This window comes from Pelophylax lessonae (assembly GCF_965119305.1).
Source record: "Pelophylax lessonae genome assembly, chromosome: 3".
Classification (NCBI taxonomy): Eukaryota; Metazoa; Chordata; class Amphibia; order Anura; family Ranidae; genus Pelophylax; species Pelophylax lessonae.
The window spans coordinates 294,620,513-294,692,601 of record NC_138770.1 but is presented as its reverse complement, the minus strand read 5'-3'; the positions used below and the strand labels follow the sequence as shown (position 1 = coordinate 294,692,601).

The following is a 72,089-nucleotide window of genomic DNA, read 5'->3' as shown; positions in this document are numbered from 1 at the left end:
CAGTGTCAGTAGCTTTGTTTTCAATATTTTTCACGTATTATATTATTTTAGCGCAGAAATTTCCCCCTTTTTCTTTTTAATACTACAGTTTAGGATTAGACATACAATGACGTCTGAGTCAGTATAAACAGTAGAAAGGCCACCTCAAGTGCAGCAGTGAGTAGTAGTAAAATTTAATCTACCGAGTGTTGTGATTATACTGCCAGAGTGCATTTATGGTGGAGATGCTACTCCTAGACTGACTGGGTATGCACTGTCTTAAAGAAAAGGAGGATGGTAGCAAAGGGGGCAGGGGAACAAAGGGGGCTTGCAGAATATTATAATTATTATTATTATTATTATATTACAGTAGCGTCAACAGTTTGAGCAGAGCTTTAATATTTTATGGGAGGGGCAGTCCTTTAAGATGTTCATCTGATAGATATCGTTGGGGTCCTTTATTAGTGTTAGTGCACTTAACAACATAGCTAGTCAGGTTGAAAAAAGACACAAGTCCATCTACCTCAACCAATAAAAAACAAAAAAGAAAACACAACAATACAATCCCATATACACAATCCTATACCCACAGTTGATCCAGAGGAAGGCGAAAAACCCCAGCAAAGCATAATCCAACTTACTACAGCAGGGGGGAAAATTCCTTCCTGATCCCCCGAGAGGCAATTGGATATTACCTGGATCAACTTTACCTAGAAATCTTAGCACACACCTAGGAAAGAATCCTGGCCTTTACTAAAGAAATCTACTGAGCTGGCCAGAACCACCTCTGGAGGGAGTCTATTCCACATTTTCACAGCTCTTACTGTGAAAAAACCTTTCCATATTTGGAGACACAATCTCTTTTCCTTTATATGTAAAAAGTGCCCCTTGTCCCCTGTGATGACCTTAAAGTCACCTGATGGCACAAGGGGTGGGGTCTCCGGGTGATGTCACTGGGTGGCCATGCCCCATAGCTATATAAGAAGCTGCAAAGAGTGGAGCTGGCATAATCACGGGAGACAGCGTCGGAGGAGGACCGGGTTGGCAGTGGAGAAGACCGGAGAAATAACACAGGAGGGAGAAGACTGGAGGCACAGCAGACCAGAAAAAGAACACTGTACGGAAAAGATCGGAGGAAGAAGACCTGAGGGAGGAGATTGGAGGGAGAAGACCTGAGGCAGAAGATCGCAGGGAGAAGACCTGAGGCAGAGGATCAGAGGGAGAAGACCTGAGGCAGAAGATCGGGGGAAGATTTTTATTAAAGGACCTCTCAAAACCATCTCTTGTCATTATTTACACTACACTGCCTTTTATGGAGTGAATGGGTAGGGGTACAATGTACCCCTTACTCATTCACTTAGGGGGTGCCAGGATCTGGGGGCCCCCTTGCTAAATGGGACAAGGTGGTATGGATTTGGGGGGGGCATTTTTTTTTGGCGTGGAGTTTCCCCTCAAAATCCAAACCATACTGAAGGGTTTGGTATGGTCTTTTTGGGGGGACCACACGCCATTTTATTTTTCATTTTGGCGGGTTCTTTTAAAAAAACAATACCAGACTCAAAGGGCCTGATATGAAACTTGGGGGGGGGGACCCCCACACTGTTTTTTTTTTAATTTTGGCTTGGATTTCCCCTTCAAGATCCTCAGAGCACAAGTGGCACCACAAGTTGGATCATTAGGATCCAACTTGGATGTGAATTCTATTCAAATCAATGAGCTGAAAGTCAGATCAAAGACAGCTCATAAGTAGAGTTGAGCGGACACCTGGATGTCCGTGTTCGGCGGGTTCGGCCGAACTTGAAAAAAAAGTCCGGGTCCGTGTCCCGGACTTTTTCCGAACTTTACTCGGACACCGAACCCCATTGAAGTCAATGGGGACCGAACTTTCAGGCACTAAAATGGCTCTAAAACACCAATGGAAAGGGCTAGAGTGCTTCAAATGGCAGCAAAATGTAGTTAAGAGCATGGCAAGTGCTCTTAAAAAAATCCCCTTTAAATTTGTAATTTTTAAATAGCAGATTAGAACAGCAATCTGTAGTAAAATATAGCTGAACGCTGCACACAACAGACTGATAAAAATAGATTTTTTTTCTCCCTCCTCCTCAGTGGGCTCAAGTGAGGGCAAAAAGATTGTTCGCTGCACCACCCCCCACACAGCAAAATCGATGTAGACTGTCCCTGCCTAATCTCTCCAGACTGTTCCTAAAATGCTCAAAAAGATCGTTCACTGCACCACCCCCCACACAGCAAAATCGATGTAGACTGTCCCTGCCTAATCTCTCCAGCCTGTCACTAAAATGCTCAAATAACTGCCCATGCCTACACTCCGACCTGTCCCTGCATTCTTTTCTGGCACAATTTTTCACTGTCTGTCCCTAATCAGCAGCAGCCAGCACGTATGATGTGTGCTCTCTCCCTAAACTACAGCAGAATGATGGCCGCGCTGTGGCTCTCGAACTTATAAAGACATGGGTCACATGCTTTAGATGGCCAATCACAGCTACTAATACATTAGTAGGCATGGCTGTGATGGCGCACACCAGTTAAACGCTTGTTGATTGGCTGTTGAAAGCCCACCATTAAAAGCGCGCCATTACATACAAAACAGGAAATACAATTACCGAACATTTAAACCCGAACATACAGTAAAGTTTTCGGGTCCGTGTTCAGGTAACCAAAATCCAATTATTCGGTACGAACCCGAATAATACAGTCCGTGTTCGCTCAACACTACTCATAAGCAACCATTGATTTTGAATAGAGGCAGAAAAATGCTGCTAAAAGCAAACGCAGCTATACATGCATTAACACCAATGGAAAAAGATACTAAAAGCACATTTTACAGTTGCTTTTTTCCTGGCGTTGGTAGTGGCTTTGCAGCTCATTTTTTCTAATGCCCTGTGTGCATGAGGCCCAAATCTTGGGACAGACCCTCATGATCTACAATTGGGTTCTGTGATTCTGTCATCAGTGTAGAGTATCAGTTTAGTGTGAATTTAGTGATAGTTCAGTGTGAGTGCAGTACAACCATTCATTTTTACTTTAGTGATAGTTCAGTGTGAGTGTAGTAAACATTCATTTTAGTGTGACTCTAGTGATAGTTCAGTAAGTGTGAGTGTAGGGACCTTTCATTTTTACATTAGTGTCAGTTTATTTTGTCAGGCCAAGTTTACTGCAGTATAGTTGACTGTGTTACTGCACATTGATTGCAGTATATTTCAGTGCCTTACTGCACGTTTAATGCAGTAAATTTCAGGGCATTAGTGCACGATTAATTTACGGATGTTCCACTTTACGGGCAGACTAAGGGGACCCCCCAGGCACTATATTGAAAGTAATTTTTCATTTGTATTGTTATTTCTCAGTTTTATGCTTTCACTTTAAGCATCAGTAAATCACTGCTCATTTAAAAATGACATTTTTTGCAATCTTTTTTTTCATTGATACATGTCCCCCAGGGCAGTACCAGGACTCAATAACCATTGTATGCCCAATGAATTGCATATAAGCCTTTAAAATGGGCATTTTTCCAGTTCGGGTCCCATAGACTTTAATGGGGTTCGTTATTCAGTTTCAAACTTTCTGGTGCGAACCAAACAGAGGGTCGTTCGGCCCATCCCTATTCTAACAGAATAAAGATCTGGTCAGATGCCATATGCTTTTATTCCTTTAGATTCTTTAAGATCCAATTTAAAAAGCTATAAGAAAAAATCTTTAGCACTCAACACTACCAGGTGTATCAGAAGCCTGCGTGCCCCAACAGTGTGCTTTTACAGGGTGTTCTTTTTCACAATAGCGATACTATAATGTTAAACTCAGGCAAGCAGTTAAATTCTTAGCTGAAACACATGTGACCTCCTACCAAAGTATTTTCTTCAACCAATTTTGTCATCCAAGCATCCCTGTCTGCTGAAGAGACAGCCTGCCGATTGGACATGGAAGGGTCACCATAACTCTGTGCAGTCTGCTCTGTCCTCCTGTCAGCATGTTTTCTGTTAGGAAAAGTTCACAGCAACAGATCACGATATACTAGAGTGAAAGTATACAAAAAAGGTAGACGCTGCCTATAAATGTAATGTGGCCTCGATAAGTCCAAATCTGCCTGCAGGTCTTTGCAATTCAATTGATAATAGGTTCTCTGTGTAAAGATACCAGAATTGAATAATGTCCTCAAATGGACCAAGAGAAAAAAAAAAACTATTGTAACAGAGAACAGCAATTGTAATTTGCCGGCTTGGTTGGGTACATTCCTGATGAATTCACTGGCTCTCTCCTAGTCAAATCAGTGGGCCCGTAGACAAATTAAACTAGCGGGTGATTATGCAGATTACTGAAGTCAGTTCCAGTAGTATAGCAAGTTCAGTGTAAAATGGAAAAAAACTTGTGAAAGGAGAAAAGGAGATTATCGATGTAAAGATATGGGGGTTTGAGTGGTGAACTAACAAAGTCAATTCAGTTGTTTGCTACTAGTCTGATTGACTGGTTGGGTTCTTAAAGGGATAGTAAAAGCAAATTGTGGTAAGCTAAAATGTCAGTACCTGTTAAACAATGGAAAGGATGGGTTAGCAAGCCTCTCACTAGCTCCTGCGAGAGAGTATAGAGCGAATAGAGGGGCTCTACATATGCTTATATGCTGACCTTGGATATACTTGTCTGGGTCTTCTGCACACTTAGGGTGATTCCAGGACCTGATCGGTGCCCCTATGTCTCCTCTGGGATAGACTGGTAAATCCACTGTGATTCTAGAATTTTGAAGGTAGGCCAGCGGCTCTGTTGTGTGCTTCCCGAACACCGTAGATGAACCAGCGGCTCTGCTGTGTGCTTTGTATATGACTGCAAACAAATGGGCAATGTCTCCCTGTATCACTGGGTAGATGTGGGATTGGCTATGCGAGAAACAGGTGCTGTGGACTCCACACTTTGCTTTCTACTTTGTCTCTGCCTCTGATCTGGCTCCAAGTGCCTCTAGTTTTCCCAGGTGGCTTTGTAAAAGTCTCCTCTCCTCCTCCTTGGTTGCAAAGGCCCCTGTGAACTGAAGTCATTTTGCCAGCAGATAGCAGTTCCACCAAGATCTGATGGAACTACATATCATATAACTCTCCTTTCCTTGGCATCTGGTCTAAGCCAATTTAGGAGGGGACAATGGAAGACAATGAGAGCTTACTGTAAGGACATTCTAGGACTTACTGTCGCACGGTAGTTGATGCAAACAGAGTTAGTCTTTATTCAAGGAACTTTATGCCAGCACCTGGCTACAGAAGGGTGGGTAGCTATATGGCAGATGAGCTTCAATGTAGGAATATGTAATGTAATGCACATGGGAGCTAAAAAAACTCATACAAGTTACGCGCTAGGTGGGGAACCTCTGATGGAGTTGAGGATGAAGCTGCAGCTACAAACAATAAACATAAAAATCATAAACCAAAAGCAGACAAACAGTCCTGTTCTGTGACAGGCATTGATCTAATGTATATTAAAATAATTTTACTGTATAATATTTTACTGTATTTTTATGATCCCCCAAACTCAATATATAGCTGCTTATGTAATGCATAATTTTAAAGAATTTAAGATTTTAAGAAAACAAATAGTACATTCTTCTTTAGAGGTTACTATACTTGAATTATTTATTTAAACACATATTTCACATACCAAAAGTACAATAAAGCTGATATGCTATTAGTATTACACTGATACAATGCTGCTCTCTAGTGGCTGATGTTAAGTAAGCACTCATATTTTGCTCTACTCTATATAACATTGATGGTATGTGGATGAAATCTTTGAAAATTCAGATTTTTCTCGAAAGTTTTGATTTTTATATCTGCTCTCCTAAATCTTCTTGATGTGCTGAGTGTTGAGTGTCCCATGGTTGTGCTTTTTACATTTACAATATAAGTCTCCATATAAGCTTTTGCAGTCATTTCCTGTTCACCAGAGGCTTAGAGACTTCAGGATTTTTTTTTTTTTTAACAGAAGACATGTACTTACCACTGAGATAAAATGTATTTAAAATCTGTTTAGCTATATCAAAATGCCACATATGTGTTATAGCAGACACCTCCATATCTGTCACTTCATTTATCTTATTAGGTGCCCCCAGATCCCGAATTCTGAAGACGCTCTAGTATGGAAATATCAAGAAGGGGCAGGGTCAGGCTCTTGACCAAAAAAGTGGGTCTATAATGACATAGTATTGCACTTCTTTATTGCTTGGTACCTAATATGATACCAAATTGTCTGATATCAGGTTCACTTTAAATATGCACTAGCAGAATCTGTTTTATAAGATTTGTTCTGTTTATATAGAAATGTATATGCTGATTTTTTATTTAGCTATTGGCCACCCTGCCTAGCCCATGGATCAAAGTACATGCATTGCTGAACAAAGAGGATGTCTATGCAGTGCTACCCCCCGCAGGAGTCGCTTAAATATAACAGGTCCCGCACTCTGCCTTTCAACCCCAGGAACAAACCCCTCCCCACTGGCACACCTGGTAATTTTAGATTGTATGTACCTTTAAGAAACACACTGACACAATGAAACACCAGTTTAACTGTTTACTGGGATGAGAAATGTAAATCAAACAACTGTATAAGAACAGGCAAAATGTTGTGATAACTGTTAGTGTGGTGTCACTCCTCTAAATCCCCAATAATGAAAAAGGAGCTTAGAAGACTGACACCCAGGAGATAAATGGTTAATTCACAAGTAATACATAAAATAAATGAGAGCAACTGAAATAATCATTAGCTGTAACTATCAAGGCTATGATCAAAATGTAATAACCAAAACTGTACTCTGCTTCTACTAAACTCAGGCTTAGAGTTATCCTAAGTCTGACTAATGAGATTTATATCATATGTCAGGGTGCCCCCTTTAAGAAATATGAAAAGTGAATTTTCTTCTCTAGCAAGGCCTTGCAGATTCTTCGCCGATAGTTGGAGCTCCTTATTACTCTTCTATGTGATATTTGTAATCCAGGTGTAATGGTGTCTATGAAATCCTAACTGCTGTCAGTGAATTCTAGATTCAGGGTTATACTTGCGTTTTACAGGTTTCACCAGGCACTCTTCTGTATCAGCAGTGTCCACATGTGACTGTCCATCCACAGGCGGGACCTCTCCTCCCGATGCTGCATCGCCAGGAATACTCGATGCTCTGATGTCACCAGGAATACTTTATGCTCTGCTGTCTTTGTCAGTCTGCTCAGCTCAGCATCCGCCCACCCTCCATTCAGCGCCACTGGATCTGCTACCGCTGTGTGGTTACCAGCATCCGCACCACTGAGGATGGGCTCCGTTCTCACTAGGCCACATGTACTAGGCCTCAATCACCAACAGTGTCCCAGCACACCTCTCAGGCTGGTCTATCCTTGCTGAGTCCCGGAAGCAAGATAGAGAGCGTGCTGTGAAGCAGACAAGTTTATAAGCTCTGCTCTGGTCCTTCCCTTCCCCCGTTACTCCCTGGGAGTGCAGTTTCCTCAGTAATCCGGATAACAGTACAGAACTATATCTCCCACAATCCTGTTCTTCCACTTCCTGTGAGAGGCTGATCTCTTCTGAAAGCAGTCTTAAAGGTACACAGAAACTGTCTGAAGAATCAGAAGATAAATCTGCATTATCAAAGAATGGCAGTCCGCAACATCTAAATTCTTGGTCTTTGTGTATGCTGGGTTGTTATATCTCTGAACAAATACTGCCTTTTTAGGTTTGCTTGGTGTACACATTTTCTAATCATGAAAGGCTATGGAATACCTAAAAGGTGGACGATAGCGCTAAGGCAAAATGCATGTTGATGTTTGCTGGGGTACTAATGCACTTCTGCTTTTAAAAAAAAAAAAAAAAAAAAAGCACTAACATCAGTAGACCACCAGGCTGTGGGATTTTTTTTGTATCTCCCCTGTGCTACAAGTCCACATTGTTTTCTTTTAATGATAGTTACCTTGTGTCCTAGAAGCCCCAAGACAAAGAGGGCAATTAGACATCCAACACACTACCAGTCAACACCTGTTGGACTGGTAATTAATCATCTTAGTTTGCAGGCAAATAAAAGAAATACTGTAGATAACAACAGAATCCCTTTAATGCTATGTGGTTAGAGTCAGAGCAACCCCCCCCCCCCCCCCCCCACAAAGAAAAAGATAATTAGCAACACGGCATATAATAGACGAAAGCACAAATATTAATGAACAGATAAAATAAACTGTTTGCTTACAATAAGCTAACTGGCTTGATTACTAGTTTATAGCATAGCAGTTTGGTCAAAATCACTGTATTAATAAAGCAAGATTGGGGCGTGGTTTGGCACCGGATCGAGATGGATGCTTGCTAGAGCTGCTCCGAGCACTGGGGGGACAAATTCCTGCTTACAGCACGCCAGAGGACAATCCTAAGCCATCCACTCATCCGGAGCAGGCTAAACTGACCCATCGAGCCCCAAAGAGCTGTAAAGTCCGTGAGGCACCCGTGGTTATCCATATTTCTGGACTTTGAAAAACTGCGACCTACCCGCGCTACGGTCCCGCTGAATCCCCGGCCTCGCGTAGGCCGCCGCCGACCGCGATCGTCACCAGGGTAAGCCATCCGACCCTCAGCCATCCTGAAAGCACCCGCCGGAGCACCCACAGGGTCACAACAATATCGGGGCTGCTAACAAGAACTGCTAAATACATCTGCAGTGCTCACCTCCTCCAGCGTGGGCCTAGCGCGGCCGACCGCCATATTGAATAGGCCACAACTACTTTATATATGTGTGGGGCCCCACCTTAGAGACTTTAGGGTACTTACATCCCCCTGCCAACCCCACTGAGCAGACTGCTTCCCCGCTGCCACTCTGCTGACTTCACCCATAGAAAAGTTCTGTCGGGAGACGCTGGTTAAAGCAGCCCCAGGCACAGAGGAGACAAAACCCTGCTATCATCCTACTCGCTCCAGTATATTCACCATTAATACCCTACTTCCTGCAGTTTATACACCATGCTTCGCTCTGGCCGCAGCACATCAGCTAACCGGGTGCTATCTGACCCGAAAACAGACTTTGCTGGCAACGCTCAATCACTTTCCTGCACCCAGGCCACAGACCCCGGGTTAGGCCTCTCTGCTAACCAGGCTTGCACTCAGATGCCATCTACATCAACATGCCAGCCAGGGACCCCACTCCCAAGCCTTCAAGACCTCCAAAACGTGGCAGCAGACATAAAACTTACTCTGGGAGCCGCCATCACATAGCTCACAGCCGAACTCCGTTCAGTCACCTCTAGACTGTCCGAGACTGAAAAGGCCACAGCTACACAAGGTTCCGCTATCAGACAGCTTCAGAGAACCTCAGACTCACATACAGCGCATCTGATAGAAGTAAATAGCCAAATTGAGGATCTTGACAACAGGGGGAGAAGGCATAATGTCTGAGTGAGGGGGCTACCCGAACGTGTCGAACCCCAAGATCTGGAAACTGCTTTGACGGCCATCTTTAATGATTTACTGGAGCGCCCCGCCGACGCTCCGATCGACTTCGAGAGAGTCCACAGAGCCCTTCGTCCCAGGGGAGGTGAGTCAGATCCCCCGAGGGATGTAATCTCCTGCTTAGTAAGCTTCCCACTGAAGGAAGCAATCCTGCGCAAAGCCAGAGCCAGAGACCAAATCCTATTCAATGGCGCGGAAATTAAACTGTTCCAGGACTTGTCCGCCATTACATTACAGAACCGCCACGCCTTGCGCCCACTGTTGGAAATCCTCCGAACCCGGGGCATTACATACAGGTGGCGTTTTCCCTTCTGCCTCTGTGCTTCATTTAGAGGTAGGAACGCTTCCCTACGAGTCCCAGATGACTTACCAGCCTTCTGCTCCGCATTTGACATCCCTGAGATGGACCTACCTGAATGGTATAGCGAATTCTATGCGCCTGACCCTTGGGTCCAAATAGCTACATCAGGCACCCCGAAATCGCAGAGACAAAGCCGAAAGAACAAACGATCCCGATATCGCTCCAACAATACCTCCTCTAGATCGCCCAGGTCCATGGAAGCCCATGGAGAAACTCCAAGACGCTCTCCTGCATCCCGGAAGGAATGCCAGGAGGCCTAAACCTACACTTATTACTGATTGAGGCCGCTCTTTATGGGAAGACCAGACTTTGATCCTCTTACAGATGATGAAAGAAATCTACAGGTTAACTCCAGCACAACCGAAGACATCCTTATGCAATAACTGATGAGAATGGCCCTACTCCAAAAGAAAAGACGTTCTTTATGCGGAACTCTCACAGATGAGACACTAAGAACTTGCTCTCTCATCATCCCAGCCCCTGCCTTAACCAGGAGGGTCCCAGACTCTCCACATCCCCGTCCTCGTCCCGTTTATAATTTACCATCCTGTAGGGACTAATCATTCTGAACCACTGCACTTTTCTGTTTTTCTTTTTTTTATATATTGCATGCATATTTTAGAGTGGCGGGGGGGGGCGGATACTGTGATGAGGGGGGATGGGAATAAGATCTATCTTCTTGCTAGAGTCCAGGATGGAATATGTTTTGACTATTGTGATTTAGCTCTGCAGGAAATTACCCTGTCCCAGTAATACTAGGATTTGACTCCAGTGAGATCTTTTCCCCCCTTTTCCCTAGATACTTTCCTTGACCTGACCTTAAATCATAAATCAACTTCTCACGGGACCCCTGCTGACCCCTAGAGATGCCCCTCCTTCCACCTGTCCCTTAGTGCCTGTCACTACTCTCCCACACACACCTTAACCTGAGATCCAGGACAGCCTCCTCGGATCTCTTTGTACTTTTTTATGAATGAGCCAGACATCCCAGTAGCCCATGTAGACCAGCTTGGTGAGTGGGAGCAAGAGGGGGGGCGAGGTCTCATCTCTCTATTTCAACCCAGGGAACGGATTGCAAGGGTCAGTGGTTTTTTAAATTTACAATATACCATAGGCTGTCTTACAGGTACTTTAGATAGATTATACATTCAAGAACATACCCACAAGAACGGCCAAGTCAAAGTCGGGAATTGGATCATGTAGGCACCCTAAAGAGCGGTTTAACAAATGTTTCAAAATGTTTTGCTACTTACATTGTTTTCTGTTTCCTATTTCGCATGCCGCAGGAATCCTGCCTCTACTGTTCTCGTTCTGGGATCCTGCGGTCCGGATCTGGTGAGTTTTAGCCAGTTTGTTGTTTTCAATATTGTTCTAACTAACTACATTTGCCCTCCCCCCACGAGTGCATGGATTTCTGATTGGTCTTAGACCGTTTGTCACACTAACCTCCCACCACAACGGTAGCTTCTGGCTACCGCTGACCCGAAAATACATATTGTTGTACTTTCTCCCCGCATAGATATTAGGCGGATCAATCGATACCAGCCTTCTTGCGGAGATCTGTTTTCCTTTCTTTTCTAACCCCCTTCCATTCTTCTTTTTTGTTTTATCTTTTCCGGATACATCCAAGAGCTTGGTGTGACAGGCACCTAGTCCACTTAGCTCAACTCCTACTCTTCAAACCACCCCCCCCACCCCCCCTCTCGCTCCCTAAATCCTACCTTCCCTTCTTCTTCTCCCTCTTCCCTTTCCCTACTTCTTCCCCTCCCCTCTGTTTTTTTTTTTTTTTCTCTTTTCCTCACTATGCCGGGCGTAGCTCCAGTCTCTCGGGGGTCGCCCGTTAAATTCCTCTCAATCAATGCTCAAGGACTAAATATCCCTGAGAAAAGGTCGCAAATTCTAGCAGAAGCACATAGAATGCGCGCTCAGGTGCTCTTACTGCAAGAGACTCATTTTAAAGAAGGTGAAATTCCTAAACTAATGAATAAAAGATTTCCAGTCTCTTACCATGCTCCCACGGAAGGTTCTAAGACTAGAGGGGTCTCCCTTCTCTTCTCTCGACAAGTAGACTTCCAATTAATTGACCTCAAACGTGACCCAAGTGGTAGGTTCCTTTTTGTCAAGGGTCGCATAAACTCCCGCCCGATCACTATCACTAATATTTATGCCCCCAACTGTAAACAGGTACCGTTTTTTCGCTCAATGTGCCAGGACTTACTTGACTTTGCATCGGGCATGTTGATCCTTGGAGGGGACTTTAATGTCCCTCTTAACCCTATTTTGGACTCCTCCACAGGCTCATCTGCGCTTCCATTTCAAGCCCTACGCCAAATTGCAATACAACTACAAAAATTAAAACTCCACGATACATGGAGACTAATACACTCAGACGTTAAAGACTATACTTTCTTTTCAGCACCACACAGTAAATTTTCAAGAATTGACTATTTTTTTATTTCCCAAACTGATATACCTCTGCTACACTCGTCTTCGATCGAACCTAAAGTCCTATCAGACCACAATCCAATAACAATGACCATTCAGTTTCCAGATGGAGATAATAGACGCAAGTCTTGGCGATTAAATCCATCCCTCCTTAGAGACCAAGCAAATGTTGACAAACTTCAAGAGGTCTTAGCCTCTTTTTTTAGGGAAAATGACACCCCAGATTCCACTCCAATAGGGCAATGGGAAGCCCATAAATGTGTGCTCAGGGGGGAACTACTCTCCCTAGCAACCAAACAAAAAAAGGCCAGACAGGCTACACTCGAGTGTTTGTTCAAGAAGTTGAGCACTCTCGAAATAACTCACAAACGCTCCGTAGCTAATGAAGCTCTAGCGGAACTCACCAAGGTGAGACAGGAAATAAGAGACATTCTTGAAATCCAGAGCCATCGTAGATTGGCTTTTGGCAAAAGAATTTTCTTTGAACAAGGAAACAAATGTGGTCGCTTGTTGGCCAAAGTAGTACAGCCACAAAAAAAAACAGCAAATGTCCACTTCATAAGAGACAACGCGGGCACGAAACACTGCTCAAATGAGACTATAGCCAAGCAATTTGAATCTTTCTACCATACACTTTATAATTTGCGCCCGCTCTCTCAACAACCCACATCAATCCACCAGCGTCAGGAAACCATCAGGTCCTTCCTAAACACTTATGGCTCTTCACCTCTCTCGCCCTCTATCACTTCCTCAATGGAATTACCGCTATCTGCAGAGGAATATGACAGGGCGGTCAAAGAAATGAAGCCAGGAAAGTGCCCTGGTCCTGATGGTTTCTCCCTGCAATATTATCGCACGTTCGCGGAGACTCTCAGACCTCACTTCCTACGAGCATTCCGTACTCTGGCAGATACACCCCACCAATCCCCCTCCTTATTAGAGGCTCACATAACAGTGATCCCTAAGGATGGCAAGGATCCTGCTCAGGTAAGCAACTATCGTCCTATTTCACTTCTGAATGTGGACGTTAAGATCTATGCCAAGATCCTTGCCAACCGACTCCTCCCCCACCTTTCCTCTATGGTTTCCCTAGATCAAGTCGGCTTTGTTTCTGGTCGAGAGGCCAGGGATAATACCACGAGGGCGCTAAATGTTCATCACTGGCTTACCACCCGTGGTGTCCCTGTCTTCTTTCTTTCGTTGGACGCCGAGAAGGCGTTCAACAGAGTGGCCTGGGACTATCTCATATTGACCCTTGAATCTTTGGGCTTAAGGCCCGGTATGGTGTCCAATATTCGGGCCTTGTATACCAATCAAAGGGCCAGGGTCAGGGTCAATGGCCACCTGTCGGACGCCTTTAGCCTCTCCAATGGCACCAGACAGGGGTGCCCTCTTTCCCCGATCCTTTTTATCTTATCACTGGAACCCTTCCTCAACATGATCCGCGCAAACTCTGACATTCGGGGAATTCAAATCAAGGGATGCACTCACAAAATAGCAGCATTCACAGATGACATGCTGCTTTTCCTGTCCCAATCACACCTATCCCTCCCCATTTTACTTCAAGATCTGGAATTTTTTAAATCCATATCGCACTTACAAATTAACTACGCTAAATCCATGGCCCTTAACGTCTCTCTTCCACAGATGGAAGTTGACCGATGTGAGATGAACTTCCCGTTCAAATGGGCCCCTGAATCCATTCCCTACCTTGGGATCCTTATCCCCCGCAATCTCGATGACCTCTATAAACTAAATTATCAGCCTCTCCTAAACTCCGTTAACACCACCCTACGTTCTTGGAGCTCCCTCCAGGTGTCGTGGTTTGGCCGTGCTTCTCTCCTAAAAATGTCCATCCTACCCAAATTTCTTTACCTTTTCCAAACCATTCCGATCCACTTACTGAGCTCCTTCTTTACATCCTTCAACTCATCCTCCCAAAAATTAGTTTGGAATGATAAAAGACCACGGATTAGGTACATACAGCTCACGGCTCCTAAAGAAAGTGGGGGTTTGGGGCTCCCTGACCTCCACACCTATTACAAGGTCTGCATTCTAAGTAGATTGGTAGATTGGAACATACACTCATCTCTAAAGACAGTTGTTGGTCTGGAAAATTCATTCTCTGAAATACAGCTAAACCTGCTCTCCTGGCTCCCATTTTCCGCAACTAAAGAAGACCTTAGGGGTCACCCCTTGATATGTCCTCCACTAAAGCTTCATTGCGCGTGGCACAAATCTAAGAAGATTAACCTGGCATTCGGTCCTTTGCCCCCGATCCGCTGGAACCCGGCCTTTGAGCCGGGAATGGCTAGCTCATTCCTTCAGGATATCTGGCCATTTGAAAACGTGCTGGCCAAACACTTCTTCAACAAAGGCTCCCCCTTATCTTGGGAGGCCCTGAACCAAATCCTTCACCCCCACTCCATACCATTGTGGGCTTCCTTTCAGATTCGTAGCTTCTTTAGCGATAGTCGGGCCGCATCCAACTGGGTGAGACCATTAACCGGAATTGAGGCCCTCTGTGAAGAAGGGAGACCCCAGAGGCATGTGATCTCTGCCCTGTACCGTCTTGTTCTATCCCCACCCCCTCTTTTATCCTCCTCTTTTGTAGCGGCCTGGTCAAGAGATTTGGACCTCTCCCTTACCGAGGAGGAGTGGTCTTCCATTTGCCACAATATTCAATGTTCTTCCGTGAGCGTTGCAATCCAGGAAAACGGGTATAAGGTACTCTCCAGATGGTACCAAACACCGGATCGAATACATAAATACTTCCCGAATGTCACGAATATGTGCTGGAGGTGCGATAAAGACCCGGGCACAATGCTCCATATTTGGTGGTCATGCCCGTTACTCCAGCCCTATTGGAGGAGAGTGCATGATTTGATCAAGGAGATAACCTCGAGGGTAATGGTTTTCTCGCCAGCACAATACCTATTGCACTGGACCCCTTTGCAGCGGGGGAGTTATAGAAAATCACTGGCTATGCACATGGCGACTGCTGCCAAACTGTGTGTTCCATGTCACTGGAGATCACCCACAATCCCCTCCATCAAAGAGTGGTGTAACCTTCTGAATCATATTGAACAAATGGAGGAACTGATCAGCATTGCCCATGATAGATATTCAGAATTTGCTGCAATTTGGCAGGAATGGTCAGGATTCAAACAAACAGCGACTTATACCGCAATCATGACCTCTACTTAGAATCTGTTTTTCAAGTTCATTTTTTGAAAGTAATATCTGTGATGAGACCCCCCCCCCCCCGAGAGACTGGAAGTTTATGTTACCAGACATCCTTCCCCATTCCGTGCCCCTCCCTCATCTCTTTCCCCTCTCCCCCCTCTGTTCACCCTTCTGTTTCTTTTTCCCTCCCTTTCCAGCTCCTCTTTCCCTTCTCACTGAGAAGCGGGCAATCGCTTCTTAGCATCCCTCCGAGCCATACTAGCTCCATAACATCCTTATACCGATTACTGCCTGATCACACACCCTAGAGCTCCATAATAAGGATGTCTCAATACATTGGCTCCTCAAGAAGCCCCCCCGCAGACACACATCAAACTGGCTAAACCTCATTGATACTACGTATTTGCTTATGACTAGGGTTGAGCGAACACCTAGATGTCCGTGTTCGACGGGTTCGGCCGAACTTTAAAAAAAAGTCCGGGTCCGTGTCCCGGACTTTTACCGAACTTTTCCCGGACACCGAACCCCATTGAAGTCAATGGGGACCCGAACTTTAAGGCACTAAAATGGCTCTAAAACACCAAAGGAAAGGGCTAGAGTGCTGCAAATGGCAGCAAAACGTAATTAAGAGCATGGCAAGTGCTCTGCAAACAAATGTGGATAGGGAAATAACTTAAAACAACAAAAAAAAAACAGAAAAATAAAACAATGTTCTTCTTCATCTCTGAAGGACGAGGCCCATATGGAGTAGGAGGGAGGTTGAGGTGGTGGTGGATGTGGCGGTGACATAGGCGTGCGCACAGGGTGTGCTGGGTGTGCCTGGGCACACCCTAATCACCTAGGGCACATAGCATTGCCAGTGAGGAGATGGGAAAGATCTCCCTGGGACCTGCTCTGCTCTATTTCTCCTTGCCTACAGGTACATGGCCCCGATACATTACTCTCCCTGCTGGCAAACACATGCATGTGTATTTCAACTTTGGGGTGCACACCTTAATGCAATAGGCTGCGCACACCTATGGGCGGTGTAGGTGGAAGCGGCGGTGGAGGAGGACCAGGGCCGGATTAACAGCATCATGGGCTTGGTGCTGAGGATTTTGAAGGGCCTTAAGGGCCGTGCCTTGCCATGCACCCAGAGGAGGAAGGGTGCAGCCATGCATGCCTAATTCAACATGGGATGCTGTCTCTGAAGCCCATAAACACATCCATGCATCGCCAACTGTCCCTCCTTGTCCGGCCTTCACGCTGTGTGGGGAGGTTCTGAGGGTGCTGCCTGGGGAAGCGAGCATAGAAGCCAGACTTCTGTGTTTACAAGTGACAGAAGAGCGGTAACAGTGAATATGGCCAACCCGGGGCCTATATAAAAGGTAGGGGCCTGGAGCTGCAGCTCCAATAGCCCCTACATTAATCTGGCCCTGAGGAGGAGGACGAGGTAGCCAACACTGCTTCTTTTCAAAAATTTTAAATGAGGGTACACCCCAAAAGAGTGAGAAAGAGCAAAAATGGAACAATGGGTGGGTAAGGTCGGTATCCATTGCTATTCTGCATAAGGTACGGAAAAGTCCCGTGGGATCCATGCCTGGTTCATTTTAATGAACGTGAGCTTGTCCACATTGTCTCTGGACAGGCGGCTGCGCTTGTCTGTTATAACGCCCCCAGCCGTGCTAAATACCCGTTCAGATAATACACTGGCTGCAGGGCACGCCAGCACCTCCAAGGCGTAAAGGGCAAGCTCAAGCCATGTGCCCAATTTGGAGACCCAGAAGTTGAAGGGGGCAGACCCGTCATTCACTACATGTAGGCGTGTGCACACATACTGCTCCACCATGTTGGTAAAATGCTGCCTCCTGCTAAGACGTTCCATCTGAGCTGCTGGTGCTGCTGTTTGTTGTGGCGTGCTGACAAAGCTTTTCCACATTTCGGCCATGCTAACCCTGCCTTCTGAGGTGCTGGCGGTGCCCTGGTTGCGTTGGCGACCTCCTCCTCCTCCTCCTCTGCCTTGTGCTTCCACTGTGGCCCCGCTGTCAGATGGGAATGCCAGCAGCATGGCGTCTACCAGCGTGCGCTTGTACTCGCGCATCTTGCGATCGCGCTCCAGTGAGTGAATTAAGGACGGTACGTTGTCCTTGTAACGGGGATCCAGCAGCGTGGCCACCCAGTAATCAGCACAAGTTAGAATGTGGGCAACTCGGCGGTCGTTGTGGAGACACTGCAGCATGTAATCGCTCATGTGTGCCAGGCTGCCCAGAGGCAACGAAAGGCTGTCCTCTGTGGGAGGTGTATCGTCCGTGTCCTCTGTATCCCCCCAGCCACGCACCAGTGATGGCCATGAGCTGGCCTGGGTGCCACCCTGCTGTGAACATGGTTCCATCTCCTCCTCCAGCTCCTCCTCCTCCTCATCCTCCTCATCCTCCAGAACTGTGCCCCTGCTGGACAATTGCGTCCCTGGCGTTTGCGTGTGCAGGAACCCACCCTCGGAGCCCCTTGCGAATGACTGCCCTGAAAGCCTTGGAAATGTTACCTCTTCATCCTCCTCCTCCTCCTCATCCTGTGCCACATCCTCTTCCATCATCGCCCGAATTGTTTTTTCAAGGAGGCATAGAAGTGGGATAGTTAAGCTGAGAACGGCGTCATTGCCACTGGCCATGTTGGTGGAGTACTCAAAACAGCGCAACAAGGCACACAGGTCTCGCATGGAGGCCCAGTTAAATTAAATAGCGGAATAGAAAATATGATCCAAAAAAAGTGTATGTATATCACACGTACACAACCACACTGGGCCCCAATTACTATTGTTTGTACCCCTAAAAGGCTAGATGAGGAGTAGGGGGAGTATGGAACAGGCAGCACCCTCAAACCTTCAGAAGTATGAGATGAACCCCAACAACTTGGAAAGGTGGATCTCTCTCACACGTACCGACACAGACTATCCCGCAATTCAATTGATCCTCAAAGGTTTTTATTGAATAGCGGAATAGGAAATATGATCAAAAAAAGTGTATGTATCTCGCACGTACACAACCACACTAGGCCCCAATTACTATTGTTTGTACCCCTAAAAGGCTAGATGAGGAGTAGGGGGGGTATGGAACAGGCAGCACCCTCAAACCTTCAGAAGTATGAGATGAACCCCAACAACTTGGAAAGGTGGATCTCTCTCACACGTACCGACACAGACTATCCCCCAATTTAACTGATCCCCAAAGGTTTTTGATTAAATAGCGGAATAGAAAATATGATCCAAAAAAAGTGTATGTATATCACACGTACACAACCACACTAGGCCCCAATTACTATTGTTTGTACCCCTAAAAGGCTAGATGAGGAGTAGGGGGGGTATGGAACAGGCAGCACCCTCAAACCTTCAGAAGTATGAGATGAACCCCAACAACTTGGAAAGGTGGATCTCTCTCACACGTACCGACACAGACTATCCCCCAATTTAACTGATCCCCAAAGGTTTTTGATTAAATAGCGGAATAGAAAATATGATCCCAAAAAAGTGTATGTATATCACACGTACACAACCACACTGGGCCCCAATTACTATTGTTTGTACCCCTAAAAGGCTAGATGAGGAGTAGGGGGAGTATGGAACAGGCAGCACCCTCAAACCTTCAGAAGTATGAGATGAACCCCAACAACTTGGAAAGGTGGATCTCTCTCACACGTACCAACACAGACTATCCCCCAATTTAACTGATCCCCAAAGGTTTTTGATTAAATAGCGGAATAGAAAATATGATCCAAAAAAAGTGTATGTATATCACACGTACACAACCACACTAGGCCCCAATTACTATTGTTTGTACCCCTAAAAGGCTAGATGAGGAGTAGGGGGAGTATGGAACAGGCAGCACCCTCAAACCTTCAGAAGTATGAGATGAACCCCAACAACTTGGAAAGGTGGATCTCTCTCACACGTACCAACACAGACTATCCCCCAATTTAACTGATCCCCAAAGGTTTTTGATTAAATAGCGGAATAGAAAATATGATCCAAAAAAAGTGTATGTATATCACACGTACACAACCACACTAGGCCCCAATTACTATTGTTTGTACCCCTAAAAGGCTAGATGAGGAGTAGGGGGAGTATGGAACAGGCAGCACCCTCAAACCTTCAGAAGTATGAGATGAACCCCAACAACTTGGAAAGGTGGATCTCTCTCACACGTACCGACACAGACTATCCCGCAATTCAATTGATCCTCAAAGGTTTTTATTGAATAGCGGAATAGGAAATATGATCAAAAAAAGTGTATGTATCTCGCACGTACACAACCACACTAGGCCCCAATTACTATTGTTTGTACCCCTAAAAGGCTAGATGAGGAGTAGGGGGGGTATGGAACAGGCAGCACCCTCAAACCTTCAGAAGTATGAGATGAACCCCAACAACTTGGAAAGGTGGATCTCTCTCACACGTACCGACACAGACTATCCCCCAATTTAACTGATCCCCAAAGGTTTTTGATTAAATAGCGGAATAGAAAATATGATCCCAAAAAAGTGTATGTATATCACACGTACACAACCACACTGGGCCCCAATTACTATTGTTTGTACCCCTAAAAGGCTAGATGAGGAGTAGGGGGAGTATGGAACAGGCAGCACCCTCAAACCTTCAGAAGTATGAGATGAACCCCAACAACTTGGAAAGGTGGATCTCTCTCACACGTACCAACACAGACTATCCCCCAATTTAACTGATCCCCAAAGGTTTTTGATTAAATAGCGGAATAGAAAATATGATCCAAAAAAAGTGTATGTATATCACACGTACACAACCACACTAGGCCCCAATTACTATTGTTTGTACCCCTAAAAGGCTAGATGAGGAGTAGGGGGAGTATGGAACAGGCAGCACCCTCAAACCTTCAGAAGTATGAGATGAACCCCAACAACTTGGAAAGGTGGATCTCTCTCACACGTACCGACACAGACTATCCCGCAATTCAATTGATCCTCAAAGGTTTTTATTGAATAGCGGAATAGGAAATATGATCAAAAAAAGTGTATGTATCTCGCACGTACACAACCACACTAGGCCCCAATTACTATTGTTTGTACCCCTAAAAGGCTAGATGAGGAGTAGGGGGGGTATGGAACAGGCAGCACCCTCAAACCTTCAGAAGTATGAGATGAACCCCAACAACTTGGAAAGGTGGATCTCTCTCACACGTACTGACACAGACTATCCCCCAATTTAACTGATCCCCAAAGGTTTTTGATTAAATAGCGGAATAGAAAATATGATCCCAAAAAAGTGTATGTATATCACACGTACACAACCACACTGGGCCCCAATTACTATTGTTTGTACCCCTAAAAGGCTAGATGAGGAGTAGGGGGAGTATGGAACAGGCAGCACCCTCAAACCTTCAGAAGTATGAGATGAACCCCAACAACTTGGAAAGGTGGATCTCTCTCACACGTACCAACACAGACTATCCCCCAATTTAACTGATCCCCAAAGGTTTTTGATTAAATAGCGGAATAGAAAATATGATCCAAAAAAAGTGTATGTATATCACACGTACACAACCACACTAGGCCCCAATTACTATTGTTTGTACCCCTAAAAGGCTAGATGAGGAGTAGGGGGAGTATGGAACAGGCAGCACCCTCAAACCTTCAGAAGTATGAGATGAACCCCAACAACTTGGAAAGGTGGATCTCTCTCACACGTACCGACACAGACTATCCCGCAATTCAATTGATCCTCAAAGGTTTTTATTGAATAGCGGAATAGGAAATATGATCAAAAAAAGTGTATGTATCTCGCACGTACACAACCACACTAGGCCCCAATTACTATTGTTTGTACCCCTAAAAGGCTAGATGAGGAGTAGGGGGGGTATGGAACAGGCAGCACCCTCAAACCTTCAGAAGTATGAGATGAACCCCAACAACTTGGAAAGGTGGATCTCTCTCACACGTACCGACACAGACTATCCCCCAATTTAACTGATCCCCAAAGGTTTTTGATTAAATAGCGGAATAGAAAATATGATCCAAAAAAAGTGTATGTATATCACACGTACACAACCACACTGGGCCCCAATTACTATTGTTTGTACCCCTAAAAGGCTAGATGAGGAGTAGGGGGAGTATGGAACAGGCAGCACCCTCAAACCTTCAGAAGTATGAGATGAACCCCAACAACTTGGAAAGGTGGATCTCTCTCACACGTACCGACACAGACTATCCCGCAATTCAATTGATCCTCAAAGGTTTTTATTGAATAGCGGAATAGGAAATATGATCAAAAAAAGTGTATGTATCTCGCACGTACACAACCACACTAGGCCCCAATTACTATTGTTTGTACCCCTAAAAGGCTAGATGAGGAGTAGGGGGGGTATGGAACAGGCAGCACCCTCAAACCTTCAGAAGTATGAGATGAACCCCAACAACTTGGAAAGGTGGATCTCTCTCACACGTACCGACACAGACTATCCCCCAATTTAACTGATCCCCAAAGGTTTTTGATTAAATAGCGGAATAGAAAATATGATCCCAAAAAAGTGTATGTATATCACACGTACACAACCACACTGGGCCCCAATTACTATTGTTTGTACCCCTAAAAGGCTAGATGAGGAGTAGGGGGAGTATGGAACAGGCAGCACCCTCAAACCTTCAGAAGTATGAGATGAACCCCAACAACTTGGAAAGGTGGATCTCTCTCACACGTACCAACACAGACTATCCCCCAATTTAACTGATCCCCAAAGGTTTTTGATTAAATAGCGGAATAGAAAATATGATCCAAAAAAAGTGTATGTATATCACACGTACACAACCACACTAGGCCCCAATTACTATTGTTTGTACCCCTAAAAGGCTAGATGAGGAGTAGGGGGGTATGGAACAGGCAGCACCCTCAAACCTTCAGAAGTATGAGATGAACCCCAACAACTTGGAAAGGTGGATCTCTCTCACACGTACCGACACAGACTATCCCCCAATTTAACTGATCCCCAAAGGTTTTTGATTAAATAGCGGAATAGAAAATATGATCCCAAAAAAGTGTATGTATATCACACGTACACAACCACACTGGGCCCCAATTACTATTGTTTGTACCCCTAAAAGGCTAGATGAGGAGTAGGGGGAGTATGGAACAGGCAGCACCCTCAAACCTTCAGAAGTATGAGATGAACCCCAACAACTTGGAAAGGTGGATCTCTCTCACACGTACCAACACAGACTATCCCCCAATTTAACTGATCCCCAAAGGTTTTTGATTAAATAGCGGAATAGAAAATATGATCCAAAAAAAGTGTATGTATATCACACGTACACAACCACACTAGGCCCCAATTACTATTGTTTGTACCCCTAAAAGGCTAGGAGTAGGGGGGAGTATGGAACAGGCAGCACCCTCAAACCTTCAGAAGTATGAGATGAACCCCAACAACTTGGAAAGGTGGATCTCTCTCACACGTACCAACACAGACTATCCCCCAATTTAACTGATCCCCAAAGGTTTTTGATTAAATAGCGGAATAGAAAATATGATCCCAAAAAAGTGTATGTATATCACACGTACACAACCACACTAGGCCCCAATTACTATTGTTTGTACCCCTAAAAGGCTAGGAGTAGGGGGAGTATGGAACAGGCAGCACCCTCAAACCTTCAGAAGTATGAGATGAACCCCAACAACTTGGAAAGGTGGATCTCTCTCACACGTACCAACACAGACTATCCCCCAATTTAACTGATCCCCAAAGGTTTTTGATTAAATAGCGGAATAGAAAATATGATCCCAAAAAAGTGTATGTATATCACACGTACACAACCACACTAGGCCCCAATTACTATTGTTTGTACCCCTAAAAGGCTAGGAGTAGGGGGAGTATGGAACAGGCAGCACCCTCAAACCTTCAGAAGTATGAGATGAACCCCAACAACTTGGAAAGGTGGATCTCTCTCACACGTACCAACACAGACTATCCCCCAATTTAACTGATCCCCAAAGGTTTTTGATTAAATAGCGGAATAGAAAATATGATCCCAAAAAAGTGTATGTATATCACACGTACACAACCACACTAGGCCCCAATTACTATTGTTTGTTCCCCTAAAAGGCTAGATGAGGAGTAGGGGGAGTATGGAACAGGCAGCACCCTCAAACCTTCAGAAGTATGAGATTGTGTTCACTGTACCCCACAAAGATTGAGTTCACTGCACCCCACAATGATTGTGTTCACTGCACCCCACAAAGATTGTGTTCACTGCACCTCACAAAGATTGTGTTCACTGTACCCCCCAAAGATTGTGTTCACTGCACCCCACAAAGATTCTGTTCACTGTACCCCACAAAGATTGTGTTCACTGCACCCCAAAAAGATTGTGTTCACTGCACCCCAAAAAGGATGTTGTTCACTGCACCCCAAAAAGGATGTTGTTCACTCCACCCCAAAAAGATTGTGTTCACTGCACCCCACAAAGATTGTGTTCACTGCACCCCAAAAAGATTGTGTTCACTGCACCCCAAAAATGATTTTGTTCACTGCACCCCAAAAAGGATTTTGTTCACTGCACCCCAAAAAGGATGTTGTTCACTCCACCCCAAAAAGATTGTGTTCACTGCACCCCACAAAGGATTTTGTTCACTGCACCCCAAAAAGATTGTGTTCACTGCACCCCAAAAAGGATGTTGTTCACTGCACCCCAAAAAGGATTTTGTTCACTGCACCCCAAAAAGATTGTGTTCACTGCACCCCACAAAGGATTTTGTTCACTGCACCCCACAAAGATTGTGTTCACTGCACACCAAAAAGGATTGTGTTCACTGCACCCCAAAAAGATTTTGTTCACTGCACCCCAAAAAGATTGTGTTCACTGCAGCCCAAAAAGATTGTGTTCACTGCAGCCCAAAAAGATTGTGTTCACTGCAGCCCAAAAAGATTGTGTTCACTGCAGCCCAAAAAGATTGTGTTCACTGCAGCTCACACACAGAAAAATGGATGTGGATCACTGACACCTGCCTATCTCCAATCCCACACCACACAGCAATATCGATTGTAGTTTGTAGAACACAGTTTCCCTAAAATTCAGCAGACTCTGTCCCTAACAGGATTGAGAAGAGATCGTAGATCAGGATTGAGTGCAGATTCACCCCACCCCCCACACAGCAATATCGATTGTAGTTTGTAGAAGACACTGACCCTATAATTCAGCAGACTCTATCCCTAAAATGCCTACAACTCGCCCTGCCTAAACACTCCGACCTGTCCCTCAATTCTATCCGGACACAAATGGTTTTTTCCTGCCTATCTTTCCCTAATCAGCAGCCAGCACGTTGATGTGTGCTCTGTCCCTGAATCTAAGCAGCATAATGACGCCGCTGCGGCTGCCTCGAACTTATAAAGACTTGGTCACATGCTTCAGACGGCCAATCACAGCTACTGAGACATTTGCAGGCATGGCTGGGATGGCTTAAGGCACACCAGTTAAACGATTGTTGATTGGCTGTTGAAAGCCCGCCATGAAAAGAGCGCCAAAGCATGCAAAACCCGGAAATAAAACGACCGAACACGGATTTTTACCCGAACATACAGTAAAGTGTCCGTGTCCGTGTTCGGGTACAAAAAATCCAATTATTCGGTACGAACACGAATAATACAGTCCGTGTTCGCTCAACACTACTTGTGACCTATATGACTCAATGCTCTTATAGTATCAGAATTCCAACTGTATAGAATGTTACTAACCAGTAATGGTATTATTGTCCTGGATAGATTATTTTGAGTTGAGCTTTTGACAATTTCTCAGGAAACCACCGTTACACGGTTTTTAGTATGGCTCAAGACGCACTTAATTCTTCCCTTCTTTTTTGTTCTCTATACCCTTGAAGCTTTTATGTATGTTTAAAAAAAAAAAAAGAGAGAACTATGTTTCCTTGCAATGTTATTGTATAACTTTCTGTACCCTGTACACTTTGTTTTTCAATAAAAAATTTTTATGGAAAAAAAAATAAAGCAAGATTATTTCAGTGTAGTGCACCTCCGTAGGAGCCGCTAGTTTGATTAGTTCACTGAAACTGCTTTCTTTCTCTAATACTTTGAATGCTGCCTCTACCACTCTGACACACCACCTTCAATAAGGTGAACAACACCAGAGTACATTGACACTATGGGGTTGATTTGCTAAAATTGAAGCGTGCAAAATCTGGTGTAGCTCTGCATAGAAACCAATCAGCTTTCAGGTTTTTTTTTGTTTGTCAAAGCTTAATTGAACAAGCTGAAGTTAGAAGCTGATTGGCTACCATGCACAGGTGCACAAGATTTTGCACTCCCCAGTTTTAGTAAATCAATCCCAATGCATATCAGAAAGTGGATTGGTCAGATAGAAGCAAGGTAGTGCAAACTGAGACCAAAATGTAACAATACACTTTCCTACACAGAGTAAATCTATACCATAATTGCATACAGAAAGCAACACCTGGACCCAGGTTTCATCATATACCCTGGCAAACCTAAACTATAACAGTGACAGCAAGAGTACAATAGGGCAGAAGATATTATAAACCCCCAGGGACTATACTGATGCCAGAACCTGGAGTGACCCTCAGTGCTGTATCTTGGCCTAGGCCAACAAGGCCCAGGCCTAGGGCAGCACTTTGCAGGGGGGCAGCAAAAAAAGCTGCACCCCTGCACAAAAAACAAAAAAAAACCAAAAAAAAAAACCAGCCTCCTCCTGGCTTCTGCATGAAAAGGGTCCCCACCAGCTTGCGCTACACTTTTAGAATAGTGCCAGTCTTATGGGGCGAGTTGGGCCGGAGGCAAATCAGTCTGGCACCCCCATAAAGCGGTCACACTGCTAGCTGCTGGTATGATAATACCAGCCGGTGAGGACATTTGGACAGACTGCAGGCCGCCGACCACACTTAATACAACTGGCCCAATGACCACCAAAGCTAATAAGTGTGGCACTGCAGCCTAATACTCTGCTCCCAGGTATGGCATATTAAAACATAAAGTGTAGCGCTAAAAACAATAAATGATTATAACAAAATTATTAAATTATTAAAGAATAGTGTCCAACTGAATGGAAAAACTATTAATCACAATAGTGAAGGGGAGATAGTGTCCAATTGATAAAGTCCCAAAAACAGATTGATCTGAAATCAAATCTAAAAACATGCAAGATAATCCAAACGGGGGAGGTTTCTTCCCATGACACCAAGGGTATGTGAAGGAAGGGGCACACCTCAGTGATGAAGTAAAAGCAGCAGCTTACCAGATTTCCATGGCTGATCAACTTAATGACTCAGCCTCTCCCAGCTATATAATCAAGGCCACTGGAGATCTGATGTTACATGGATGCTTTATTCCAAAATAAACCACTTCTCAGGATTCATGGGATCAAAGCAGGAAAGGAGCGCTTCTCAGTATTTCTCATCGATCATAAATTGAAATATGAAAGGAAAAAGAAAGCGAGGCCCATAGCATGATCCCGTTTAAAAATAACAATCTTGTTTATTAAAAAGGTACTCACAATATAGCATAGGCTTCCAGGCATATATACAATAGTTGTACAAGGGATGGATATGCGGCGTCCCGCAGACTGTCCCAGGTAGCACAGTAGTAGAGGCCGGCGAAAGATTCAAGGGGCGTGTGGACGTTGCGTCTGGAGTCGCCTTGTTATCATGGAAGTTGTGGTCCCATGAGGAGGTAATGTGTGGCGGCCGAATGGGGGAAAAAGCCCCGGCCCACAGACCCAAAACACGGACAAGTGAGGTAAGTAACCTCATATGCCTTAAACCAAGGTGTATTCAGGCTGTGAATGCTGCCACTACAGCGACCGTGTGTGTGTGTCCCCCCCGGATGGGGATACCGCCATGATTTAAGGCATATGAGGTTACTTACCTCACTTGTCCGTGTTTTGGGTCTGTGGGCCGGGGCTTTTTTCCCCATTCGGCCGCCACACATTACCTCCTCATGGGACCACAACTTCCATGATAACAAGCCACTACCTTGTTCTGTACCTATGTTATTTGAAGTTCTATGTCCTATAATAGGTTTGGCAATCCTACCAGGCTCCTTGCTCCAACTACAGCGCACCGATCCCCCTCGTTATTATTCTTTCTGGCCTTTATGGCTCGATTTATCATAAAGTTCTTTTACCTGTAATATTTTTCTCAGATGTTTGCCTTTACCATATGCTCCAGAAGAAGCTTATTAGGTTAAGCGAAACATGTAGAGCAGCTGGTATTCAACCTAACATCTGCATCTACTATGTACAGACGACCCTTTGGAGACGGCTATCCCTTCTCCAGGGCCGCCTCATGAACACAGGTCATCTTTGTATCACCTGCGATTACTGTACAAATAATCAATACCTGATAAGGCTATGTGATTTGCACAACTGTTTTGAGGCTCTGCCGCCTTATTGTAATTATTGAAGTATATGACATGTTGTCCTTTTTATATGTCTCTTTTTTTGTGGTTTGCTATTTATGTGTTTTTGTAAATTTTCTAATAAAGAATACATTATTTTAATACCGGTGCCTATAAAGTCCAATCTCTTTTTCCCCTATTTTAGTCTCTAAATAGGTTTCTTCACTGTAAGAGCTGTGAAAATGTGGAATAGACTCCCTCCAGAGGTGGTTCTGGCTAGCTCACTAGATTGCTTTAAAAAAGGCCTGGATTCTTTCCTGGGTGGACTTAATATAAGTGGGTACTAATATTTATAGGTAAAGTTGATCCAGGGAACAGCAGATTGCTTCTCGGGGGATCAGGAAGGAATTTTATTTCCCCTGCTGTAGCAAATTGGATCATCTTTGCTGGGGTTTTTCGCCTTCCTCTGGATCAACTGCGGGTATAGGATTGTGTATATGGGATTGTATGGTTGGGTCTCCATGATTAGTTCATTAGGAATGTCTCTACTCCTCCCTAATAGGGATGATCGAACTTTTCAAAAGTTCGGTTCGGCCAGAACATCCGAACTTCCCGAAAGTTTGGCCCGGATTTTAGAACCCCATTGAAATCAATGGGACCCGAACTTCGGTAATCAAAAAACACCATTCTGAAGCCCTAAAACCCAATAAATGCCCCTAAAAAGTGCATAGGGTTCTGGGTCATACCCCAGGGACTATTAATCACACAAAAAAAAGTTCTTAAAAATTGTCATTTTTGATAGAGAGCCAATTATTGAAAAAATTAAAAAAAAAAAAAATTCTTTGGATTTAGTATCTGGGGGGTCTAAAAAGTGTACCTGTGAAGTTTCAGCTCTGTAGCATGTCCAGAACCATAAAAAAAGATTGTTTGTATTAGAACACTTATAGAACAGGTTAGTGGCTTCTCGCTTTTCACACATTGCCGTTTTAGTAGCAAGCGTTTTTTTGGGCATTTTTTGTGTTCTTTGGAGTCAGGAAAAACATCTGAACTTGTGTATAGTGGTATATATACCACTATACACAAGTTCAGATGTTTTTCCTGCCTCCAAAGAACCCAAAAAAATGCCCCAAAAAACGCTAGCGTCAAAAAAAAAAAAACGCCCAGGTGTGTTGTTGCAGGCATTTTTTGGGGGTTTTTGGAGGCAGGCAAAACATCTGAACTTGTGTATACGGGTATATATACACACATATTTATATGTATATATACACCTAGACATATATAGGTGTGATAGTAGCAGAAATATATGCTTGCGCTAATGAAATCATTTACACTAATATGGCTCCGCTCCTATTACACCTATATATGTCTAAGTGTAAAATACATATAAGTATGTGTGTATATATACCACTATACACAAGTTCAGATGTTTTGCCTGCCGCCAAAGAACCCAAAGAAATGCCCAAAAAAATGCTAGCTTAAAAAAAAAAACGCCCAGGTGTGTTGTTGCAAGTATTTTTTGGGGGTTTTTGGAGGCAGGCAAAACATCTGAACTTGTGTATAGTGGTATATATACACACATACTTATATGTATTTTACACTTAGACATATATAGGTGTTATAGGAGCGGAGCCATATTAGTGTAAATGATTTCATTAGCGCAAGCATATATTTCTGCTACTATCACACCTATATATGTCTAGGTGTATATATACTGTGACAGGAAGTCAGGTAAATCTGGGGATGTAGTCACAGAGAGGAGACACATTCCCACCTGGTTTGGAAAGTTCACCAATTACTATAGGGTGTCGGCTGCCAAAGGCAGCAGGAAGGTGTAAAGAAGTTGAAAGGCCTTCAGCTGTTCGGAATGAGGAAATGAAGGCCTCTATAATTTGTCCAGAGGAAGTCTATGGATTGCTGCCTCCTGTGGCCGTGTGGGCTGGGAGAGGAGGACAGACAGATGTGTGCCTCCTGACGCTGAGGAAGCCTGGGAGAAGGACTGCTGCCTCCTGTCGCCGTGTGGGCTGGGAGAGGAGGACAGTCAGATGAGTGCCTCCCGACAAGCTGGTGAGCATGGGAGAAGACCCCCTGAAGTGATGTGCGCTAAGGAGGGTAAACGAGTGTGAAGACTACTCAAAGGTGAGGACATGGACTGTTTTTCTATGTGGAGAGAAAACAAAGGGACATGTTCCATATGAAGAGGAAAAGGGACATGTAAAAGGGAATGTTTGCCATATGAAGAGATTATAAATGAACTATTGATGGTCTGCTGTAGGATCAGCAAAGTCTGCCCAACAGTAGGTTGGGGACAGACTCTTAGGTAGGTTCCAGTGTGAGAAGGTAGCCGCCCACAGAGGCAAGGATTTATTTTGTCTTTTATTTTATTTTGCTGTTTTGCTGCATGCAGTCTGGTGAAGAAAATGGCATGAATAAACCAAACTGTTGTTTGCAACCACTTGTCGGCTATCTTACTGTGTAAACGCACCCCCCCAAGGGGTCATCCACGCCTACCACCGAACTAATCCCTCACATATGGTGGAGGATGCGGGCAGAAGCAGAGATCCCTGCAAAGAAGTGCATATGTTTGATGAACTTTGTCTGGTGCATGAGATTGCACAATCTATGTGTGCAGGAGAGAAGATCCTGAAAGAGAAAAAACGTGTTTTAAATAGACAGCGGTCTCAAAATTTTTGATGAACTTTGTTGTGTCTGGTGCAAGGGACTGCACAAACTGCTTTCTCAAGCAGACAGCAAATCTAGAGAAATTGCGGAAGATTTTTCTATCTTGGAATCGCAGCTGCAAGACACGCAGGAACTCTTACAGGAAGAGAGGTGTCAAAGGCTGAGTTTTAGCACAAAGCTCAAACAAATGGAAGATGAGAAAAATGGCTTCCTGGAACAATTAAAAGAGGAGGAGGAAGCAAAGAAAAACCTATCAGAGCAAGTCGCAACATTGCAAGCTCAGATAGCGGATATGAAAAAACGCATGGAAGAAAGCGTTGGTTCATTAGAGAGTGTTGAAGATGTGAAAAAGAAGTTTGATCAGATGCTTGGTGAGGAGAAGACTGTGTCTGCAAAATATGCAGAAGAACGCGACCGTGCAAAAACTAAGGCGCGTGATAACGAGAGCAAATCCCTGTTCTTGGCTCGCTCCTTGGAGGAAGCTCTAGAGTGTAAGGTTGAACTAGAAAGAGTTAACCAACAGCTGTGTACAGAAATGGAAGATTTGGTCAGCTCCAAGGATGATGTTGTGAAAAGCGTTCAGGAGCTAGAAAAGTCTAAGCGAGCCTTAGAACAGCAAGTAGAAGAGATGAAGATTCCGTTGCAGGAACTGGAAGAGGAATTACAGGCAACAGAGTATCTGTCCCAAAGAGGGGATAGTGTGCCTGATGCAGTTTTTAAAAGGATCAGTGTTTTGGGGTCTGTCCTGAGTGAGCCTCAGAAATATGATGACATGTGGCTTGAATCACCCCTTTGGAATAAACCGTTCCTTCAAAAACTTCAAGCATTGGAAAATGTATCATTAGAGCTTCAGCAAACAAAGGAGTTGTGTAAGAAATGTGATGATTTCTCAGTTCAGGCTGAAAATCTAGTGGAGAAAACTAAAGCGGAGAAAACTAAAGCAAGTGATATAAAGCTGGGAGAAAAAAGCAAACACCACCTAGTGGAGAAAACTAAGGCTGTTGGTGAAAACGTGAAGCAAATGAATAAGTGCCTTTCAGGGAAGATTTCCAAAATGGAACTGAAAGGCAGGTGGCAGAAGTTTGATCGTGATCTTGAGATGCATTCCATGTGGAATTCAGATAGAGAAAAGGAACTAGGTGACCTTGAGCGGTCAAATAGTTCAGCAGAAAGTGCATTGAAGAAATCTGTAATGGATACTACCCAGATCGCTGGGTTCAACTGTGTTGTTGCCTTTAACCCATATGTTGGTGGAAGGAAAGTTGATGATGTCGCTGGAAAAATGAACAGGGGTCACTTTGAAGAAATGTGTGACAGCCTGTTGTGGCAAATGGAAGGCCCTCTGCACAGCATCTTAGAGCAAGCTAAGCTCAAGAAACAAAGAGTCAATGATTGTGTACAGCTGTCTGGAGAGGCAACTCAAGTCACAGAGGGACGTCAAGAGTCCCTACTTGGAACAAAGCTTAGTGAAGCAGAGGTTCTCAAAGTTTTGTGGAAAACATTTATGGATTGCAGAGAGAGGCGGCTCAAGAATGTTGAAGACATTAAGACTAGCCCAATTGAGTTGCCTATGGATCACGGTCCTCCATGGCGGATAGGACAAACTTGTATGCAAGAGAAACTTGAGAAGAAGCAAAATGATGCCAAAAATGCAGTGGAAAAATGTGTATATGAGATGAGAGACAAACTGTGTGACATTTATGAGATATCTGTCAATGAAGATGACAGAAACAGTTTCATCCGTCAGCGTGAGGATAATAGGAGGCTTATCAGTGAGAGTCAGCAGTGCTTGACACATGCGTGCCTGGAAATCTGTGTCCCAACCCTAGGGTTGAAACAAGAGGGGGGGGTATGTGACAGGAAGTCAGGTAAATCTGGGGATGTAGTCACAGAGAGGAGACACATTCCCACCTGGTTTGGAAAGTTCACCAATTACTATAGGGTGTCGGCTGCCAAAGGCAGCAGGAAGGTGTAAAGAAGTTGAAAGGCCTTCAGCTGTTCGGAATGAGGAAATGAAGGCCTCTATAATTTGTCCAGAGGAAGTCTATGGATTGCTGCCTCCTGTCGCCGCGTGGGCTGGGAGAGGAGGACAGACAGATGTGTGCCTCCCGATGCTGAGGAAGCCTGGGAGAAGGACTGCTGCCTCCTGTCGCCGTGTGGGCTGGGAGAGGAGGACAGTCAGATGAGTGCCTCCCGACAAGCTGGTGAGCATGGGAGAAGACCCCCTGAAGTGATGTGCGCTAAGGAGGGTAAACGAGTGTGAAGACTACTCAAAGGTGAGGACATGGACTGTTTTTCTATGTGGAGAGAAAACAAAGGGACATGTTCCATATGAAGAGGAAAAGGGACATGTAAAAGGGAATGTTTGCCATATGAAGAGATTATAAATGAACTATTGATGGTCTGCTGTAGGATCAGCAAAGTCTGCCCAACAGTAGGTTGGGGGCAGACTCTTAGGTAGGTTCCAGTGTGAGAAGGTAGCCGCCCACAGAGGCAAGGATTTATTTTGTCTTTTATTTTATTCTGCTGTTTTGCTGCATGCAGTCTGGTGAAGAAAATGGTGTGAATAAACCAAACTGTTGTTTGCAACCACTTGTCGGCTATCTTACTGTGTAAACGCACCCCCCCAAGGGGTCATCCACGCCTACCACCGAGCTCATCCCTCACAATACATATAAGTATGTGTGTATATACCCATATACACAAGTTCAGATGTTTTGCCAGCCTCCAAAAACCCCCAAAAAATGCCTGCAACAACACACTTGGGCGTTTTTTTTTTGGAGCACTCTAACTACACTAGATATCCCTTTCCTCACACTAATAAATGCTAAATGACACTTTTGAAGCCAATTTAACAAACCTGCTTCCATTCGCTTCCATGTCCCTGTATTACAATGCTAAGAATTTGCCAGGGCTATCTTATATACTGGGGGAGCGTATTCACTAATGATTGGTCTAGGGACCCCCTAGTCACTCCAATCACATTCCTTGCCTTCTCCTGCCCCCTCAATTGGCTTTTACTAATGGTTCTGGTCCAATCACGGGCTTTTAAAGCCCATTTCCTGTCCCAATGCATTTTGGTCGGTTCTGGTTGCCGAATTCCGAACTTTTTGGGCAAAAAGTTCTAAATTCGGCCGAACCTCGAATACCCAATGTTCGGGTCGAACCGATGGTCGACCCGAACCGTTCGATCATCCCTACTCCCTAAGGCCGAATAGCTCCCTGGTAACTGTAGTTTCCTCACAGAGTAGTGTCACCTGTACATAGTGAAACTACACCTCCCACAATGCTTTTTTTTAACAGTGTAACCTCCTTTACAGTCTGATGTCATCCAATGGAGCGCATGCAGTGCTAATGAGAACATACAGTAGTGAACATAGTGAATGGGCATTCTGGGACTTGCTGTGCCTCAAAAGTAATTTGCAATGTTCATCTTTCTTATTGCATTAACCACTTTAAGACCGGAAGGATTTGCCCCCTTAATGACCAGGCCCTATTTTGCGATTCAGCACTGTGTTACTTTAACGGACAATAGCGCGTTCGCTGTACCCAAATAAAATTGATTTTCTTTCTTTCCCACAAATAGAGCTTTCTTTTGGTGATATTTGATCACCTGTGCGATTTTTATTTTTTGCGCTATAAACAAAAAAATAGCGACAAATTTGAAAAAAAAAAACAATTTTCACATTCTGCTATATGACAATCTCAAAAAAAAAATAAAATAAAAATCAAAATGTTTTAACATTTTAGGCCAATTTGTTTTCTGATACATATTTTTGGTATAAAAAGATTTATGTCATTTTTATTGTTTTTTTTTTTTTTTTTTTTTACTAGTAATGGTGGCAATCTGCAATTTTTTGCGGAACGGCGACATTGCGGCAGACAGATCTGACCGCTGACTGATATTTTTGACACTTTTGGGGGCACCAGTGACATTACTACAATAATCAGTGCTAAACATATGCACTGTTACTGTAATAATGACACTGGCAGGGAAGGGGTTAACTCTATGGGTGATCAAGGGGTTAAATGTGTGCATAGGGGAGTGATTCTAACTGTGGGGCGGCGGGGCTTCTAAAATGACCATAGAGACATGTGATCCTATATGGAATGATCGCCTGAGCTCTGTGATCATTTCAGGGAGAAGAGCGGTCGGCTGTTTTTACAACAGCTGTCCGTTCTTCTCTCTCAGCGGGGAACGATCGCGGGTGTCAGGCGGCAATCGCTCGCTCCTTAGCCTCCTGAGATCGAGTGACGTATACCTACATCGCTTTGCCCAGGAGCAGTATATCTGCGGTGGGTAGTCGTAAAGCAGTTAAAGGGGCCTATGTGCCAGCACCTGGCTACAATAACAATAAACAGCATCAGTAATAAACAGCATCAACAGTAATGAAACATCGTGCAGGAGCTCCTCTGAAGTCCATGGTCAATAGATGTCTCGGTGTATACACCCTATATATATATATATATATATATATATATATATGAATAGTATCTCATAAAAGTGAGTACACCCCTCACATATTGTAAATATTTTATTATATCTTTTCATGTGACAACACTGAAGAAATGATACTTTGCTACAATGTAAAGTTGTGAGTGTACAGCTTATAACAGTGTGAATTTGCTGTCCCCTCAAAATAACTCAACACACAGCCATTGATGTCTTATCCGCTAGTAACAAAAATGAGTACACCTCTAAGTAAAAAAAGTCCAAATTAAGCCCAAAGTGTCAATATTTTGTATGGCCACCATTATTTTCCAGCACTGCCTTAACCCTCGTGGGCATGGATTTCACTTGAGCTTCACAGGTTGCCACTGTAGTCCTCCTCCACTCCTCCATGATGACATCATGGAGCTTTTGGATGTTAGAGAGTTTGCACTCCTCTACCTTCCATTTGAGGATGCCCCACAGATGCTCAACAGGATTTAGGTCTGGAGACATGCTTGGCCAGTCCATTACCTTTACCCTCAGCTTCTTTAGCAAGGCAGTGGACGTCTTGGAGGTGTGTTTGGGGTCGTTATCATGCTGGAATACTGCCCTGCGTCCCAATCTCTGAAGGGAGGGGATCATGCTCTGCTTCAGTATGTCACAGTACATGTTGGAATTCAATGTTCCCTCAATGAATTGCAGCTCCCCTGTGTCGGCAGCACTCATGTAGCCCCAGACCATGAACTCTCACCACCATGCTTGACTGTAGGCAAGACACACTTGCTGTCAGTTACCTTGGTGGAGGCCGAAGTGCTGAGAGGGCTTCCCTTGCAGCTCTGTGCGGATCACCCCTGGTGGTGACACAGGAGATGACACGTCCCAAGGAGCACTGGATGCGGATGGATCCCGGATGGATGGATGGATATATGGTGATTCAGGACCGTTTCCAGGAGATCTATAGATGCTCAGAGAAAAGAGACAAAGGTTAATGCCAGGCCGAGGGTCATACACAGATAATCAGTCCGAAGAGATGAAGGTACAGAGGGCCGTACAAGAGAGAGAGAGAGTGGGATCCAAGCCAAGGTCGGTACACAGGAGATCCAGCAGAGGTGTCTTTTAGAGTAAAGGGTGGTCAGGCAAGCCAAGGTCAAATGAAGGAGAGATGCAGGTAAGTCAAAGGAGCTAGCCGGGTCAAACAGGAACAACAGGCAATCGAACAGGTCACGGGTACAGGAGCTGATGATAAACCAGCACTGAAGCACAGCCAGAGAGCGTCTAATATAGGGCCAGGGCTGGGGAGATGGGCATGGTGACACACCTGCTCTGCATCCAGCGTTCTATTGTTGCTGAATGCTAATTCCTTTTCTGACACTTGTCTTTGTACTCCTCACCTGGTTGCTGCCTAACACGCTTGACACCATCTGAGCCAAATAAGTTTATCTTGGTCTCATTGGACCTCAGGACATGGTTCCAGTAATCCATGTCCTTTGTCTGCTTGTCTTCAGCAAACTGTTTGCGGATCTTCTTGTGCATCATCTTTAGAAGAAGCTATCTTCTGGGACAACAGCCATGCAGACCAATTTGATTTATTGTGCGGCGTATGGTCTAAGCACTGACAGGCTGACCCCCCACCCCTTCAACCTCTGCAGCAATGCTGGTAGCACTCATACATCTATTTCCCAAAGACAACCTCTGGATATGACGCTGAGCACGTGCACTCAACTTCTTTGGTCGACCATGGCAAGGCCTGTTCTGAGTACCTCGAGCCACACCAGAGAGGCAGCGGGAGATTAGGGAAGTTAACGAGTGGCTGAGGAGCTGGTGTATTAATGAGGGTTTCGGGTTCCTGGAGAACTGGGCCGACTTCTCAGTCGGCCACCGGCTCTATGGTAGGGACGGATTGCACCTAAATGGGGTGGGTGCAGCCTTACTGGGTGCGAGGATGGCCACAAAGTTAGAGGGGCTTTTAAACTAGGGAATGGGGGGGAGGGTACAGATGTAGAATTAGCCAGTGGAAAGCAAGATTCAGAGGGCAGAAATGGGGGCATTAGCGGTAGGGTGTTTGGAGCTCCTATACCCAGGGTGGGTATGGGGAAAAATCACAAGAGCAGCCTAAAAACATCAAATGAGGATATTTGTAACCAGTCAAAATTACGAGGTTTGTATACCAATGCCAGAAGCCTGGCCAACAAGATGGGAGAGCTGAAGCTGCTGATGTTTGAGGAGGACTTAGATTTTGTGGGGATAACTGAGACTTGGTTTGACAGCTCTCATGACTGGATGGCGACCATTCAGGGGTATTCCCTTTATCGAAGAGATAGAGAAGGTAAAAAATGGGGAGGGGTATGTCTGTATATTAAGAACAGTATACAGGTAAATATGAGGGATGATATTAATAATGGAGCTAAGGACGAGGCAGAATCCCTATGGGTAGAGCTTCAAAGGGAAGGCACGGTGGGGAAGGTAATATTGGTCGTATGCTATAGGCCCCCCCACCATAGGGAGGAGGGGGAGGTGGACCTCATTTTACAGATAGGATTGGCAGCAAGGATGGGAAATGTCATTATAATGGGGGACTTTAATTATCCTGATATAGACTGGGCAGAAGGAACCGCACACTCAGCCAAGGCTCGGCAGTTCCTAAATGTTCTGCAGGACAATTTCATGGGTCAGATGGTGAATGCACCGACAAGAAACAATGCGGTACTTGACCTACTGATTACTAACAATGCAGACCTGCTCACGGATATAGAAATACGGGACAACTTAGGGAACAGTGACCAAAGGTCAATAAGTTTCAGTATTAATTACAGTAATAGGAAGCACAAGGGTAATATTAAGACGCTGAATTTCAAAAGAGCCAATTTCCCAAAACTGCGCTCAATGCTAGAAAATATCAATTGGGATAGAACCCTGGGAACAAAGAACACGGAGGAAAAATGGGAGTGCTTCAAGAGCATACTTAACAAGGGGATTGGCCAGTGCATTCCAAAGGGAAACAAATTTAAAAGAGCAAAGCTAAACCCTGGGTGGCTAAACCCCAACATAAAAAGGTATATTAGTGCTAAAGAAAAGGCCTTCAAAAAATACAAGACTGAGGGGTCATTGGCAGCATTTAAGCATTACAAAGAGTGTAATAAGAAATGTAAAGATGAAATCAGGGCGGCTAAAATAGAACACGAGAGACATATAGTGGAGGATAGTAAAAAGAACCCCAAGAAGTTTTTTAAGTATATAAACAGTAAGAAAGCGAGGCCAGAACACATTGGCCCCATAAAAGATGACAAAGGAAATATGGCCACTGAGGACAGAGAAAAGGCGGAAGTGTTAAATAATTTCTTCTCTTCAGTCTTCACAAAAGAATCGGGGGGCTACACTAACCCAGCTTGTAAGGCCGAACTAAACAACACACCTCAGGAAATACCGCCATGGCTAACAGAAGATAGACTTAAAACGAAACTAGAGAAACTTAACATAAATAAATCACCGGGACCGGATGGCTTGCACCCGAGGGTTCTTAAAGAGCTCAGCCAGGTGATTGCCAGACCATTATTCTTGATCTTTAAGGATAGTTTACAGACGGGTATGGTGCCAGCTGATTGGAAAAAAGCCAATGTGGTACCAATATTTAAAAAGGGGCCGAGATATATCCCGGGTAACTATAGGCCGGTCAGCCTAACATCTGTAGTCTGCAAGATTTTGGAGGGGATGTTAAGGGACCACATACAAGACTTTAGTAATGAAAACTGTATTATTAGTAGTAATCAGCATGGATTCATGAAAAATCGTTCTTGCCAAACCAATCTATTAACCTTCTACGATGAAGTGAGCTGCCTCCTAGATAAAGGTAAGCCGGTGGACGTGGTGTATCTGGACTTTGCAAAGGCCTTTGACACCGTTCCCCACAAACGCTTACTGTACAAACTAAGGAAGGTAGGTATGGACCATAGGGTGAGAACTGGGATAGAGAACTGGCTCCAGGGGAGAGTCCAGAGGGTGGTGATTAATGGGGAGTACTCGGATTGGGCGGGTGTGGAAAGTGGGGTCCCCCAGGGTTCTGTCCTGGGACCAATCCTGTTTAATTTATTCATAAATGATCTAGAGGAGGGGATATCTAGTACAATCTCAAGTATTTGCGGATGATACTAAACTAAGCATGCCAATATCTTCTATGCAGGATGTGGAAACCTTACAAGCGGACCTGAACAAAATAACGGGGTGGGCAACTGCATGGCAGATGAGGTTTAATGTTGAAAAATGTAAAGTAATGCACTTGGGGGCCAGAAACCAGAAAGCAAGCTACTCACTAGGGGGGGAACCTCTGGGTGAGTCTAGGATGGAAAGGGACCTGGGGGTACTGGTAGACAACAGGCTTGGCAGTGGCATGCAATGCCAAGCTGCTGCAAGCAAAGCCAACAGAATACTGGGATGTATAAAAAAGGGGATTCACTCCAGAAATAAAGAGATTATTCTTCCGCTCTACAAGACTCTTGTCCGGCCACATTTGGAGTATGCTGTCCAGTTCTGGGCACCGGTCCTCAGGAAGGATGTGCTGGAATTGGAAAGAGTCCAGAGAAGGGCAACAAAAATAATTAGGGGAATGGAGGACATCAGCTATGAGGAAAGACTACAAGCACTGAACTTATTCTCTCTGGAGAAGAGACGATTGAGGGGGGATATGATATCAATGTACAAATACTGTACTGGCGGCCCTAGCATAAGGAACAAACTATTCAGAGAGAGGAGATACAATAAGACACGTGGCCATTCACTAAAACTAGAGGAAAGGCAGTTTAACCTTAAAATGCGTAAGGGGTTCTTCACTGTAAGAGCGGTAAGAATGTGGAATTCTCTTCCACAAGCAGTCGTATCAGCTGGGAGCATTGGTAGTTTCAAAAAACTATTAGATGGGCACCTTGGAGACCACAACATACAGGGGTACACAATGTACGGTTAAAAGCAAACACACACATCATAGGTTGAACTGGATGGACTGATGTCTTTTTTCAACCTCACTAACTATGTAACTATGTAACTATGAGTGGAACCTGTCCTGTTAAACCACTGTATGGTCTTGACCACCATGCTGCAGCTCAGACTCAGGGTCTTGGCAATCTTCCTATGGCCTAGGCCATCTTTATATAGAGAAACAATTATTTTTTTTAGATCCTCAGAGAGTTCTTTGCCATGAGGTGCCATGCTGAACTTCCAGTGACCAGTATGAGAGAGTGAGAGCAATAACACCAAATTTAACACACCTGCTCCCTATTCACACCTGAGACCTTGTAACACTAACGAGTCACGTGATACGGGCAGGGAAAATGGCTAATTGGGCTCACTTTTGTTGCCAGCAGTTTAGACATTAATGGCTTTGTGTTGAGTTATTTTGAGGGGACAGCAAATTTACACTGTTATGCATGCTGTACACTCACTACTTTACATGGTAGCAAAGTGTAATTTCTTCAGTGTTGTCACATGAAAAGATATACTAGAATATCAACAAAAATGTGAGGGGTGTACTCACTTTTGTGAGATACTGTATATATACTATATATATATATATATATATATATATATATATATATATATATATATATATATATATATATATATATATATATATATATATATCCTAAAAAGGGGGAAAGGGTTACCACTGGGAAGCAGTTGGTAAGTATCTGGCTCCTGGCCTGCAATCTTCAGCAGCTAAATGTTGGGGTCCAGTCTTTAAGATGGTTCCATCTGTATCATCCCTTTAAAACTATGCATGCAGTGATTTTGGAAATACTAGGTATATACTGTATGCAGTTTCCCCTTTCCTGATCTGCTTAGCAGCCTTAAAATCACCAGAGCAACAGCCACTCACCATTCCTGGTAACCCAGCAGACCTTAGACTGGACACATTCGTCTGTCTACATTCCCTCTGGTTTTGTCCTCAGGAATTCGGTCCTTAGCAACCCAGTCCTCAGCACTACAGGTCTCTGTAACTCAATCTCCAGTACCCTGGTCCTCAGACTTTCACTGGTGAATGGAAACACCGCCACACAGGTATGCAGCCCTCCTATCCCCACACAGCAAGAGCATCCCAAAGCCCGGGGCAAACTCTCTCTCCTCCACTTATAGGATTTTGTGTACATTGGTAGTATTGAAATATCGCTGCTACCCCAAAATAACCCTAATGATAAACAGAATGAGATAGAGACTCATGTGCTTGGGTGGCCCCAATACTCAGGCATCTAAAGGTCCAATCAAAGAGAAAAAAATCCGGCACCACAGTGTCCCAAAAATAAAACATATATGATTTTATTAAATTAAGCCAATAAAAGGAATCAATATCTGTAATTATTGATGCGTTTCAGCCTCTTACATAGGCCTAAGTAATTTTGTGTACATTGCTAGGCTCGACCTGCTTAGCCCTTCATCAGTTTGATTGACTAGGGAACATGACATACATCCCTACATAGCCCTGCCATGATTAGCTGCACTTTTCTGGCTCTGGGCTTGTGATAGCTTTTCTGCTTTATGGCTAAATCCCTGAATTTCTGACAGGCCTTGACCTCTCTACCTCTCTTGGATTTCTTGTTGCTGACCGCTGCTTGGATTACTGATTACTCTTTTGGATTGACATCTAACTTGACCTTAGACTGTTTACTGCACTATGCTTATCTTATCTGGTAAATTGACCTGCCAAACCCAGAAAGTATCCCTATACCTGCTTTAGCAAGCTGTGGCCCCTCCACCTGCCGTGCCAGATCCTTAACCTAAGACCAACCTGCCTGACCTTTTTTTGGGAACTGCCATTTGTTTTTCAAATCTATCCATAGTTGTAAGATGTATTTGCAGCTTAGACCCCCTTGTACTAGCCTAGAGGTCCACGGGTATGAATAATAATTTCCATGTTGAAGGAGGACCCCCAGCCTTGGATCTTTAGTTTATCTTCAGACAGCCCTACCCTCACCTCTGTGGATGGGTTTTCCAAAGGCTTGGTCTTTATTATGATGGTATCGCACTGCTGATTCCTCCATTAGAGCCCTGCAGCAAGGAAGGTGCACAGCAGAACAGTGATGCTCAAAGTTCTGTTGGTGGTGTAAGGTAAACCGGATTTCCTCCACCAGAAGGCCAGTACGGACTTTCGCTCACACCCGTGCACATTGCACACCTGCACTCACCAATTAGCATTTGGCTCCCAGTGGCCTATTTAAACTGCTCTAGTACTGTGAGCAGTTGCTGAATGGTCTTCAGCTTGTTCCTGTGGTTCTGAGACCTGATCTGTTGTTACTTCTCACCTGTGTATGACCCGGCCTGCCTTTGGACTTTGCCTCTCTCCGTGCTCCTGCTCTGTTGCTTACTACCCTGACCTTGGCTTGCTTAAACGGATCTGATCTGCCTGCTTACCCTGTACCGCGCTGCCCGGCTGTTATCGACCTTGGCTTATCTTCTGGACTTGCTTGCTTGCTGATTCTGTACCTCACTTGCCGGTTTCCGCTGGCTACTGCTCCCACGCTTTGGTGCCAAGCTGCCACTGCACCCTGTTCCAAGGACTGCAACTACCAGCTGTACCCACCTACGGAGTGAACACCACCAGCTAGCTGCTACGGCACTCGTGCCACTCCTTGACTTACACTCTCTGTACCCACCTTCAGGAGTGTCAGGCGGGAGGAGCAAGAGAGGCCTCCACAACATTCCAGTCTTCACCAGGGAAGCGATAGCTGGGCATCTGTTCCTGGGTGAAATGGCCCAGCCCTAAGGAGTCAGTTCAGATTGGAGTTGGCTTATTCCATTAAATACTCCTGGTTCACAGGTCTCTGGTCTTTCAGGAACTGGGGGTCGACTCTGAGGGGAGATTTATTTTTTACACTGTATGCTATTTCATGTCACGTGTGTACTGGTGGTGGTTTATGTTCCCCCTCCATTTTCCTCTGCAGTCCTCCGGGAACTATTGCACTTTACGATGGATAAACTGGGTGTACCGTTAATTGTCATTGGGGACTTTAATGGGATACTGGACCCTGCCAGGGATAGACACCCTCCCTCCTCCTCCTTGGCCACCACCAGGGGCACAGCTCTTTCCCGCTTCCTGGTGGAGGTGGACTGGTCGGAGGTATGGCGCCTAAAGCACCCTGACATGGTCCAGTTCTCTTGCTTCTCTAAGACACACTCTGCTTTGTCCCGTATCGATCTCTGTGTATGTAACAGGGAAGCCCTCCCCATTGTGGAGAGGGTAGAATACGTCTTGAGAGGTATCTCGGATCATTCCCCGCTGGTGATCTGGCTCATGGTGCGACCACGGGTGGCTTTATGTAAGGCCCCATGGCGTTTGAACGCCTTCTGGCTCAAACTTTTTCCACCGGATAATGACATTCCGGCGGCCATTGCCTCGTTCTTTGCTGACCATGACCACTTAGGGGACGTGATACTGAGATGGGATTCAAATGTTTTCTCCGAGGAGTATTAATAACTAATATTATAAGGGTTCAGACGAATTCCAGACGCTTTGAGGAACAATTGTCACAATGTGCACAGAGGTTGGAGGAGGAATATAGCCAACCCCAAATGATGAAATGAGGGTGGCATGGTTGTCTGCACAGTCAGTCCTTAGGTGTTGGTGGTGCCTGAACACTGTAACCCCTCACAGTTACTGTTGCTGGACGCAGGAGTGGGCCCTGCTGTTAAAAATTAGAAACAAACATTGAAATTACATGTACTCGTCATACAGGTGCAGAAACATTGGGCCCTGGGTGTTGGTGGTGCCTGAACACTGTAACCCCTCACAGTTACTCTTGCTGGGTGCAGGAATGGGCCCTGCTGTTAAAAAATAGAAACAAACATTGAAATTACATGTACTCGTCATACAGGTGCACATAAATTGGACCTTGGGTGTTGGCGGTGTGTGAACACTGTAACCCCTCACAGTTACTCTTTCTGGGTGCATGAACTGGCCCTGCTGTTAAAAATTAGAACCAAACATTGAAATTACATGCACCTGTGATACAGGTGCAGAAAAAATGAGCCTTAGGTGTTGGTGGTGCTGTAAACCAAAACATTGTTGGAAACTAGCATAATCAAGATTCAGGAATAGGATAGGCAGCCTAGGCAGTCTTCAAGGGATCCCAGATCCCTACAAATTCAATCAGTTACATCAGCATCAGGCGCTTCATAGCTGCTGTTGATCCAGAACAGTTACTCTTGCTGGACACAGGAATGGGCCCTGCTGTTAAAAATTAGAAACAAACATTGAAATTACATGCACCTGTGATGCAGGTGCAGAAAAATTGGGCCTTGGGTGTTGGAGGTGCTGTTGATCAAGGACTGATTAATTTTTATAAATGTCAGCCGGTCAACAGAGTCTGTGGACAGACGCACTTTTTTATCCATCACAAAACCTCCAGCAGCATTAAATGTCCATTCGGAAAGCACATTGGAAGCAGGACAGGCCAGTAGCTCAATTGCAGATTTAGCAAGTTCTGGCCAGTGGTCCATCTTCAAGACCCAGTAACCCAGTGGATGCTCAGTTTGAAAGGTCTCCAGGTCTGCTCATGCCCCTAGATAATCCTGCACCACAGGCTGCAGACAATACCAATGGTTGCTTAAACCTAACAGCCCTGGGCGCTGAGGACTAAAGAATTGCTTAAAGGCATCGGTTAGCTGGCTGCCTTCTCCATCGCTCCTCCTTTAACCGAACAAAGTCTCAGAAACACGTTGTCCAGGAAATGGTAACTTCCCAGTGTCTGGAAAGGTGTTACACAAATTTTTCTTCAAGGCGTCCTCAAGATGTTTCATCCTCTGCTCCCTCTGTGAAGGCAGGATGAGCCCTTCAACTTTACCCTTGTAATGTGAATCAAGAAAGGTTGCCAACCAGTAATGATCCCTCTCCTTAATGTAACGCTCCTGCGTTTCATGTATGGTGTGGATTTTCAGCTGCAGAAATATTCCACTTCAGTAGTCATGTAAGAGAGATGCTGAGATACCATTCCCAACCTCAATGACTCATCATGTGTGGAAGGTCTTAATTCAGCTAGTAAATACACACACTCAACAAGCTGGTTCCTAGAGTGACTTTATGTATGTAGTAACACAGTGATGAAGATTTAAGAGACAGGTTGAGTGGAGGTGGTAGGTGACAGACACTTGAAGGTAAGACAGTAGCAGATGGATGCAGGTAGGTTTAGCAATCATGTATGGTAGCAGATGACAGAGTAGCAGGTGGACATACAAGAGAGATCAACCCAGTGCAGGAATAAGTAGCAGTAGTCTTAAGAGCTAGCAATCTAGATATGCAGATGTGATAAATAGTCTTTACTATGCAGAGCTAGATAGTGTAAGCTTAGTATAAGTTTATAGAGGGTTCCCCTGCGGGGTACTTAGCACTAATAGCAATACAGCCGAAGGTTGGTTCAGGAGGAGCGGATGATCCGGAAGCGGGATGCAGGGATCAGCGCAGCGAGGTTCCGTCAGCGAGGTATGCTTGCAAGCACGAAAGCTTCAAGCCAAGTTAGCATCCAGGTAAGGGTGTTTGAACGAACACATGTGAGTGAGAACCGGCGATTTAAATAGCCATCTAGTCCGGCGCTGAGTGATGACAGCATCAGTCTTAAAGGGAAACACACCTATATGTGTTTCTTCTATCTAGGTAGATGGAAATCACCCGGAAATAATGTGATAGGAGGCACTGAGAGTGCCAGAACCTTACAGTACCCCCCCCGTAAGGCCGGCTCCGGAAGGCCTCTAAGGCTGGTTGTCGATATAAGAATCGGAAAAGACTGGTTGCCGATACGAGAATCGGAAAATACTGGTTGCCGATAGGAGAATCGGATGAGACTGGTTGCCGATGCGAGAATCGGATGAGACTGGTTGCCGATGCGAGAATCGGATAAGACTGGTTGCCGATATGAAAATCGGGAAGAGAAAAAAAAAATGGTTGCCGATACGAGAATCGGATAAGACTGGTTGCCAATACGAGAATCGGATGAGACTGGTTTCCGATATGAAAATCGGAAAAAAAAAAAATGGTTGCCGATATGAGAATCGGATAATACTGGTTGCCGATACGAGAATCGGATAAGACTGGTTGCCGATACGAGAATCGGATAAGACTGGTTGCCGATACGAGAATCGGATCAGGTTGGTAACCGATCTGAGAATCGGATCACTTGTTGCCGATATGAAAATCGGATCAGGTTGGTAACCGATGTGAGAATCGGATCACTTGTTGCCGATATGAAAATCGGATCACTTGTTGCCGATATGAAAATCGGATCAGGTTGGTAACCGATGTAAGAATCGGATCACTTGTTGCCGATATAAGAATCGGATCAGGTTGGTAACCGATGTGAGAATCGGATCACTTGTTGCCGATGTGAGAATCGGATCAGGTTGGTAACCGATCTGAGAATCGGATCACTTGTTGCCGATATGAAAATCGGATCAGGTTGGTAACCGATCTGAGAATCGGATCACTTGTTGCCGATATGAAAATCGGATCACTTGTTGTTAGGGTGTCTGCTACATGAACCCCTCACTAGAATCGGACGCATAACCATCCGAAGTAATCCTAGTAGTCCTAGCAACCAATGCTTCTTCAAACATCCTCAGATCCTTCCTACATACCACCGTGCCATTAGAAGCGCGTACGCAGTCAGGTGCAAGAATCTCAATGTTTTCATTGGAAGCTAAAAATGTGCTTGCAAAAATAGGAGTATCTATACCAACATCTGCCAATTTCTGGGTGTCCTTTTCTGATATAGAACGGGGACAGGGCTGGCAACAGCCTTGGTAATTTCCAGGCTGTTTTTCAGGGAAGACCCTTCGGATTCGCCTGGCCTCCATTGGGAGAGCCTTAGGCCTATGGGGTCTGATTGGGCAGAATGTAATGAAATGTCCTCCTTCACCACAATAAAAACAAAGGCCACAGATTCTCCTGTGATCTCTTTTTTCTTGTAAGGACAACTTAGTATGTACGGCACCAATCTCCATAGGCTCTTCATCCATCTCTGTAGGATCAGGGTTCAAATGGGATGTGTCAGAGTGACAAGGCTGACTGTTTAAGGCAGGCTTGGACCATGACCAGGCAGGATCACCATATTTATTTGGTTTCCTATTTTCCCTAGGTAGCCGGGGTCTGTGGTTACCTGGAGCAGGTTTAGGAGTGGGGTCAACGGCCGAAATCCGAGAAGAACTGGATAATGGCATTCCCATTTTTTCAGACTTCCTTTCTCGTAGTCTTCTATCTATGGTGATACTGAGTTGTATCAATGCATCCAGGGTTTTTGGCAGATCCGCTCGAGCCAGCTCGTCTTTAACGGCCTCTGATAGGCCAAGCCTAAATTGGGTTTTCAGAGATGCATCATTCCATTCTGAATCAAGGGTCCATCTCTTGAATTCTGCGACAAAGTCTTCCACAGGTCTCCCACCTTGGTTCAAGGATCTTAATTGAAAATCGGCAGTACTCTGCCTATTGGGATCATCATATAGGCTAGTAAGTTCTGCTAGAAACAAGGCATAGGAGCTGAGAAGCTGGTCGTTTTTCTCAAAAAGAGAGTCTGCCCAGGCCCGAGGATCGCCTGTTAGGTAAGAAATAATAGTACAAACCTTAATGTGATCAGTAAGGTAGGTACGAGGTTTTAGCAAAAAAAGTAACTCACATGCGTTTTTAAATTCGCGAAATTTTTTGCGATCGCCTGTAAATACCAAAGGGGGATTTATCTTGGGTTCAGGGGACTGAGCAGAGGTAAGTTGTGTCAGTCTAATTACCTGCTGCGACAGAGCCTGATTGTCTTCTTTTAATTCAGCAAGTGCGTGTATTAACGCAGTTACTTGCTGTTTTAATTGTGTCACCTGAGTGGTTATTTCTGCTGAATCCATTTGTGGGTTTGTTCAATCTGTAACGCTCCTGCGTTTCATGTATGGTGTGGATTTTCAGCTGCAGAAATATTCCACTTCAGTAGTCATGTAAGAGAGATGCTGAGATACCATTCCCAACCTCAATGACTCATGTGTGGAAGGTCTTAATTCAGCTAGTAAATACACACACTCAACAAGCTGGTTCCTAGAGTGACTTTATGTATGTAGTAACACAGTGATGAAGATTTAAGAGACAGGTTGAGTGGAGGTGGTAGGTGACAGACACTTGAAGGTAAGACAGTAGCAGATGGATGCAGGTAGGTTTAGCAATCATGTATGGTAGCGGATGACAGAGTAGCAGGTGGACATACAAGAGAGATCAACCCAGTGCAGGAATAAGTAGCAGTAGTCTTAAGAGCTAGCAATCTAGATATGCAGATGTGATAAATAGTCTTTACTATGCAGAGCTAGATAGTGTAAGCTTAGTATAAGTTTATAGAGGGTTCCCCTGCGGGGTACTTAGCACTAATAGCAATACAGCCGAAGGTTGGTTCAGGAGGAGCGGATGATCCGGAAGCGGGATGCAGGGATCAGCGCAGCGAGGTTCCGTCAGCGAGGTATGCTTGCAAGCACGAAAGCTTCAAGCCAAGTTAGCATCCAGGTAAGGGTGTTTGAACGAACACATGTGAGTGAGAACCGGCGATTTAAATAGCCATCTAGTCCGGCGCTGAGTGATGACAGCATCAGTCTTAAAGGGAAACACACCTATATGTGTTTCTTCTATCTAGGTAGATGGAAATCACCCGGAAATAATGTGATAGGAGGCACTGAGAGTGCCAGAACCTTACACTTAATACCACAAATCCTTGGGTCCTTTCTCAGGCTTTGCAGCATCAGGGAGCCCATGCAGTGTAAGTTTGAGGAGGCATGAGATTCTGAGTCCTCTGGGTCACTAAAGATAACATTGTCAGGAGCAACCTATCTCCAGCCACGTACATCTCCGGGGGTTTCTGGGGAATGAAAACCATCCCTTGAAGACTGCTGTACTTACTGTATGTTATCTTCTACATCCATGCTGCCACGATCCTCCTCCTCCTCTTCCACCTGTGTGTTTTGTGGCCCACAGGAATGTTATCTGCATAAAGGGGGCCTTGAGGAGAAAGGAAGTCATCCTCTTCCTTCCGCTGTTCTGCCTCAAATGTCCTGTCCACGATTCCACATAGCGTGTGCTACAGCAGGAAGACTAGAGGGACAGTGTCATTGATGCATGCATAATCACGGCTCACCATCCTTGTGGCCTCCTCAAATGGTGACAGGACAGTGCATGCATCCTTTATCAGCAGCCACTGGCATGGCAAAAAGAAGCCAATCCCCCCTGAGCCTGTGCTTGTGCCATACTCACACAGGTACTCATTGATGCCTCTCGTCTGCATGTGCAGCCGCTGCAGCATTGCCAATGTTGAGTTCCACCTCGTGGGCATGTCACAAATGAGACGGTTGGTGAGGAGGTTGAATTCCTGTTAAATGTCAGCCAGCCGAGCATCGGCATTGTAGGACAACTGGAAATGGCCACAGATTTTTCTGGTCTGCATCAGAAAAACTTGTAAGCCCGGGTACCTGTTCAAAAAACGCTGCATCACCAAATTCAGGACATGTGCCAAGCATGGAACGTGTGTCAAGTGTCCTTGTCAGAGGGTGGAGAGAAGGTTAGTGCCATTGTCGCTTACAGCCATTCCTGGCTCAAGCTGCCTTGGTGTCAACCACCTCTGAGCCTGCCCCTGCAGAGCTGACAGAATCTCTGGCCCGGTGTGGCTCCTGTCCCCTAGACAGAACAACTGAAGCACTGCATGACATCTTTTAGCATGACTGCTTGCGTAGCACCTTGAATGCTTAGGGAGCACTGCTGCTTCAGAGGACAATTTAGAGGAAGAGAGAAAGAGAGGGGGTGGAGCAGACGGATGTGGAAGAATCACCACCAATGTTTTGGAGGCATGGTGGTGGAACAAGCTCCAGCACTGAACCCTGTCCTGCATCCTTCCTAGCTGCCATCAGAGTTACCCAGTGTGCCATGTAGGAAATGTATATCCCTGATCATGCCTGCTGGACCATGAGTCAGCAGTAATTTGAACCTCTCCAACGAGGCCACAGCATTGCCTTCCTCATGATAGAACAGAGCTGGAATGGCCTTACGGGAAAATAAATATATTTTTGGAACCTTCCACTGGGGTGCAGCACATTCCGCAAATTCACGAAAGGGGGCAAATTCTACCAGATGAAAAGGCAGCAGTTGTAGTGCTAGCAATTTGGCCATGCTAGCATTTATACCCTGAGCATGTGGATGGCTGGGACAGTAATTTTTTTTATGGTTCAGCAACTGGGTATCAAAATTTGCCTGCTGGTTAAATTAACAGGTGGTGCACTGCTAGCAGATTAGGTGCAAGTACCAATGGCACCCATTGCTATACCAACATCCCTCTCAGTGCAGGTTTTTGAGAGGACTTGAGGTATTGTAGGGGTAGAGATCCCAGATGAGGAGCAAGGAGAAGTTTGCATTTTATTATGATGTGGGTCTTTCAGGTGCTGTTGCCAACGGACTGCATGGCAGGTCGTCATATGTCTTGTCAAGCATGTGATGCCCAAGCGGCTGGTGTTCTGGCTAAGCTTGATCTGCTTCAAAGAGAGATTGCAAACAGCAACATGCGGTCTGCTGCACATGTGTTGAAAAAAGCCCACACCAATGAACTTGTTAAAAAGTCGGCGGGGAGTTAGCAGCACCCTGCACCTGTGAAGCTCTGTGGTGTGATGCAATAGGGTGGCTGCCCGTAAGTCGGCCCCGGAGGACATCCTGCCTTGTTGGAGTTGTTCCCCCTCCTCCTCCTCACTTTCCTCCTCTATTCTCTCAGGTGCCCAAGTACGGTCAGTGACCTCTTCATCCCCTCCCTCCTCATCACTGGAGCAAACTTGGCAGTATGTTGCAGCTTTTGAACCATGACTGCTAAATTCCTATCCGTAATTGTTACTCCCTCTCTCTAGGCTCATATTATTACTTTCCTCAACCTGGGAACCAACATCGGGGCAATCAAATTGCAGCACATCCTCCAGAATCATGTAACTGATACTGTGATCAAATAATTCAGATGACTCCTCTGTGCACAATGGTGTGGCTAAGGAAGGAGTAGCTGTGGACAAGGAGCCTGTGGAATAGGCCGCTTTGGCAGCTGCGGTGGAAGGCAAACTAGTATGAGCCTAGGTGACAGAGGATGATGAGGATGGCTTAGTTATCTACTCCACCAGCTCTTCTGCATGTTGTGGCTCAATAACACAGCCAGCACCGGAAAAAAAGGACAAGCGTACCCCGCCTGCAGGGAATTTTCACTGTGGACACAGAGGCTGCTTGCCATCTTTTAGTGGCCTGTGAGCATCTTCCTCTCCTTGTTGGCCTTTCAGACATGATGGGGATTTTTGGAGGATTTTTACAACTTTTTATTGTAGAATGTGGGATGGAATGATGCTTAAGTGAAATACTTTTGCGCATGGTGCACTATAAACCGTTATTGTTTTCTATTTTTTGGGGGGGGGTTTTATAACTTTTTATTATAGAGTGTGGGAAGGGAATATGGTGATTTGGTGCAATACTTTTGTACTTGGTGCACTATAAACCGTTTTATTATATATTTTTTTTAATAAACAAAAGAATAAAGACGCAGAAGGAATAGCACCTGTGACACAAAGGGGAGGACAGCAAATATGTCCTAAATACAATTAGTGCTTCTATGCCACAAAAACCCCCCAGCTGCTGACGCAGAAGGAATAGCACTTGCGACACAAAAGGGAGAACAGCAATTATGCCCTAAATACAATTAGTGCTGCTACGCCACAAAAAAAAAAACCCAATGCTGAGGCACAAGAAATAACACCTGCGACACAAAAGGGGGGACAGCAATTATGTCCTAATTAAAATTAGGGCTGCTGTGCCACAAAAGAAAAAACCCACTGCTGATGCAGAAAGAATAGCACCTACGACACAAAAGGGAGGACAACAGTTATGCCCTAAATACAATTAGTGCTGCTGTGCCACAATAAAAAAACCTACTGCTGACGCAGAAGGAAATGTTCCTGTGACACAAAAGGGAGGACAGCAATTATGCCCTAAATACAATTAGTGCTGCTGCACCACAAAAAAACTCTACTGCTGTCGCAGAAGGAATAGCACATGCGACACAGAAGGGGGAGTGCTAATATTCCAGGAACAGAACCTAATGCCGCAAAAAGAACAAATAGAAAAAAAAATACCAATGAATGTATACACCAACACTTTAATGGCCCCATTACACTGTATTACACAAAAATCACAGCACAGCACTACACTGACTGCACTATACTGTGTTATACAAAAATCAGCCCTACACTACACTGCACTGCAGTACACTGTGTCATACAAGACAAATCAGCACAGCACAGCACTACACTGACTGCAGTACACTGTGTTATACAAGAATCAGCCCTACACTACACTGCATTGACTGAATTAAATATGAAAGCACAATTCACAAACTACCTGCCTAATCTCCACTAACAATACACACGCCGTGTAAGCAGCCTTATATAGTGTGGGTCGTGTACTTAGCCCCTGAGCTATGATTGGCTAAAGGCACCTTGCTCTGACAGGACGTTGTTCTGTGATTGGCCAAAGCATACAGGTCAGGTGCATGCTTTGGCCAATCACAAGCACTTAATGCACTGCAATCGCGCAGTGCATTATGGGGAGCTCAGCGGGAAGTTCGTCCGCCGAGCGCCACATTTGTTTGTGTGTTCGGCCAACACACGAACACCCAATGTTCGAGTCGAACTTACGTTCGACTTGAACGTTCAGCCCATCCCTATTCTCCAGTTGTGACCCCAAATTGATTAAGGCTAGCCAACAATGGGAATGGAAACTCTCCTTAGACCTGTCGACAGAAGAATAAGAATATACAGTATCTCACAAAAGTGATTAAACCCCTCACAATTTTGTAAATATTTTATTATATCTTTTCATGTGACAACACTGAAGAAATTACACTTTTCTACAATGTAAAGTAGTGAGCGTACAGCATGTATAACAGTGTAAATGTGCTGTCCCCTCAAAATAACTCAACACACAGCCAATAATGTCTAAACCGCTGGCCACAAAAGTGAGTACACCCCTAAGTAAAAAATGTCAAAATTGGGCCCAAAGTGTCAATATTTTGTGTGGCCACCATTATATTCCAGCACTGCCTTAACCCTCTTGAGCATGGAGTTCACCAGAGCTTCACAGGTTGCCATTGGAGTCCTCTTCCACTCCTCCATGATGACATCACAGAGCTGGTGGATGTTAGAGACATTGCCCTCCTCCTCCACCATCCATTTGAGGATGCCCCACAGATGCTCAATAGGGTTTAGGTCTGGAGACATACAGTGCCTTGCGAAAGTATTCTTGAACTTTGCAACCTTTTGCCACATTTCAGGCTTCAAACATAAAGATATAAAACTGTATTTTTTTGTGACGAATCAACAACAAGTGGGACACAATCATGAAGTGGAACAAAATTTATTCGATATTTCAAACTTTTTTAACAAATAAAAAACTGAAAAATTGGGCGCGAAAAATTATTCAGCCCCTTTACTCTCAGTGCAGCAAACTCTCTCCAAAAGTTCAGTGAGGATCTCTGAATGATCCAATGTTGACCAAAACGACTAATGATGATAAATAGAATCCACCTGTGTGTAATCAAGTCTCAGTATAAATGCACCTGCACTGTGATAGTCTCAGAGGTCAGTTTAAAGCGCAGAGAGCATCATGAAGAACAAGGAACACACCAGGCAGGTCCGAGATACTGTTGTGGAGAAGTTTAAAGCTGGATTTGGATACAAAAAGATTTCCCAAGCTTTAAACATCCCAAGGAGCACTGTGCAAGCGATAATATTGAAATGGAAGGAGTATCAGACCACTGAAAATCTACGAAGACCTGGCCTTCCCTCTAAACTTTCCGCTCATACAAGGAGAAGACTGATCAGAGATGCAGCCAAGAGGCCCATAATCACTCTGGATGAACTGCAGAAATCTACAACTGAGGTGGGAGACTCTGTCCATAGGACAACAATCGTATACTGCACAAATCTGGCCTTTATGGAAGAGTGGCAAGAAGAAAGCCGTTTCTTAATGATATCCATAAAACGTGTCGTTTAAAGTTTGCCACAAGCCACCTAGGAGACACACCAAACATGTGGAAGAAGGTGCTCTGGTCAGATGAAACCAAAATCGAACTTTTTGGCAACAATGCAAAACGTTATGTTTGGCGTAAAAGCAACACAGCTCATCACCCTGAACACACCATCCCCACTGTCAAACATGGTGGTGGCAGCATCATGGTTTGGGCCTGCTTTTCTTCATCAGGGACAGGGAAGATGGTTAAAATTGATGGGAAGATGGATGGAGCCAAATACAGGACCATTCTGGAAGAAATCCTGATGGAGTCTGCAAAAGACCTGAGACTGGGACGGAGATTTGTCTTCCAACAAGACATTGATCCAAAACATAAAGCAAAATCTACAATGGAATGGTTCACAAATAAACATATCCAGGTGTTAGAATGGCCAAGTCAAAGTCCAGACCTGAATCCAATCGAGAATCTGTGGAAAGAACTGAAAACTGCTGTTCACAAACGCTCTCCATCCAACCTCACTGAGCTGGAGCTGTTTTGCAAGGAGGAATGGGCAAAAATTTCAGTCTCTCGATGTGCAAAACTGATAGAGACATACCCCAAGCGACTTACAGCTGTAATCGCAGCAAAAGGTGGTGCTACAAAGTTTTAACTTAAGGGGGCTAAATAATTTTGCACGCCCAATTTTTCAATTTTTTATTTGTTAAAAATGTGTGAAATATCAAATAAATTTCGTTCCACTTCATGATTGTGTCCCACTTGTTGTTGATTCTTCACAAAAAATCATAGTTTTATATCTTTATGTTTGAAGCCTGAAATATGGCAAAAGGTTCAAGGGGGGCAAATACTTTTGCAAGGCACTGTACTTGGCCAGTCAATCACCTTAACCCTCAGCTTCTTTAGCAAGGCAGTGGTCATCTTGAAGGTGTGTTTACGGTCGTTATCATGTTGGAATACTGCCCTGCCGCCCAGTCTCCGAAGGGAGGGGATCATGCTCTGCTTCAGTATGTCACAGTACATGTTGGCATTCATGGTTCCCTCAACTGTAGCTCGCCATAGCCGGCAGCACTCATGCAGTCCCAGACCATGACACTCATACCACCTGGTTGCCACCACACACGCTTGACACCATTTAAACAAATACGTTTATTTTGGTCTCATCAGATCACAGGACATGGTTCCAGTGTCCTTAGTCTGATTGTCTTCAGCAAACTGTTTTCAGGCTTTCTTGTGCATCATCTTCAGAAGAGGCTTCCTTCTGGGATGACAGTCATGCAGACCAATTTAATGCATTGTGCGGCGCATGGTCTGAGCACTGACAGGCTGACCCCCCACCCCTTCAACCTCTGCAGCAATGCTGGCAGAACTCATACATCTTTTTCCCAAAGAAAACCTCTGGATATGATGCTGAGCATGTGCGATCAACTTCTTTGGTCAAGTTCTGTTCTGAGTGGAGCTTGTCCTGTTAAACCTCTGTATGGTCTTGGCCACCATGCTGCAGCTGAGTTTCAGGGTCTTGGCGATCTTCTTATAGCCTAGACCATCTTTATGTAGAGCAACACTTCTTTTTTCAGATCCTCAGAGAGTTCTTTGCCATGAGGTGCCATGTTAAACTTCCAGTGACCCAGTATGAGAGAGTGATAACGATAACACCAAATTTAACACACCCGCTCCCCATTCACACCCGAGACCTTGTTACTAATGAGTCACATTACAATTGGGCTCAGTTTGGACATTTTCACTTAGGGGTGTACTCACCTTTGTTGCCAGCAGTTTAGACATTAATGGCTGTGTGTTGAGTTAGTTTGAGGAGAACGCACATTTATAATGTTATACAAGCTGTACACTCACTACTTTACATTGTAGCAAAGTGCCATTTCTTCAGTGTTGTCACATGAAAAGATATAATGAAATATTTACAAAAATGTGAGGGGTGTACTCACTTTTGTGAGATACTGTATATACAACCAAATTCATAAAGGATCGACTAACGTCTCCACACAGAAAAATGGGTTCAAAATATATTCAAGATGGTACAGAACTCCTGAAAAAATACACAAGTTCTTATCCACCAACTCACCTATTTGCTGGCATTGCAATAAGGAGCTAGGTTCGCTCCTATATGGTGGTCATGTCCTGATATACAACCCTTTTGGAGGGTGTGGCAACAATGTGTATACCTCTGCACTGACGTGAAAAGACCCCCCCCCCCCCAACCATAGCTGATTGGTTTAAACCAGTGTTTCTCAACCTTTTTCCAGTCAAGGCCCCCTTTAAAATTATGGATGATCTCAAGGCACCCTCTTCTAAAATGTAAAAACTAAACTAATAGTAGTTAGTTAGTTAGTTAGTTAGTTAGTTAGTTAGTTAGTTAGTTAGTTAGTTAGTTAGTGAGTAAAGCCTTGTACACAGGCAACGAATTTCCGCCGACCGGTCGTCCGTCTTTTGTCCAGAGTGCGTGTCTTTTGGTTGGAATGTGCTCTAGACTGCACACGAATTTTCCCGTATGACAGAATTCTATTTTAGAAGTGATGTCATGTGTTGGATTGCTTTCTATGTGTTCTTCCACCTCTGAGCATGCCTAGTCTTGCTCATAAGATTTTTCCCCATCGAAGTCTGTACTAATGAGACGAAAATCGGACGTGTGTTGACGGAGGACAAGAATTGTAATGCCTTCACATCAGGATTTTGTCAGCCGAAAAGTCGGAGTCGGCTGTCAAAAGCACCATACTAACAAGCTGAAAATCGACAGATCGGTCGTCGGACGAAATTTGCCAGCCGAATTTCTTATCGTGTGTACGGGGCTTTACACTCAGCAACCACACACATAACACACGCAACATTAGAGAAGAATTATACTATTATACTTTAATTATTATATATATATATATATATATATATATGTATATATATATACTAATTATTTATACTTTTAAAGCAAAAACACTTTTGCACACTGGTACTGATTAGTATTCCAGCATTTCACATGGTAACCAAGGTTGTAAAGTTGCACAATGAAAACCTGTGGCTTTGTGTAATGAAAAAGCAGGCTTGATCCATCTGCTGGCTCAAACACAATTTTTTCGCATTTTGCCAAGGCACCCCTAAAGAACCCAGAAGGCATTCCAAGATGCCGAGGCACCCTGGTTAATAAAGGCTAGTTTAAACATATTCAGAAAATCACTGAAATAGAGGATCTTGTCCATTAGGCTAGGGAGACCACCTCAAAGTTTTGGTACATTTGGGCCTGTTGGCTGGATTTTGTGAACTCCATGGAATTTTCCCGAACAATGAACAACAATAATACAATTCCAGGAATGTCTGTATTTGGCGGGGGAGAAGGATGGGGCAATACTTTACTCTAGCCCTTAGTACTTTTTCTATACATGTCTCATTCTCTCTACCCCATCTCACTCTATCCTTATCCCCACAGTTTATTCCCCTTCTTAAAGTGTCCTCTCCAGCCCATTTCCCAAAATTTCCTAGATATTTTCTTTAATGTCATCCGCATCTCCCCTTGTATACCCACCCCCCGCCCATCCCTTCTCCTCTTCCACCATCCCACCAGGCTCAGATTTATATCCAGGCTAGAACTGGTGTACCCATCTGTTGCTATATGTGGATTTTCCACTGTTCTCTTTTGACACTGATCGACTCTTACATTTTGCACTAAGCATGTATAAGTAGGTACAGATTATGTTCTTATGTTCTCTGTATGTTATCACTTGGCAGTTATCATATACTTTCGTAGCACACACCTTGTAGGAGCTTCAAAAGTTAGGATTTCCCACTGCTGCAGAGACAGGCAGACAGCATTTCCTTCATGCATTCAAACACAGAAAACAGTCCTTGGCTTGTTTTTGATGTTTTTTAGGGGTTGATAACTTGAATGGGGAAAAGAGTAATGGGATGCCCTGCTTGAAAAATGTCTAGAACTATTAACAAAGGGATAACTTCACACTTTACACAGAAGATGATCTTCTTCTCTCCTTCTGCACAAACTTGGTTCACATTTTGGCAGAGCGTTGCCATGCCAGGGTCTAGAAGGAGGTTGTGACCCAGAATTCTCAGCCGGATGGGTTGAGGGGCTCTAGGGAGCTTGTGTCATTAAAATGAAACTGGCTTTTCAGTTTCCTCAGTGTTTTCTAAAATTTGCTGTGGGACCTGGAGTCTGGAGATTGTGCAGGTGGGTCTGGGCCTTTTAGTGGAGACAGGACCCGGGATCTGGGCTCCACTATCCCGAGGCATCCTGGTATGCAAGGGAGAAGTGTGCATGTCTGCATGATGCAGTCTAACAGAACAGATAGAGGGTCCAAACCGGTGGGCTGGAGGAGCAAGGAAGCTGTAGCAGAGAGTGTCAGCAGGGGTACAGAATGGGTACCAAACAGGGGCACTGTTACAGGGTCAAGAGGACAGAGGTCAAAGCCTGAGCCACAGTGCTGACCAGAGAGCCAGGTGGCTTGGTAGTATTAGTTTATTTTTTCTTTATTGCTGTGTAAAGTTGAAACCCCTGTGTGGGAATCCTGTATGGACTATGTTTTTTCTTTTTGTTTAATAACAGTGGGCCAACAAGCCCTTGAACGGCACAACTGGCATGGACTCCCTGGTAGGCTCTACATTAAGCGAAATAACCCCCAAATATTACAAGTGGTGCTCAGATGCAGGCATGACCGAAGATCCTCGCATATACCAGTGAGCTACTGCCAGAAACTGCCTGTGCTCTGCAGGGTGTGCAGCAGGAGTTGTACCTGGAAGGAAGAGGCCCCTTAAAGAGACTTCTGTTGTTGCTCTGTACAGTGGAGTGACTGCGAGTATGGAGAGTCCGCCAGTGTTTGAGTCTGCGGTGGACTGGTACAAGCAGCACCTGGCAGCACTGAACTGCCAAAGAAGAAAGCAAGCCAACCTTCAGTACAAGGAGAGAGCTGCTGAACATCCATACCTGGGAGAAGGGTGTTGTTGCCCCTGGCAACACTGCTGCAGTTAAACCCGTAGCTGTTGTGGAAAATGTGAATGTGTCAAAGCTTGAGACCAGGTCCAGCAGAGGGAAGCCTGTGATATGTGCCAGGAGACAGGCTCACCAAAGGCCAGGGCCAACAGTGGTTGCTTATAGCAACACAGAGGAGGCCAGCCAGGCTGTCTGTGGACCATAGGGAGTGCCTGCCAAGGGTCGTGGCAAGTGGCTTCAGGGGGAGCCGCCGATACAGCATGTTGGAAAGAGCCAGCAAAGTCCTACTGTGAGAGTGCGGTCTCCCATGGAGACAGGAGTAAAAGCATCACCTGGAAGGAGGAACTGCAGTGGAGATTTGGCTCAGCGTCCCCACAAAAAGGCCTGGGAGTTCCTGCCAGCTGGGAATCACCAGGAGGGAAGCACCCTGGGGAAAAGTCATCCATTACCATGCCTGGAACGTGGAAATCTGGGGAACGGCATTTTATTTTTCTCTAGGTTATGGAATATGGCTGGAGATTACATTGCTGAGCAAAAGTCTTTGTCTGCAGGCCCAGATAACTGTGCAAATATGTTTGCAGTCACCACTGGCAACAAGGAGGAGTTTCCTGTTATGTCTGCAGGGGGTGCTAAGCAGTTGAAGATGCCTGGTGAAATTTCATCCTGTGGCCACTAGAGGGAGTTGATCAGTAAAAGTGCAGCAGAGGACTGGTTCATGAGACGACGTACTCAAATGAAGATGGTGACTTCCTGCTGCAGTGGGTAAGACTGTCTTTAACCTCCCTGGCGGTATGATTCTTTCCGATTTTAGGTGCTGAAAGCGGTACCATTATTTTGCATGTAATTCTTAAGAACGAGCAGCCCAAACCAACTATTTACATATGATTAATTATTTTTTACTGTGCGTTCTTCTGTATAACATCTCGGGTATGATAAAGTTTGAAACACAAAATCATAAATTATAATATAATAAATAACTATAAATAAGTTAAAGTATGTATGTGTGCGTGTACATATATATATATACGTTGTGACAGGAAGTCAGGTAAATCTGTGTATGTAGTCACAGACAGGAGATACATTTCCACCTGGTTTAGAAAATTCACCAATTACTATAGGGTGTCGGCTGCAGAGGTAGCCAGAACTGTCTAAGGATGTTGAACAGACTTCAGCTGTTCAGAATGAGGAAATTAAGGCCTCTATAATTTGTCCAGAGTCTAAGGATGGCTGCCTCCTGACGCTGTGTGAGCTGGGGAGAGGAGGACAGTCAGATGTGTGCCTCCCGACGCTGTGTGAGCATGGGAGAAGGACTGCTGCCTCCTGACGCTGTGTGAGCTGGGGAGAGGAAGACAGTCAGATGTGTGCCTCCCGACGCTGTGTGAGCATGGGAGAAGGAATGCCCCCTGAAGCTGTGTGAGCATGGGGAAGACCTCCTGGAGCGATGTGCGCTGAGGAGGGTAAAAAGTGTGAAGACTTCTCAAGGTGAGAAAATGAACTATTTCTATGTGAAGAGTGTGAAGAGAAAAACCAATGGATATTTTCTATGTGAAAGGAAAGTCCAATGAACATGTGCTGTGTGAAGAGAAAAGGGACATTCTCTATGTGAAGAGATAATAAATGGACTATTGATAGTCTGCTGTATGATCAGCCAAGTCTGCCCAACAGTAGGTTGGGGACAGACTTCCGTAGGTAGGTTCCTGTGTGTGAGAAGGTAGCCGTCCACAGTGGCAAGGATTTATTTTGTGTTTTATTTTATTTTGGATGTTTTTGACGCTTGCAGTCTGGTGAAGAAAATTGCATGAATAAACCAAACTGTTGTTTGCAACCACTTCTCGGCTATCTCCTTGTGTAACGAACCCCCCCAAGGGGTCATCCACACCCCCCACCGAGCTAATCCCTCACAACGTATACATATATTATATATGTATATATATATATATATATATATATATATATATATATATATATATATACATAAAAAGTACAGTAAAACTGCAGGAAAGGGCACTGGGGGGCAAACTAATGTGAATTTATTTTATTTTGTAATGTATCAGTGTGTTTGGTGTGTTTTACTGTTTGAATTTGCCGCCGGTTCCACCCCCCTACGAACGTCACGTCGCAGGAGATGCAAGCCGGGCACAGAGTATTGGGAGGAAGATCCGGCCGCCGCACACTGCCGGGATACATTTCTGGATCCCGTGGACAAGGTGAGTACCCTCTCTTACAGGATCCAGCAATCTCCCTAGCGGTACCCCGAGTGTGGCTCGGGGTTACCGCTTTTGGCACTGAAATTTAACCCCCAAGCCACACTCGGGAATACCGCTAGGGAGGTTAATGAAATGATGTCTGGAACCGTTGATTTCATGTTGAAAAGGACTAGTTATGAGACGGTCCATGATAGTGTGAGAATGATCCCAGTTAGGGGGGACCACTGCATGTGCTCTTGAGAGTGACTTTTCCCTATGCAGTACCCTGTTCAGTAGGGAGTCAGGGGTTAAAGTCGAGCATGCACCTGTGTATGGCTCTCAAGAGAGGAATAGTGAGGTATGTAATGTCGGCCAGACTCAAGTTGGTAGTGGGCTAGGACAGCCTGCAAGAGGTAAAAATGCTGTCCATATTGATAATGGAAAATGTACTGCTGTTTGGAAAACCCTAGGTTCTTGCCATGCTAAAGCTGTAATCAAAAATGGGCTGTTGACCATAGCAACTGATGGTAAGACAACACAGTTGTCCCTAAAAATCTCCAGGGAACTCTATATATTGGAGCCAGAGATTGCCCTGGGCAACTGCGATTTCACTCTGGTGGGGCAGAGTGTAACTACACCTTCTAATGGGAATATGTTAGTGCTATCTACTAACACTGAAAGTGTTCAGGTAAATGGTGGGTTAAAACAAACTGGGGAAAATGCAAAGGTGTGTGAGGTTTGTAAAGCGCACCTGAGCAGGGTGGTGGATGTGATGTATTACAACCTGCTGTGGGGAGTCCTGTATTACCAAAGTTTGACATAATTCCCAATAATGTGAAAATATGTAACTGAAAATTACAATAATGCGCTAATTACTAAATAATCAAACAAACAAAATTGTCCATGAATAACAAAATTGATTGATGAAAAGTCTATTCCATCTGGAAAAAAGGGTGTTCCCAAACAAATACGTGCTGAACAAACTCTTGTGAAGTGATAGGCGAATTAACCTCTTACCAAACAAAAATCCAATGGAGCATGATATAGTGCAATAACTGTGTATGGAAGTGACACCCAGTGATATGAATGGACCCTTACCACATAGGAGAGAAAACGAAGCATATGCTATGGAACCAGGGAATCCACACAAACAGCCACACTAGATGAAAAATCCAGAGGGATGGATGGACGGAAGCAGCTTCCCAAGATCTTTATGGGCTTCCACTGGTAGAGGTGCCAGCAGGAGGACCACAATAGAAAAAAGGAAGGGACTGATGGTGCATTACCCACGATATTTATTAATAACATGACAAGAAAACACTTACAAGCATCCTGTATGTTTACAGCGATATGCCCAAAAAGAGTCGCGGTCGCCTGCAGTGCGATCCGGGACCAATAGCTTGCTCCCTCCGATGCGTTTCCACTGAATAGTCGGCTTCTGGGACTGGAGCTATAAGCCTCGCTGCTAATTTCTCTCCTTAAATGAGCAGCAAATGGAGACTTCCGGGGCGGCCGCAGCGGGGACCCGGAAGTGTAATGAATCACTTCCGGTTCATTCCTTATGCTAATAGCGGTCGCCCAGTACCAAGTTCTCCTTCCTGTGATGCTGAACCGGAAGTACTTGTGTCAGACATCCGGTCTGCTGATTTCATGTCAGCAAGGACAGCGTAGAAGATATCATTAGGTTTGGCTACACTGGCAGATCTTTAGAAGATTAAAAGAAAGTCTACCTATTAGTGCAACTTTGTCATATGACATTTAAACCAAATATAAAAACCTCCATATGTATATTTAAAAACTCCTGAAAGGGATAGACATCCTATCAGGTATATAAATAGCTAAACATAGCGTGTAAAAAGGGAAAAGAGGAAAAAGAAAAAGATAAAAAAAAAATGTATTTGAAAAAAATAAAACAAATATATTATGTTCTAGAATATATGTATATGTTTTTATAATTGATCGAACCCACGGCAGCTAATGGAGACCTCCATCCTTTTGGCCCGGGGACATAATGTTTTTAAACAAGCGTAGACAATTGTGATTTTTTTATCTACTTCAATAGGAAATTTTATCTTGATTTTGGAGTTTATTGTTGTTCATTATTTTTCTTTGTCTATTTATATATATATTTTTTTTTAATTTACTTTTATTTTTATTTTTATTATTTATTTTATTTCATTTTATTTACTTTTTCTTAACTTGTTTTTCTTTTTCTTTTTCATTTATTTCATTTTCTATTCCTATTTTATTTTTCATTATTTTTCGCCTTTTATATTTGTTTTATTTTTTTAAATACATTTTTTTTTTATCTTTTTCTTTTTCTTTTTCCTCTTTTCCCTTTTTACACGCTATTTTTAGCTATTTATATACCTGATAGGATGTCTATCCCTTTCAGGAGTTTTTAAATATACATATGGAGGTTTTTATATTTGGTTTAATTGTCATATGACAAAGTTGCACTAATAGGTAGACTTTCTTTAAATCTTCTAAAGATCTCCCAGTGTAGCCAAACCTAATGATATCTCCTACGCTGTCCTTGCTGACATGAAATCAGCAAACCGGATGTCTGACACAAGTACTTCCGGTTCAGCATCACAGGAAGGAGAACTTGGTACTGAGCGACCGCTATTAGCATAAGGAATGAACCGGAAGTGATTCATTACACTTCCGGGTCCCCGCTGCGGCTGCCCCAGAAGTCTCCATTTGCTGCTCATTTAAGGAGAGAAATTAGCAGTGCGGCTTATAGCTCCAGTCCCAGAAGCCGACTATTCAGTGGAAACGCGTCGGAGGGAGCAACCCGCGCTGCTATTGGTCCCGGATCGCACTGCAAGCGACCGCGACTCTTTTTGGGCATATCGCTGTAAACATACAGGATGCTTGTAAGTGTTTTCTTGTCATTTTATTATTAAATATCGTGGGTAATGCACCATCAGTCCCTTCCTTTTTTCTATTGTGGTCCTCCTGCTGGCACCTCTACCCGTGGAAGCCCATAAAGATCTTGGGAAGCTGCATCCGTCCATCCATCCATCCCTCTGGATTTTTCATCTAGTGTGGCCGTTTGTTTGGATTCCCTGGTTCCACAGCATATGCTTCGTTTTCTCTCCTATGTGGTAAGGGTCCATTCATATCACTGGGTGTCACTTCCATACACAGTTATTGCACTATATCATGCTCCATTGGATTTTTGTTTGGTAAGAGGTTAATTCACCTATCACTTCACAAGAGTTCGTTCAGCACGTATTTGTTTGGGAACACCCTTTTTTCCAGATGGAATAGACTTTTCTTCAATCAATTTTGTTATTCACGGACAATTTTGTTTGTTTGATTATTTAGTAATTAGCGCATTATAGTAATTTTCAGTTACATATTTTCACATTATTCATCTATTTTTCACAGTGCTGCTTTTACACGCTTGTATTGGTTCGCGCACCTTTTTTCATTTTTATATGATTCACAATAACATGTGTAATGAGTATGCAACTAGGCCAAACTGTTCTTATGTGTCTCCTTGGGCAGATAGATCGGTGCTGTGGAGTACCAGTGAATGGAGCATACCCACAATGGATCGCTTCTCTGCCTTTTGGCTAAGATCAAGTGTAGTATCGACTTTAGCCCTTAGGGGTGTCTCTGCTTTACGGCTAGGACGTTGAGAAACATTTGTATCTATCCAAGCCATTTGGTCCTTGTGGGGTACCCTCTGCTCGGCCTTGTAGGATCGTTGATTAAATTCAGCTTCACCTACTCGCTGCTATTGGGTTAGAGGCTTAGCCCCCACAAGGAACGAGATTGCGATCTTCCCTCCTCCCCCCCACTCTGCGCTACTACCTTCGGGCAGTAGGCGCACAAGGGCCTTTTTAAAGGCTGCGAAAGAGTGAAGATGCCGAGGAATAAGAAGGAAGCCGCCGAAGTTCTCCTGAAGCGACTACCGACGAACTCCTCCGTCATGGGGAAGAGCACTGGGAAGAAGAAGCATGTCCCCGCCATTTCTGCCAAGACTTCGGGAGAAGTCGCTTCAACCTCCACCCCCACCCCGGCGGCCGTTAGCCAGTCGGGCTCAGCAAGGCCAACCAGGTCTGCAGACGGGCTTCCTACCCTGGAACCCTGGATGAGGCAGACAGTGGTGCTGCAGCTGAAGGAGGTGGACGGAAGAATCCCCGACATGACCCCGGAAATCTTTGGCAAGAAAATGATCCTCGAGCAGGGGTTCAGCAAGGCGGAGACACTGTCCGTGCAGACCTTCATGAAAGGTATATTCTATATAACTTTTGTGTCTTTACAGGTCTGTAGAAGATACTGGGAGGCGGTGAAGAATTGTGGCCCGGAATCCCCTTTCCGCAACTTCGTTGCGAACACTCCCATTCAACGGGATGAAAGGCGGGTAACGGTGTCCATGAGAAACCCCCATACCCCAGGAAAAGACATCGCCACCTACCTCCAGAGGTTTTGCATCGTGGCCAAAGACCCAGTCCGAATCCTCGATGTCAACGGCTTCTGGACAGGTAAGTGGGCAGTTTTTTGCAGGTTAAGGAGAGAGCCTTCGGGGGATCTCCAACACCTGAAGTCCCACTTCTCTCTGGGAGCCTCCGCAGGACTCCTGTACTATGCAGACATGCCCCATACCTGCCACAGGTGTGGCAAGCAGGGTCACGTAAGTATGGAATGTCAGGAACCTTCTTGCAGGTTCTGTCGGGTTGCAGGCCATGAGACCAAGGATTGCCCGAGGTCCAAGACCTGTAACCTCTGCGGATTGGCGGAGCACGTCTACAGAGACTGCCCCCAGAGATCCCGGTCCTACGCTGGAGCCCTGCTCAAGGGCAGAGCCCCAGACAGCGCTGGGAAAAAGAAGCCAGGGGAAAAGACTGCGAAGGAACCTCGGAAAGCCACTGGTGAGTCCCCCCCCTCCCCAGGCCCCTACCACCTCCTCCGACCCATCCCTCCCCAACCCCCCTGAGTCGGAGGTGACCTCACCTGCCCCTGCCCCTCCCCCCTCCCAGCCCCCCCCGCCCTGTCCTCCATGGAGGACTTCCCCACCCTGCCCACCGCCCCCCCCCACCCCACCAGCAAAGGCCGAAAACGGAACCTAGACAGCCCGACAACTGAAGAACCCATCAAGCGGCCCACCGTGGCCCAGCAAAATGACATCGCTGGACTGGACCCAGTGGTGGAGGACCTCGAGGACCTTGAGTCTGCGGGGGAAGATGAAGGAGAAATGCAGGAAGGTAAGGATCTGGCTCCCCCAGAGACTGACCTCACCCAGGACCTGATGGACAGCATCCTCGAGGAGAACGGCCTGAACCAGGACACTGGACAGGCACAAGAGGCAGTGGAAGAACCACCCCCCCCTCAGGGGAGGTAAGTTCAGCCCACCTGCTAGCTAGCCCCTTTATCTCCTTTACATGATGGCAGAGATCTCCATCTTTTCCATTAATGTTAGGAGCATCAAGGATGCATCTAGAAGACAGGTGGCGCTGACTTTTCTTTCCACTCAGCAGAGTGATGTCTACATGCTCCAGGAGTGTGCCCTACCCTTCTCGAGGAGGTACACTCATCTGTCCTCCCAGTGGACCCATGGTCCCTCCTACTGGTCCGGGGGTGTCGATTGTAAGTCTGCAGGGGTAGCCATTCTTGTCAGGGGTGGTCGTTTCACGGTTGACTCCGTCCAGGAGCTCGTCTGTGGCCGTCTTTTGGTCGTAGACGGCTCATGGGCGGGAGAGCCAGTTAGGCTCATCAACGTGTACGCCTCCCCAGATAAGAGTGAGCGACTGGAGCTTTTCCAGACCCTGCGGACCCAACTCGTCACCACCAGGGCAGTAGTAATCGGCGGTGATTTTAACTGTCCGATTGAGGAGGATGGGCGCAGCTCCAGCATGTACGCAAAGCTCGACACCACGTCTAGGCTGCTCAAGGAGATGATTGCGGAGGCTTCCTTGAAGGACGCCGTGGGATCCATGGGGAAAGGTTCCGTGAACTATTCGTGGTGCCGTCCTGATGGATCTGTGCGTTCTAGGATAGACTTCGTGCTCACCTCCAAGACAGTCAGACATCGCGGGTTCTCCATGGTCCCCTGCTTTTTCTCTGACCACAGGGCCATTCACTTTCGGGGTGACCTGGGCGAGGGCTTTGCCCCCGGTCCGGGCTCCTGGAAGCTGAATGGTACCCTGCTGGAAAATGAGGAACTGCTGGAGGAACTCAGGGAGGCCTACATTACCTGGAAGGAGGACAAGAGGTTCTTCGGAAAGGTAAGCGACTACTGGGAGTTTGTGAAAGTCAAGCTACGCAGCTTCTTTCAGGCAAGGGGACGCCAGCAAGTGTGTGCCAGGAAGAGGGAACTCAGGAGACTGCAACGCCAGATGCAGTCCCTGCAGGACCTTCACCACTGCGGCTGGGACGTTAGGCAGGACCTGGAGGACACCAAGAAGAGCCTGAAAGGACACTTCGAGGAAGAATCCAGGCACCTCGTCTTCCGTTCCAAGGTGGAGAATCTTGAGAAAGGTGAGAAATGTAACTCTTTCTTTTTCAGGAAACTCCACTCAGGACACACTCCCTTGTCTGAGCTGCGGGACGAGACCGGAACACTCCAGAAGGGGAAGGAGGCTGTGATGCAAGTGGTCAGCGACTACTACACCAACCTCTACTCCCCGAAAGAAACAGATACGGCTGAGGCCGACAGGTTCTTGTCAGGTATCACTAACCAAATTGATCCTGCAGGTATGTCGGCAATCAACGCCCCCTTGGCGCTGGAGGAGCTGCACTCTGCCGTCAGATCCTTTAGGCAAGGCAGGACCCCGGGCTGCGACGGTCTCCCAGCGGAGCTCTATGTAGCGCTGTGGGATCTCGTTGGCCCGGACCTGCTCGAGCTGTACGAGGAGATGGTGGTGGAGGGCACAATGCCTCCGTCGCTGAGGGAGGGGATGATCACGATTTTGTATAAGCGTAAGGGGGAGAGAGGGGATCTGAAAAATTGGCGTCCCATCTCTCTCTTGAACGTGGACTACAAAATCCTCGCCAAGGTTCTGGCCAACAGGCTGAAATCTGTCATCGGACAGATCATCCACCTGGATCAGACTTGTGGCATTCCTGGTCGCAGGATTGCGGACAGCCTTGCGCTTGTCCGGGACACGGTCCAGTACATTCGAGGCCGCCGTGTGCACGCGGCCCTGGTCAGTCTTGACCAGGAAAAGGCCTTTGACCGTGTCTCCCATGAGTTTATGTGCAGAGCTCTGCACAGGTTTGGTCTTGGGGACATGTTTTGTTCGTATGTGAATGTGATGTACAATGACATTTGTAGTACGGTGTTGGTGAATGGCTGGAAAACTGACCCTTTCCCTGTTCTCTCTGGGGTCAGACAAGGCTGCCCTCTCTCACCTCTGCTTTTTGTTTGCTGTATAGAGCTCTTTGCCGAATGCATCCGACAGAACCCAGAGATCAGAGGGATCACCGCACCGGGACCGGACAGAAGGGTTGTCAAGTGCTCACTCTACATGGACGACGTAACGGTGTTCTGTGCTGACCAGCGCTCCATCGACTCGCTCGTCCAGACCTGTGAGGACTTCGGCAAAGCTTCAGGGGCAAAAGTCAACTGCGGGAAGTCAGAGATCATGCTCTTCGGAAAGTGGTTCCTGCCTTCTTCTGCATCAATCCCTTTCAGCATCAAGGCGGACTTCATCAAAATTCTTGGAGTTTGGTTTGGAGCTGAGGGCGCAGCCCTGAAGTCTTGGGAGGAGAGACTGTCCAAGATGAGACAAAAGTTTGGACTATGGAGCCTCAGAGAACTCACCATCGAAGGGAAAACACTGGTACTCCGCAGCGAGATCCTCCCTGTGTTGCAGTACCTCGCCCAGGCCTGGCCCCCCCGGGTCAACACCTGCAAGGCCATCACCAGGGCGGTGTTCCACTTCATCTGGGGCTCCAAGATGGACAGAGTGAAGCGAGCAGTCATGTTCAAGGAACCCCTCAAGGGCGGTAAGGGCGTGCCCGACATCGCAACGTTACTGGGGGTGTTCTTTGCCTGCAACTGCATCCGCAGAACTTTGATTGACAGAACTTCGGACTCTGGAGGCAACTTCATGTCCCGTTTTTTCCTCCTGCCTCTCTGGAGGTCCCTTGGATGGGACAAATGGGACAGCTCCATCCCCTACAACTGGGACACTCCTTGGTACTACTTGGACACTTTCAAGTTCATCAAGGAGCTGGGGCTGCATGGAGTTAAGCCCGACTTGTGGAAGCCAAAAACTATCTACAAGTTGATCAGAGCATCGGACATTGCTGAGACTGTTCCAGGCCTCCCTTCAGCCACTTGCAAAGTGGTCTGGAGGAATGTTTCTTCAAAGGGACTCACCAACAGGCATAAAGATCTGGCGTGGATGGCTGTCCAGGGGGGTTTGCCACTCAGGACATTTATGCATGCCAGAAACTTGTGCAGATACAGGCACTGCCCCTTTTGTATCATCCATGAGGAAACGTCATTTCACGTTTTCTGGGAGTGCTCATTTGCACAGAGCCTGTTGAGGGCCTTGGAACCTGAACTGAGAGACTTTGTCCCACAGACTGCCATCACACATTTTGCTGTGCTGAATGGACTTTTTCATGGGACTTTTTCCCAAGAGGACATTGACAACGCCTGGCGGGTGTTGTGCTGCTTTAAGGACGCTTTATGGTGCGCCAGAAAGCGCCTTATCCACCAGAGGGAGAGGATGTCCATTGAGGACTGTCGCAGACTGATCCACAGTCTGCTCAGAGACTATAACCTGATGGATCTCATGGAGGAAGAGGAGGTCTGAAGATTTCCCCTTCCCCCACTCTCCCTTGTGTGTCTTTGTCCATTCAATAAAGCTTCGGGCCTGTGATTTTATTCCCCCTCCCACTACCCCCACTCTCCCAACCCCCATCACACCTGTTGCTTTTTTGAAATGTTTTAGTATTGATACAGTTTGAGTAACGTAACGTATAGACACTGTTATTTAGTTTCATGCTTCAGGGGTATTGCGGCGTCATGCATGATGTGATGGCACGGGGTATCCTTACTCCGCACACCACATCAGGCATCATACCGCAGAATGAATGTAAAAAAAAAAAAAAAAAAAAAAAATACCCACAATGGATTGGGATAGTTGGGGTAAAAAGCTAATCTTAATGATAGATGAGGCTTTTATGCACAAAAATAAGGTGGATACTGTTTATGCTGTGCCAGTAGGAGGGACTGATGGACAGCCGGTGGCTGAGGATATGGTGGCTGCTGCCAAGGTTAACCCCCGTGAGAAAGAAGGACCAGATAAGGGCGAGCACACAACAGAGACTTTGTTCGTGACCCACAAAAGTGATGTTGTCACTGCTAATGAGTGGAGTAGTCCCATGATGCTGAACCTGAGAAGTTGGGTATCCCCCCTCCTGAACCATGCCAAGCCACATGCCCTCAACATGGGGGGTTTCATTGGGGTAGGGGGTCTCTTCCCCACAACCCCGGGAGGTGGTTGTGGGGGTCTGCGGACAGGGGGCTTATCAGAATCTGGAAGCCCCCTTTAACAAGGGGACCCCCAGATACCACCCCCATGTGAATGAATATGGGGTACATTGTATTCTTATTCTTTCACCAAACAAAGTGTCAAAAAGAAATAAAAACGGGGGGGGGGGGGGGGGGCGTGGCGACCGCCGAACAGCATGGCCACTTAGCAGAGGAGTTCCGCTCACCCGGTCTTTCCTACATCTACGGCCCGTCAGAGTGAGTGTATCAGATACTTACTAGTACCATTCTTCGTGGGAACATCCGCTGCCTCCATCCAGCATGACGCAAAGGAAAACCGACCCGCCTGCGGTCCGCAAACTTTCAGATTTCTTCCGCCCGGCAGCCTCGGGGCTTTTGCAAAATGGCGCCGGAGCCTCACACCACCAACGAGACTTCCACCCTCTAGCGTCCGCCAGATATGTCGCAGATGTGACGTCATCAGCGCGCCCCGGCAACTCAGACCCGATCATACCGATGAGACCGGCGTGCTCGGCAGATTCCTCTCCCTCCACGGCATCCACCCAAAGCCCGGCAAAATCGAGGCCTCGGTGGGAAGAGGGCCACAATCCACATCACCAATCATCCATGGAGGTGAGTGACCATGACTCCACCACCGCTACTGCATGGGCATATGCTCCTCCACCTGACCCCTTTGCCTCTATCCCCACCACGGGACAGCCTATATCGGACACTGCCCTGAAGGACATGTTGTCCATGATTCACAAGTCCATGCAAGCAAATGTTTCAGCCTCCATTGCATATTGCCAAAAAGAACTGCATGGTCTTGGCCAAAGGGTTAATACAGTAGAAAACAAAATGGATGAGTTTACCATTTCCCACAACACATTAGTGGACTCTCATACCGCTCAACAAGACGATATTCGCCATATGCAGGCTAAGATTGCTGACTTAGAAGACAGGTCTCGGCGAAACAACTTAAAAATACGCGTTATACCTGAGATCATCCTACCCAACCAGCTCCCTGGTTATGTGCGGGACCTTTTCCAACAGGCTGTCCCTGAACTGACCAACGCGGACTTGACCATAGATAGAATTCATCGGATCCCCAAACCATCATTCCTTCCGCAAGACATTCCCAGAGACGTGTTGCTTTGGAACCACTTCTTCCAGGTGAAGGAAAAAAATTTGGACAGCTTCAGACGTAAAGACCGACTTCCGGATCAAGTTGTGACGATTCAAGTCCTACCAGATTACTCCCAATATACCCTGCAACAGCGGCGTAACATCAACACAGTGACCAAGGCACTCCGCAATCATAAAATTATCTACAAGTGGAAATATCCTGCGAAACTGTGCGTGACCCACCAAGGTTCCTCCACTCAAATCACCACCATTGACCAAGGAATGCATATGCTCCGACATTGGGGTATCGTTCCTGACACATCGGATCCTCCCAATGCAAGGGAAATGCCCCCACTGCCGCCTCATGTGCAACCTGAATGACAGGTAGCGTCTAGACCCTCAAGATCTAACAATCGTCACAAGTGACATTCACCATCGGATCTTC

At 45.5% G+C, this 72,089-nt stretch overlaps 1 protein-coding gene across 1 annotated transcript; it reads left to right on the top strand.

The window, feature by feature from the left end:
• Window positions 1-13,003: 13,003 nt before the first annotated feature.
• LOC309550494 (uncharacterized protein) lies at window positions 13,004-69,839 on the top strand (the record flags this gene model as incomplete). The annotated part of the gene is made up of 3 exons (XM_082250863.1): window positions 13,004-14,743; window positions 67,233-67,740; window positions 68,449-69,839. 3 exons carry the CDS (start codon window positions 13,004-13,006, stop codon window positions 69,837-69,839), a joined length of 3,639 nt encoding a protein of 1,212 aa, XP_082106989.1.
• Window positions 69,840-72,089: the final 2,250 nt, after the last annotated feature.